At 45.5% G+C, this 71,789-nt stretch overlaps 3 protein-coding genes, 1 long non-coding RNA gene and 1 other non-coding gene across 9 annotated transcripts; 3 read left to right on the top strand and 2 right to left on the bottom strand.

Annotated features, from left to right (window-relative positions):
• The first annotated feature begins 35,388 nt into the window (after positions 1 to 35,388).
• On the top strand, positions 35,389 to 37,930 carry LOC120673348. 4 transcript variants are annotated; one of them, XM_039954149.1, is made up of 7 exons: positions 35,389 to 35,550; positions 35,860 to 35,929; positions 36,281 to 36,495; positions 36,895 to 37,010; positions 37,111 to 37,210; positions 37,403 to 37,477; positions 37,567 to 37,930. In XM_039954149.1, the coding sequence occupies exons 3-7, from the start codon at positions 36,320 to 36,322 to the stop codon at positions 37,760 to 37,762; spliced, it is 663 nt and encodes a 220-aa protein (XP_039810083.1). In that variant the 5' UTR covers positions 35,389 to 35,550; positions 35,860 to 35,929; positions 36,281 to 36,319; the 3' UTR covers positions 37,763 to 37,930. The 4 variants fall into 4 exon arrangements, with proteins under 4 accessions (XP_039810083.1, XP_039810082.1, XP_039810084.1 ...); XM_039954148.1 differs by having other exon boundaries at positions 36,014 to 36,495; XM_039954150.1 differs by lacking the exon at positions 35,860 to 35,929.
• Positions 37,931 to 43,779: 5,849 nt separating this feature from the next.
• On the top strand, positions 43,780 to 45,735 carry LOC120673347. Of its 2 annotated transcripts, XR_005674620.1 has the most exons (3): positions 43,781 to 44,262; positions 45,155 to 45,250; positions 45,462 to 45,735. It is a non-coding gene; the product is annotated as an uncharacterized LOC120673347 (long non-coding RNA). The 2 variants fall into 2 exon arrangements; XR_005674619.1 differs by having other exon boundaries at positions 43,780 to 44,262; positions 45,155 to 45,735.
• Positions 45,736 to 49,970: 4,235 nt separating this feature from the next.
• LOC120674719 lies at positions 49,971 to 50,396 on the bottom strand. The gene has a single exon (XM_039955858.1). The coding sequence runs from the start codon at positions 50,394 to 50,396 to the stop codon at positions 49,971 to 49,973; it is 426 nt and encodes a 141-aa protein (XP_039811792.1).
• Positions 50,397 to 61,462: 11,066 nt separating this feature from the next.
• LOC120677069 lies at positions 61,463 to 61,569 on the bottom strand. Its single transcript, XR_005676138.1, has one exon. It is a non-coding gene; the product is annotated as a small nucleolar RNA R71 (small nucleolar RNA).
• A 714-nt stretch (positions 61,570 to 62,283) lies between these two features.
• Positions 62,284 to 63,120, top strand: LOC120674718. The gene is made up of 3 exons (XM_039955857.1): positions 62,284 to 62,541; positions 62,590 to 62,796; positions 62,872 to 63,120. The coding sequence occupies exons 1-3, from the start codon at positions 62,284 to 62,286 to the stop codon at positions 63,118 to 63,120; spliced, it is 714 nt and encodes a 237-aa protein (XP_039811791.1).
• Positions 63,121 to 71,789: the final 8,669 nt, after the last annotated feature.

Genomic DNA, 71,789 nt, shown 5'->3' with positions numbered 1-71,789 from the left:
CCAGCGACACGAAATACCGGATTTTGTATATTGTAACCATAATGCACTTCCCATATATCATCTATGACGCCATAATAAGTGGTACTTTGGCTTGTTCTCTCGTCTAAGGCCTCAATGCGAACACCACTGTTCTAGGATACAGTCTTCTTGTCCTTTGCGATAGTATAAAATAAATATCCATTGATATCATACCCTTGCCATGATGTGACATGGCTAGATAGCCCTACTACTTATCTTTTAATCGTTTATTCCTCCACGGTCTCTCCATCTGGTAGATCCAGGTCCTTCAACCATACAGTCAATCGACGCTTGTGCTCTCCCATGACCCAATCATCCGAGCAGCCATTACATTCGGCACAAATCATGCTTAAGTGTTCATTGACTAAAGGTGTCATTATCGTGAGATGCTGCAAGATGCTATAATGTGATTGTTGCACTCTTTTAAAATCCTTGTCAATTAATGTTTTTCTCCCAATTGTCCCAACCCCTTCCAGCCACCCAAAAAAGCGTGGAACGGGAAAACCAATGGATACTTTATCATTTAGGTAACCAAGGCAACACTCGATTATTTCCTCAGTACTGTATCCCTCGATCATGGAACCCTCAGGGTAAACACGATTTAGTACATACCGGTTTAGAATGGACATGAAATGCTCGTACATCCACATTTTGTGGAGGTAAAGTAGACCAAGTGCACGTATCTGGTCGACCATTTGAATCATTAAGTGCTTTGTTATATAAAAAAACCAGGAGGGAAGCATATCTCGAGTTGTGCCATAGTCTCCCCAATAAAGTCTTGGAGATCATTCAATTCATCTTCGTTGATCACCTTTTGAGAAATCTTGTTGAAGAAATAACACAGCCGAGTGATTACCATCTTCACGTATACTGGCTTGATCGCTCTGATTGCAATAGGGAGGAACACCGTTAGCAACAAATGACAATCGTGACAGTTATAGCCGCATAGCGAGAGATCTTTCATCGAGACTAGTTTCTTTATGTTGGATGAAAAACGACTTGGGACTCTGATTCTTCGTAAGCTCTCGCACATTGCCTTCTTCTCATCATGTGTCAAGTTGTAGCAAGCCGGGGAAGTTCATATCTTCCATTTCCTTTATCTATAGGGTGAAGATCCTCCCTTATCTTCATGGCTACCAGGTCTTGACGTGACTTTAAGATATCCTTAGTTTTTGCTGTTGTCTTCAGAAGGAGCCCAATCGTGTTACCAAACACATTCTTCTTTAGGTGCATACCATCGATTGCATGACGAACTTCATGATCACCCCAATATAGCAAGTACTTGTAGAACATGGACTATTACCTTCGATTGGTGCCTTATCTCTATTTTTATTTGTTCCATCTTTTGTCACCTTCCCATAACTAGCTTGGATGGTCCTCACCATTTTGAAAATATAGTGCCCGTCTCTTTTTACTAGAGCAGAATGTAATTCAGCCTTGCCATCAAAAAAGTTGTAGAACTTCTTACTTCGGTATCGATGTCCTTCCACCAAGAAGCATTTGTACCCAAGGTAAAATAACTTTCTAGAACCTTTCAGGAAAGATGATACGGTCTCATCCACGCAGACCGTGCATCCCGTCCTGCCTTTGATATGTCCCGAAAGGACAAATAGAGCCTGGTAATCATGGATAGTGGTGAAGATAATAGCTCTTAGATTAAAGGTTTGTCGTGTAAAGCCGTCAAACATATCGATACCATTGTTCCATAGAGTTTCCATCTCTTGCATCGGAGGCTCAAAGAAAACATCAATATCGATGTCAAGATGCTTGGGTCCTTGTATAAGGCTGGACAACAGAAGATATTTCCTCTTCTAGCACAACCATGTAGGTAGGTTGTACATCATCAAGATCACTTGCCAAATGCTGTGAGTGCTAGTCCTTTCACCAAACTGATTCATTCCGTCCATACTCAATGCAAACCTAACGTTCCTCGATTCCTTTCCAAATTCCTGATAATATTGCTCATCCATTGGCGAGCATCGAAGCTTTCTGTCACCCTTCTTGCGCTTATCTGAATCCCACCAGTGCATTAGTTCAACATCCTTTGGGTTGGAGAAGAAACGTCTTAGGCGGTCGGCAACCGAGAGGTACCACATAACAAACGCAGGAATTCGCCTCTCCTTCTCAGAGATACCTAAAGTAGTGTCTAGTGGCTCAACTGAGGCAACACTATTCGCTGCACCCTTCCTCTTCCTTTTGTTCCTGTCTGCTGGACCTTGATTATCGCCACCAGAATAATCAACATTGTTTTTGTATCTACTTGCAGGACATACAGGGAATTTGTCCAAGTCTTTAGAAGTATCCCCACGATACAAAATACAATGATTTGAGCATGCATGAATTCTTTCCACACCTATTGTGAACGGGATGACAAGTTTCTTTGCTCTATATGCGTTCGTAGGAACTTTATTTGGCTTCGGAAGCAACCAGGTGTAACACCCGGTTTATAAAAGAACATAAACCGAGCAATCATATACGTGCCAGGATCAAGTCACACGTATATACAACAGAATGAACAGTATATCATAGCACATATCACGTAAAAAGATATAATAAATCGAAATACGAATGTTATTTATTACAATAATGACAAAATGTCTGATACAGCGGAAGCGAAGTACAAAATACGGTAAAAGCTCTCCGAAGCTGAAGCAGGGCGCCACAGGGACGTCGACTGGGAGACGAAGCACCTAGAAGTCCTCGTAGTCCTGGTAGCACTGAGCGAACTCCCTCGCGTCGGCAGGAACTGAGCAGCAGTAGCGTAGCCAAGAGGAAAAAGTAGAGAAGAGGCAAGGGTGAGTACACAACTTGTACTCAACAAGTATAACACAAACTATGAGGCTCTAGGCTGGCTGACTAAACTGCATTAGCTTTTAAGTGTTGGCAAAATTTTATTAAAACTATTTACTACGAGTTGATGAATTACCATTAACCCGGTTACATAGTAATTAATCAGAATTAATTAAGAAACTACTGAGAACCAAACCGAAACCAAGCCACCAAGGTAAACCCCGAGAAGCACCTCCCTCGTCGGAAGGAGATAACTCCACTAATCAAAAGGAGGATCTGGGCCGCTCATAACCGTGAGCACGGCTAGTATACCAGTTTTACACTCTGCAGAGGTTGCACATCTTTACCCACAAGTCGTGAGCTACGCCAGTTGTTCATCACACTTCCTTAGGTGAGATGACTAGCGACTCACTACGAGGCCGTTACAAAGGACACATTGGCAAGGTGTAACCGCTAAGGAATCAGGCTCCGCAACGATGGTAACCACCTCGAGGGGGTACAAGACACACAGACCAGCCTCGTAGCCTGGCCACCATTGAAGCTCACCACCCCCCATGCCCCGTCGGTAAGTTACTCCCGAACCAAAATGGCCTAATTAGTAAGCCAAGACCGTCCCATTCCAGTCTTGTGGTAGCGCTGTTGTCCCAGGTTGTCGCTCTATGAACCGGTCCTTATGGAGAGTGGCCAACCAAGCACTAAGCACCGTGCTGGCCCCCTAAACCATGTTTCTAACAAAAGCCAATTTTAACGAGAAGTGAGCCACTCAAGCCACACAGAGTGCCACTCTCAGAATTAAGTTCAAGTAAACCATTAGTCAAATTAATTAAAAAGGACCAGAGTGTGTTATAGCGCAGCAACCTAGCACAACTAACCAAAATGCAACCCAAGGGTGTATTTAAAGGATATAAACTGGCTAGGAAATCCTTAAAGGCATACAGTATTAAAATGCAGTATGAAATTGTAATTAAAAGTGATAGGTTGTTCATGTTATACTTGCCTTCCTCGTACTGCTCCTGCTGCTGCTCAAACTGATCCGAAGACGGCTGCTCCGGGTACTGGTACTGGGGCTCCTCAGATGGATCAACGTCTACTCACGAACACATGGCCAAAACAATGCACAAAATAAGCATACAGGCAAACACTAACAAAAAGCTAAGAAACAGTACAACAATACATAAAAACAGCGCAATAAACTAGTCTAAAGCTATTCTACGCGTTACAACGATCGCGTGGATATAAATAATGCTAAAAACGGAGCTAAAACACAAAAACTAGGAGAGCTTGAGATTTATAGCATATTTGCACCGGGATGCAGCGTTGGCGGCCAAACGTCATCTCGGAAGGAGAGGCAGTGGCTCTGTTCATCCTGGAGGCAGAAGGGGCGCACGCATGCATGAGGCACCTTTTTCCAGGGAGCATGCACGGCTGGCTGCTCACCCATTCTGCATGCATGGCAGGGAGGAGGCACTGGCCTCGTGCCGCAGTTGCCTAGAGCTGCGCGCCACGCTGGCCATCTCTGCAGGGGGGCGCCGGACGGGGAACAGGGGCGCAGGGAGGCCTGGGCGCTTGGCCTTCTGTGCCTCGCGAGCAGGAGATTGGCGCAGAGTCAGGAGCACGTGGAGGTTGGGGGTGCCGGCGATGCAGGGCGACGTGTAGGCGTGAGGGGGAGAGTGCGATGCAGGAGGTCGCCATGATCTATGCCGGCGGCGCTGGTGCTTAGGGGAAAATGGGGTGAGGATAGGGTTTATGGGGGTGCGGGGCGCGTTTAAAAAGGCGGTGGGGGAGAATTGGGCTGCAGCGCTGGGCCGAGCTGGGAGGGGTTCTGGTGGGCCGCCGGGTGGGTTCTTTTTTCTTTTCTTTTCTATTTTCCAACCACACTCAAACTATTTGAATTCAAATTCAAATTTGAATTCAACCCTAGCACTCAAACAAATAAAACAATGCACCAGCATGAATGCACAAACAAGTTAGCCCTAAAATAAATTTTAATTACTTTATGAAGCAAAAAAAAAAAATATAAATGCAAGGCTAAGCAAATTAAATCCTAGAAAATTAAATAAAGCCAATTAAATTTATTATTGACTGTAAAAATTTAAATTAGGGTGTTACAAATCCTACCCCCTTACAGGAATCTCGTCCCGAGATTCTGGGCTGGCTAGCAAAGAGATTAGGGTATGTCTTCATCAACTCCTCTTCCTTCTTCCGACAAGTCCTCCGGAAGGACATCCGGGAATTCAGACACCACGCGAATACCGTCCGTGGGTCTAGCCTCCATATGGTGAAGAAATCCAGAAGGCTCTGAAGCACTAACTGTCACCTCTTGGCCATCAGATGCTGTCAGGTGAACTGCTCGATGAGCACAATCAATTCTGACTCCCCACTTGGCAAGAGTATCCATTCCCAGAATCACATCGATACCCTTGGTGTCCAGCACCCTCAGATCAGCACTGAACATTGCCCCCCTTATGGCTACACTGACTCGGGGGCAAACAATATGAGATCTCAACTCCCCTCCCGGTGAAGAAACTAGCAGACAGTTCTTTAATGCAGTGGTAAAGAAACTATGCTCCTCAACAAATGACTTGGTGATGAAAGAATGAGTAGCACCAGTATCGAAAAGCACTGAAGCTGGATGGGAGTTGACCATGAACGTACCAATAACCACGTTGGGAGCCTCGGCCGCTGACTCGGCCGTCACGTGGTTCACTCTGCCCTGAAGTGGCGCCCTGGGCTGAGCTGGGCGCCCCTGCTGTCCCGCCTGCGCCTTCCGGGGGCAAGTGTTGGCGTAGTGCCCCGGCTGGCCGCAGTGATAGCAGATGCGAGGAGGTGCTGGAGCCTGCTGTCCGGTAGGAGCTGCCGGACGTGGAGCCTGCGGTGCCGGTGGAGCTGGTGGAGCACGAGCCGGAGGTGCTGGTAACCTCGGGCCCTGACCTGCCTGCTGCTGTCGAGGCGGGTACTACTGCGGTGGCCTCTGCTGGTACTGCTGAGGAGGCCGGTACTGCTGCTGGTACGGCTGAGGCGGCTGGAGTCGAGGACGAGTGTTGCTGCCGGAAGCAACGGGGACAACCTTCCTCTTCTTGTCCTCCATCTCCAGGTGCTTACGCTCAGTGTTGAGCGCACTGTCAACCAGATGGTTGAAGTCGTCGAAGCGGAGGTTGAGCAGCGCGTACTGGAGGTAGTCCTCTAGACCCTCCATGAAGTGCTCCTGCTTCTTGCGGTCATCCGCAACCTCGGCAGGGGCGTAGCGTGCCAGCTGAAGAAAACGATCACGATACTCCGTGACCGACATAGTCCCCTGAATTCACAAAGACAGATAGATATCGGAAGATTAACTCAAGATTCATAAGGATAGAACAAGGAGCATTAGCTCAAAAGAAAACGCTGAATGATTATACTTAAGATTACCTGCTTCAGAGCAAGGAACTCCTTCTGTTTCATCTTCATAACGCCCGCGGGGACGTTGTGGCTGCGGAAACGCTCCCTGAACTGGAGCCAGGTGAGAGCCTCGCGGTCGTGAACTGGGTGGGACTCCCACCAGTCCAAAGCTGCCCCTCGCAGCTGTCCTGCTGCGTACAAGACACGCTCACGATCATCGCACTGGGCGATGTCCAGCTGACGCTCCACTGCACGGAGCCAGTCGTCAGCCTGAAGAGGGTCGGACGTGTGAGAGAACGTCGGCGGGTGACCCCTCAGGAACTCAGCACGTCTGTCGCGAGGCTGCGGCGGTGGAGGAGGCGGAGGCTGAGTGTGAGCGTGCTGAAGAGCCTGAACAGTGTTGTTCAGGGTAGCCATCATCTGCATCTGGAGCTGGAAGTACTGCTCCGGAGTCAAAGGTGGAGGCATCGGGATCCCAGTACCCTGGTTGTTCTGACCCTGCTGCTGGCCAGAACCGGAACCGGTGCTCCTGGTGTTCACCATCTGATTTGAACAAAAGATTTCACGAGTAAGGATATTGCAGGAATAAACTCAGATGGATATGATAACTCTTTGCGGAAAAAGACTCAGCCATGATAAAGTAGACATGATAGAGTTGACTGTTTTACCCCCAACGATCTAACTCATTTTATTAATTAGTTAACTTTAACATCTGAGTGATTTTCTTTAAACAAATTTAAACTACTAAGCTATGCAATCATTCAAAAATCCAAATCAAGCATGTAGCATAATAACAAGCAGACAATTTTCACAACTTAGCCGAGTTTTAGCAAAAGACCCGACTAACACAACGCGTCGCGGAACGTGCTATCGTTTTATTATTAAAGGGTCACCTAGCTAACTCCTGGTGGTCAGATGACTGATTCAGGCCAAAATCTACGAAAACTATTCTTCAGAGAGAGAAATCAAGGCAAGAAGGGTAAAAAGTCAAAGAAGTCAAGGGATATAATAGTAAAATAATTTCAGCAGACAAGGATTGGAGAGAAAGAGTCCTAAAACTCGACCAGTTCTATCTAGGCTTCGTCCTACAGTCGATATGGCTCTGATACCACTCTGTAACACCCGGTTTATAAAAGAACATAAACCGAGCAATCATATACGTGCCAGGATCAAGTCACACGTATATACAACAGAATGAACAGTATATCATAGCACATATCACGTAAAAAGATATAATAAATCGAAATACGAATGTTATTTATTACAATAATGACAAAATGTCTGATACAGCGGAAGCGAAGTACAAAATACGGTAAAAGCTCTCCGAAGCTGAAGCAGGGCGCCACAGGGACGTCGACTGGGAGACGAAGCACCTAGAAGTCCTCGTAGTCCTGGTAGCACTGAGCGAACTCCCTCGCGTCGGCAGGAACTGAGCAGCAGTAGCGTAGCCAAGAGGAAAAAGTAGAGAAGAGGCAAGGGTGAGTACACAACTTGTACTCAACAAGTATAACACAAACTATGAGGCTCTAGGCTGGCTGACTAAACTGCATTAGCTTTTAAGTGTTGGCAAAATTTTATTAAAACTATTTACTACGAGTTGATGAATTACCATTAACCCGGTTACATAGTAATTAATCAGAATTAATTAAGAAACTACTGAGAACCAAACCGAAACCAAGCCACCAAGGTAAACCCCGAGAAGCACCTCCCTCGTCGGAAGGAGATAACTCCACTAATCAAAAGGAGGATCTGGGCCGCTCATAACCGTGAGCACGGCTAGTATACCAGTTTTACACTCTGCAGAGGTTGCACATCTTTACCCACAAGTCGTGAGCTACGCCAGTTGTTCATCACACTTCCTTAGGTGAGATGACTAGCGACTCACTACGAGGCCGTTACAAAGGACACATTGGCAAGGTGTAACCGCTAAGGAATCAGGCTCCGCAACGATGGTAACCACCTCGAGGGGGTACAAGACACACAGACCAGCCTCGTAGCCTGGCCACCATTGAAGCTCACCACCCCCCATGCCCCGTCGGTAAGTTACTCCCGAACCAAAATGGCCTAATTAGTAAGCCAAGACCGTCCCATTCCAGTCTTGTGGTAGCGCTGTTGTCCCAGGTTGTCGCTCTATGAACCGGTCCTTATGGAGAGTGGCCAACCAAGCACTAAGCACCGTGCTGGCCCCCTAAACCATGTTTCTAACAAAAGCCAATTTTAACGAGAAGTGAGCCACTCAAGCCACACAGAGTGCCACTCTCAGAATTAAGTTCAAGTAAACCATTAGTCAAATTAATTAAAAAGGACCAGAGTGTGTTATAGCGCAGCAACCTAGCACAACTAACCAAAATGCAACCCAAGGGTGTATTTAAAGGATATAAACTGGCTAGGAAATCCTTAAAGGCATACAGTATTAAAATGCAGTATGAAATTGTAATTAAAAGTGATAGGTTGTTCATGTTATACTTGCCTTCCTCGTACTGCTCCTGCTGCTGCTCAAACTGATCCGAAGACGGCTGCTCCGGGTACTGGTACTGGGGCTCCTCAGATGGATCAACGTCTACTCACGAACACATGGCCAAAACAATGCACAAAATAAGCATACAGGCAAACACTAACAAAAAGCTAAGAAACAGTACAACAATACATAAAAACAGCGCAATAAACTAGTCTAAAGCTATTCTACGCGTTACAACGATCGCGTGGATATAAATAATGCTAAAAACGGAGCTAAAACACAAAAACTAGGAGAGCTTGAGATTTATAGCATATTTGCACCGGGATGCAGCGTTGGCGGCCAAACGTCATCTCGGAAGGAGAGGCAGTGGCTCTGTTCATCCTGGAGGCAGAAGGGGCGCACGCATGCATGAGGCACCTTTTTCCAGGGAGCATGCACGGCTGGCTGCTCACCCATTCTGCATGCATGGCAGGGAGGAGGCACTGGCCTCGTGCCGCAGTTGCCTAGAGCTGCGCGCCACGCTGGCCATCTCTGCAGGGGGGCGCCGGACGGGGAACAGGGGCGCAGGGAGGCCTGGGCGCTTGGCCTTCTGTGCCTCGCGAGCAGGAGATTGGCGCAGAGTCAGGAGCACGTGGAGGTTGGGGGTGCCGGCGATGCAGGGCGACGTGTAGGCGTGAGGGGGAGAGTGCGATGCAGGAGGTCGCCATGATCTATGCCGGCGGCGCTGGTGCTTAGGGGAAAATGGGGTGAGGATAGGGTTTATGGGGGTGCGGGGCGCGTTTAAAAAGGCGGTGGGGGAGAATTGGGCTGCAGCGCTGGGCCGAGCTGGGAGGGGTTCTGGTGGGCCGCCGGGTGGGTTCTTTTTTCTTTTCTTTTCTATTTTCCAACCACACTCAAACTATTTGAATTCAAATTCAAATTTGAATTCAACCCTAGCACTCAAACAAATAAAACAATGCACCAGCATGAATGCACAAACAAGTTAGCCCTAAAATAAATTTTAATTACTTTATGAAGCAAAAAAAAAAAAATATAAATGCAAGGCTAAGCAAATTAAATCCTAGAAAATTAAATAAAGCCAATTAAATTTATTATTGACTGTAAAAATTTAAATTAGGGTGTTACAAATCCTACCCCCTTACAGGAATCTCGTCCCGAGATTCTGGGCTGGCTAGCAAAGAGATTAGGGTATGTCTTCATCAACTCCTCTTCCTTCTTCCGACAAGTCCTCCGGAAGGACATCCGGGAATTCAGACACCACGCGAATACCGTCCGTGGGTCTAGCCTCCATATGGTGAAGAAATCCAGAAGGCTCTGAAGCACTAACTGTCACCTCTTGGCCATCAGATGCTGTCAGGTGAACTGCTCGATGAGCACAATCAATTCTGACTCCCCACTTGGCAAGAGTATCCATTCCCAGAATCACATCGATACCCTTGGTGTCCAGCACCCTCAGATCAGCACTGAACATTGCCCCCCTTATGGCTACACTGACTCGGGGGCAAACAATATGGGATCTCAACTCCCCTCCCGGTGAAGAAACTAGCAGACAGTTCTTTAATGCAGTGGTAAAGAAACTATGCTCCTCAACAAATGACTTGGTGATGAAAGAATGAGTAGCACCAGTATCGAAAAGCACTGAAGCTGGATGGGAGTTGACCATGAACGTACCAATAACCACGTTGGGAGCCTCGGCCGCTGACTCGGCCGTCACGTGGTTCACTCTGCCCTGAAGTGGCGCCCTGGGCTGAGCTGGGCGCCCCTGCTGTCCCGCCTGCGCCTTCCGGGGGCAAGTGTTGGCGTAGTGCCCCGGCTGGCCGCAGTGATAGCAGACGCGAGGAGGTGCTGGAGCCTGCTGTCCGGTAGGAGCTGCCGGACGTGGAGCCTGCGGTGCCGGTGGAGCTGGTGGAGCACGAGCCGGAGGTGCTGGTAACCTCGGGCCCTGACCTGCCTGCTGCTGTCGAGGCGGGTACTGCTGCGGTGGCCTCTGCTGGTACTGCTGAGGAGGCCGGTACTGCTGCTGGTACGGCTGAGGCGGCTGGAGTCGAGGACGAGTGTTGCTGCCGGAAGCAACGGGGACAACCTTCCTCTTCTTGTCCTCCATCTCCAGGTGCTTACGCTCAGTGTTGAGCGCACTGTCAACCAGATGGTTGAAGTCGTCGAAGCGGAGGTTGAGCAGCGCGTACTGGAGGTAGTCCTCTAGACCCTCCATGAAGTGCTCCTGCTTCTTGCGGTCATCCGCAACCTCGGCAGGGGCGTAGCGTGCCAGCTGAAGAAAACGATCACGATACTCCGTGACCGACATAGTCCCCTGAATTCACAAAGACAGATAGATATCGGAAGATTAACTCAAGATTCATAAGGATAGAACAAGGAGCATTAGCTCAAAAGAAAACGCTGAATGATTATACTTAAGATTACCTGCTTCAGAGCAAGGAACTCCTTCTGTTTCATCTTCATAACGCCCGCGGGGACGTTGTGGCTGCGGAAACGCTCCCTGAACTGGAGCCAGGTGAGAGCCTCGCGGTCGTGAACTGGGTGGGACTCCCACCAGTCCAAAGCTGCCCCTCGCAGCTGTCCTGCTGCGTACAAGACACGCTCACGATCATCGCACTGGGCGATGTCCAGCTGACGCTCCACTGCACGGAGCCAGTCGTCAGCCTGAAGAGGGTCGGACGTGTGAGAGAACGTCGGCGGGTGACCCCTCAGGAACTCAGCACGTCTGTCGCGAGGCTGCGGCGGTGGAGGAGGCGGAGGCTGAGTGTGAGCGTGCTGAAGAGCCTGAACAGTGTTGTTCAGGGTAGCCATCATCTGCATCTGGAGCTGGAAGTACTGCTCCGGAGTCAAAGGTGGAGGCATCGGGATCCTAGTACCCTGGTTGTTCTGACCCTGCTGCTGGCCAGAACCGGAACCGGTGCTCCTGGTGTTCACCATCTGATTTGAACAAAAGATTTCACGAGTAAGGATATTGCAGGAATAAACTCAGATGGATATGATAACTCTTTGCGGAAAAAGACTCAGCCATGATAAAGTAGACAGGATAGAGTTGACTGTTTTACCCCCAACGATCTAACTCATTTTATTAATTAGTTAACTTTAACATCTGAGTGATTTTCTTTAAACAAATTTAAACTACTAAGCTATGCAATCATTCAAAAATCCAAATCAAGCATGTAGCATAATAACAAGCAGACAATTTTCACAACTTAGCCGAGTTTTAGCAAAAGACCCGACTAACACAACGCGTCGCGGAACGTGCTATCGTTTTATTATTAAAGGGTCACCTAGCTAACTCCTGGTTGTCAGATGACTGATTCAGGCCAAAATCTACGAAAACTATTCTTCAGAGAGAGAAATCAAGGCAAGAAGGGTAAAAAGTCAAAGAAGTCAAGGGATATAATAGTAAAATAATTTCAGCAGACAAGGATTGGAGAGAAAGAGTCCTAAAACTCGACCAGTTCTATCTAGGCTTCGTCCTACAGTCGATATGGCTCTGATACCACTCTGTAACACCCGGTTTATAAAAGAACATAAACCGAGCAATCATATACGTGCCAGGATCAAGTCACACGTATATACAACAGAATGAACAGTATATCATAGCACATATCACGTAAAAAGATATAATAAATCGAAATACGAATGTTATTTATTACAATAATGACAAAATGTCTGATACAGCGGAAGCGAAGTACAAAATACGGTAAAAGCTCTCCGAAGTTGAAGCAGGGCGCCACAGGGACGTCGACTGGGAGACGAAGCACCTAGAAGTCCTCGTAGTCCTGGTAGCACTGAGCGAACTCCCTCGCGTCGGCAGGAACTGAGCAGCAGTAGCGTAGCCAAGAGGAAAAAGTAGAGAAGAGGCAAGGGTGAGTACACAACTTGTACTCAACAAGTATAACACAAACTATGAGGCTCTAGGCTGGCTGACTAAACTGCATTAGCTTTTAAGTGTTGGCAAAATTTTATTAAAACTATTTACTACGAGTTGATGAATTACCATTAACCCGGTTACATAGTAATTAATCAGAATTAATTAAGAAACTACTGAGAACCAAACCGAAACCAAGCCACCAAGGTAAACCCCGAGAAGCACCTCCCTCGTCGGAAGGAGATAACTCCACTAATCAAAAGGAGGATCTGGGCCGCTCATAACCGTGAGCACGGCTAGTATACCAGTTTTACACTCTGCAGAGGTTGCACATCTTTACCCACAAGTCGTGAGCTACGCCAGTTGTTCATCACACTTCCTTAGGTGAGATGACTAGCGACTCACTACGAGGCCGTTACAAAGGACACATTGGCAAGGTGTAACCGCTAAGGAATCAGGCTCCGCAACGATGGTAACCACCTCGAGGGGGTACAAGACACACAGACCAGCCTCGTAGCCTGGCCACCATTGAAGCTCACCACCCCCCATGCCCCGTCGGTAAGTTACTCCCGAACCAAAATGGCCTAATTAGTAAGCCAAGACCGTCCCATTCCAGTCTTGTGGTAGCGCTGTTGTCCCAGGTTGTCGCTCTATGAACCGGTCCTTATGGAGAGTGGCCAACCAAGCACTAAGCACCGTGCTGGCCCCCTAAACCATGTTTCTAACAAAAGCCAATTTTAACGAGAAGTGAGCCACTCAAGCCACACAGAGTGCCACTCTCAGAATTAAGTTCAAGTAAACCATTAGTCAAATTAATTAAAAAGGACCAGAGTGTGTTATAGCGCAGCAACCTAGCACAACTAACCAAAATGCAACCCAAGGGTGTATTTAAAGGATATAAACTGGCTAGGAAATCCTTAAAGGCATACAGTATTAAAATGCAGTATGAAATTGTAATTAAAAGTGATAGGTTGTTCATGTTATACTTGCCTTCCTCGTACTGCTCCTGCTGCTGCTCAAACTGATCCGAAGACGGCTGCTCCGGGTACTGGTACTGGGGCTCCTCAGATGGATCAACGTCTACTCACGAACACATGGCCAAAACAATGCACAAAATAAGCATACAGGCAAACACTAACAAAAAGCTAAGAAACAGTACAACAATACATAAAAACAGCGCAATAAACTAGTCTAAAGCTATTCTACGCGTTACAACGATCGCGTGGATATAAATAATGCTAAAAACGGAGCTAAAACACAAAAACTAGGAGAGCTTGAGATTTATAGCATATTTGCACCGGGATGCAGCGTTGGCGGCCAAACGTCATCTCGGAAGGAGAGGCAGTGGCTCTGTTCATCCTGGAGGCAGAAGGGGCGCACGCATGCATGAGGCACCTTTTTCCAGGGAGCATGCACGGCTGGCTGCTCACCCATTCTGCATGCATGGCAGGGAGGAGGCACTGGCCTCGTGCCGCAGTTGCCTAGAGCTGCGCGCCACGCTGGCCATCTCTGCAGGGGGGCGCCGGACGGGGAACAGGGGCGCAGGGAGGCCTGGGCGCTTGGCCTTCTGTGCCTCGCGAGCAGGAGATTGGCGCAGAGTCAGGAGCACGTGGAGGTTGGGGGTGCCGGCGATGCAGGGCGACGTGTAGGCGTGAGGGGGAGAGTGCGATGCAGGAGGTCGCCATGATCTATGCCGGCGGCGCTGGTGCTTAGGGGAAAATGGGGTGAGGATAGGGTTTATGGGGGTGCGGGGCGCGTTTAAAAAGGCGGTGGGGGAGAATTGGGCTGCAGCGCTGGGCCGAGCTGGGAGGGGTTCTGGTGGGCCGCCGGGTGGGTTCTTTTTTCTTTTCTTTTCTATTTTCCAACCACACTCAAACTATTTGAATTCAAATTCAAATTTGAATTCAACCCTAGCACTCAAACAAATAAAACAATGCACCAGCATGAATGCACAAACAAGTTAGCCCTAAAATAAATTTTAATTACTTTATGAAGCAAAAAAAAAAATATAAATGCAAGGCTAAGCAAATTAAATCCTAGAAAATTAAATAAAGCCAATTAAATTTATTATTGACTGTAAAAATTTAAATTAGGGTGTTACACCAGGCCAACATACCCAAGAGATCATTGAAACTACTATATGACCAGCTGTGCTTAGGCTTTAGGGTCAACAGCTCAAGTACAAAATGGAAAATAGTCCGGTGTTTCAGACATCCTTTAGATCGCTCGTATATATTTTCCTCTACTGATTTCTTCACCGTCTCGAAGTTTTCTAATCCCTTTGCACTACTAACCAACAGCTCTGCTTTGGTGTGACGCAACAACTGAGTCAGGAAATTACCATCATCAAGTTCATCACTATCATCATCACTGCCAAGATCGATGGCCCCCCCATCGACACCATCACTATAACCACCCCCAACATCTTCATCAACACCACCAGCATCATCAAAATCATCAAACAATATATTAAACTCGAGGTCTTGCATTATTTCATCGAGTGGGTACTCTCTCGGAGGGTGTGCTTCTTCACCATGTTTATTCCAGATCATGTAGTTGTCTACAAAATCACTAGTCAACATATGCGATCTAATTATAGTTGTGTCGCTAAATACTCTCATATTTTTGTAGGTTTTGTATGGGCAATGTATCATATGTGCATTCTCAATTCTTGCATGGTTTTTTGCAGCTTGAATGAATTTATCAACTTGTCCACGGAAATATGCATCCGTCCTTCGTGCTTTGTGCATCGCCTTTCGGGATCAACACACGAACGCACTCGAACGTGCGGCGCGAGGAGGAGCTTGCTGCGGTGCCTCCTGCGCAGACCGGTCAGACCGGTTATATCGAGCGGTCAGACCGGTCACAGCCGGCGAGAATGGTGACGAACCTACGAACGTTAGCCCGGGAAGACCCGTCGGGGCAAGCGCATGTAGGGTTGTTCTAGGGTCGGCAGGCCACCTAGAACACCCTCAATCAATATAGAGACAAAGGAGGAACAGCAAGTAGTAGATTGGAAATGCTAGGGCAAGAGAAAATAAAAAGATAAAAGTTATATTGATTGATCGATTGGATACCCTCAATCGGCCGTGACCCTTTATATTTATATGGTGGGGTGGACTTGTCCCGCAAGGAATTCTATTACAGATCTAAATCTACAAAGAGTCCTAGTTGTATTCAGATTCCAGGTAGACCGGTCTGACCGGTCAGACCCACCGGTAAGACCGGTCGGTGTTGCCAGACCGGCTACACGGTCCAGACCGGTTAGACCGCTCGCAGGCACTGGTCAGACCGGTCTGTTCGACTTGTGCCAATTTTAATTGTCAACATATGCCCCTTTGTTTTTTGGTAATACTAGCATGCCAAAAAACAAGCCTCTGGACCAAAATTGTCTAAGGGCGATGATAAACATGCATCGGCCATTTTTTGTTCTAAGGACGATAAATTTTATCGGCCGTATCTTGCTTCTTCTTCAAGCTGATGACGAAACAACTTGCTTAGGCCTCCATACCTGCTTCATGGTCGCCGACCTTGCGGGTACAACCTCCGCTTGTTATTCCATGGACTCCTTCTTTTACATCCGTTGCAACTTCCTCTTTTGGGTGTGAGATAAGCCTGAGGGACACCACCTCGTCTGTAAATACTGGTTGTCTTGCTTCATGTCTTTCTCACCGTCTTGGCTGCAAATAGGTTTGCTTTTGACCAGATTATCGCTAGCAACAATCGATCCTTGAGAGACACCATAACTTGGATATGTAGAAGAATATGGAATAAAGCATGGACGCATATACATTCTACTATAATCCAAAGGTGTGTTGTAATAAGGATACGACCGGTACCATGGAGCAACTGGCCTGCCAAATGAATATTGCGCAAAAGTATTATTACCTTGTTGCACATGAGAAGCCGATTGCTCACGATCACGATGCTCTGATGATGGATTTGTACCTTTATCTTGATCTGGTTGCTTCTTTTATTTTTGAGTAGCTCCTTTCTCTTCATACTTGGACAAGAGTTGTTTGAAACCCGGCCTTTTCTTTTTGGCATTTTCGGAATTTTTTCCAGAGCTCTCAGAATGACCGGTTAGACCTGTCTCCAGACCGGTCAGACCGGCCTGTGCAGACCCAGCGCTTTTTTGTTGCTCATGCCCCCCGAGCGCTGAACCTCCAGAGGGACTGGTCACCAGACCGGTCAGACCGGTCTGTACAGACCTAGCGCCCTTCGTCTGATCTTGCCCCCCCCGAGTGTTGAACTTTTTGATGAAGCTTCGAAGGATTTCTTCTTCTGTTCAGATCTTGGTTCGCCAATGACCACATTCTTTCCCTTTGTTGATTCGGCTTGATTTGGCCAAATTAGAACTTTCGGATTCTGGAAGTCAACAGTATGCATAGGGAAAGGATTGTTATCAATTTGCATTTGTGGAACAACCAATCGTCCTTCATTAACGGCCGATTGAATTTTCCTTCTAAACACATTGCAATCATTGGTTGCATGAGAAAATAAATTGTGCCACTTGCAATAAGCATGCCGTTTTAATTCCTCAAGTGGCGGAATAACATGAGACAATTTGATGTGTCCTAATTTATTTAACTCATCAAATATGTGATCATATTTGGATACATCAAAAGTAAACTTAATATTATCTTGCCGATTTTTCTAAATCGGATTGAGAGAACCGCAAGTGCAAGACTTATTATTAGAAGGCCAAGCAAATTCAGTAGCATAAACATTATTGTCTTCATCGTCCGAACAATTTGATTCGCAACCAAGAACATAAACAGGACGATTAGACTTTCCATTGGATTTTTGCAAAGCTTCTTTAGCTCGGCTTTCATTAGCCAGAGCCTTTTGCAGAACTTGACTAACATCTAGAAATTCTTGTCCATCTAGATTTTCTTTGTGAAAATCAAGTAAATCAGCAAAAGCTAGATCAGCCAAGTCTCTATCAGAAATTGTCAAACTATAGCATCGGTTTCTAATGTCTCTAAATCTTCTAATATATTCAGCAATACCTTGATGTATATTTTGCTTAACCGATGTAAGATGTGACAATTTTAATTCAGATTCACCATTAAAGAAATAATTATGGAATTTCTACTCTAAATCGGCCCATGTGTGAACTGAGTTGGGTGGCAATGAAATAAAACAAGTAAATGCAGCACCTGATAGAGATAAAGGAAATAACCTCAATTTATAAATATCACTAGTGCTAGCTTCACCACATTGTATAATAAATTGGCCGATATACTCTAATATAGTTCTACTATCATCACCAGTGAATTTAACAAATTTAGGAATTTTAAAACCCTGTGGATATGCAACATGCTCATATTCTTCAGGGTATAGTCTTTTATAGGATCGGCATCTCCTTTTTGGATCTATACCAAAAGTTTGTCAAAAGATTTTAATTACTTCATCTTTAATGCTGCCAGATCGAAAATCATCAGCCATAGGCCGATTTGGTATACCATGATGTTGAGCAAAGTTTGGCGGCGTAGAATGCTGCAACGAACTTGCTATCCCATGTGGTACATTTACATGAGGTGCTGAATTATAATTAATTCGGTTACGCTAGTTAGCCGAATTAATTACTAAAGCATTAATTGGAGTTTTGCAATTAGCCGAATCATTCATTGCCTTATCGGTATTAGATGTAGATGCATTATTATCACTACCGATAGGCTTCATACCAAGATGTGATTCTATTCGGCTAAAGCGATCATCAAATATATTATGAATATTTTGACTAATAAATTCCAACTTATTATTAACTTGAGAAGAAACAGCATCATCTGTAGCATTAGCTATTTCTGAAGTAAGAGCAAGCTATTCGTTCTCATCGAATTGTACCTCAAACTGGGAAGCATCGAAGGCGGCATCCGGTGTGACCTTCCCTTGACGGTTCATGGAGAAGTGCGAGATGTACTGCTTCATGGCTTCTTCCTCCAGCTTCTGGATCTCCTTCTCCTTCTCCTCTCTGATCTTCTTTTGGATGTCATCAAGAGCCTTCTGATGTTCGGCCGAAAGTTGCTGAACAGTTGGCCTTCTGATATTGGCGGCATCAACATCACTAGGTTTAGGAATTTTACCGGTCATGGCAGTGGATTGATTCTATCCCCAGCGGAGTCACCAAAAAGTATGTTGACACCTTTCGGGATCAACACACGAACCCACTCGAACGTGCGGCACGAGGAGCTTGCTGCGGTGCCTCCTACGTAGACCAGTCAGACCGGTTGTACCGAGCGGTCAGACCGGTCACCGCCGGCGGGAATGGTGACGAACCTACGAACGTTAGCCCGGGAAGACCCGTCGGGGCAGGTGCACGTATGGTTGTTCTAGGGTCGGCAGGCCACCTAGAACGCCCTCAATCGACGTAGAGACGAAGGAGGAACAACAAGTAGTAGATTGGAAAAGCTAAGGAAAGAGAAAATAAAAAGATAAAAGTTATATTGATTGATCAATTGGATACCCTCAATCGGACGTGACCCTTTATATTTATAGGGTGGGGTGGACTTATCTCGCAAGGAATCCTTTTACAGATCTAAATCTACAAAGAGTCCTAGTTGTATTCGGATTCCAGGTAGACCGGTCTTACCGGTCAGACCCACCGGTCAGACCGGTCAGTGTTGCCAGACCGGCTACACGGTTCAGACTGGTTAGACCGCTCGCAGGCACCGGTTAGACCGGTCTGTTCGACCTGTGCCAATTTTGGTCGTCAACACTATCCATCTCTAAACACCAACAACAGAAAATAATTACATAATTTAAATGAATTAAAACAATCTCTTAAATAATTTGGGAAATAAATGCTAAATAAATCTACACCTAAGCATAGATATTGGAAAAAGTCAATTTACTATGTACTGACTAAAAAAACAAACCCCAACCTATTGTTGCACCATTACATTTTGTGGAAAAAATTATCATGCATGTGTGTAAATATAGGGGGGACTTCAAATCATTTTCTCTCTCCTCTATATATCTAGAAATTTGTTTACCTAGAAATGAGGCTAAAACATGAAAATTGGACCCAAATAATTACATAATCATGTTCTCCATCTAAAATAGCATAACTTTATCCAAAAAATTAAGGCAATTCATGGCTTAAATGGTAAATCCACCTAATGGAGATCTACATATAGCTAGAGGGATGAGAGCATAATTTGAGCCTTAAAATTAACCCAATAGCTTAGAAAAGACATAGAATTAGCTTCTACTTACCTCCTAGAGCCCCCAACTCCAAGGAAAAGTTTAAAACCTTCCCTGCTCTATTTTTGATTTATGGTTTTTTCGGACAGAACCTCCCCGAGAGAGCACTGTTCTGTCGGGAGGAGAAAGAAGGTGTGCCCAGATATTTATGGGCATTTTCAGGGGCGGGTGGCCTTATTAACTGCCCCTAGAGATGGTTTTCCACGGGCGGGTGGAGGCATCAGCCGTCCCTAAAAATGAGTCCCATTTTCAGGGGCGGCTGATGCCTCCACCCGCCCCTGGAAATCCGATTTTAGGAGCGGTGGCTGCATCACCCGCCCCTGAAAATGAGCCCTATTTTCAGGGGCGGCTGATGCCGCCATCCGCCCCTAAAGATGTATTTCCAGGGGTGGGTCAAATGCTTACACAGCTCCTGTTGTAGGAGTGGGTTACATTTGGACCCGCCCCTGGAAAAAAAATTAGGGGTTCCTACAAATCATTCCTGTAGTTGTGTCGGGTCCTGCCATCAACCAAGACTAGCCAATTCATGAGCAGCAGATTTACAAGAACGAGCAGCAGAATTACAAGAATGAGAAACATGTAACACACTAACAGAAACAAACATGGTTGCCATAATAAACTTTGCTTCTCTGAAGAGCACACCACCCATTGCCTGATATTGCTCCCTCGTCCGTAGTGCTTTCACCAGAATCTGTGAATCCGACTCCAACACAATATTCTGCATTCCCACCTCTGCTGCTGCATTTCAGGGCAGCGATACACGCATGAGCTTCAGCACAAAGGGCGTCTGTTGTGACTTCAATGCATCCAGCTCCCGCCATGTTCGCAGCTCCATCAAATCACCGAACGATGAAGCCCCAAGCACCTCTCTTGGTCCACCCAGAAGGCCCCCCTCTACGTGGATTTTCCAGACTCCTTCCGGCGGAGGATCCCATCATCTCCTTCGGCTTCTTGGTACCGTCATAGCATGCACCACATTGTCAGATTCAGTGAAATTTTTTTGCCATGCGTGCTCTATAGATCACCTCATCTATAGTTCTCCTGGCCTCCCCTACATTAGCTTGGTTTCAGGCGTCCCACCATGACCAGAGAAGACCAATGGTTAGTAACTTCCCTTCTTCCTTCAGAGACATGATGCATTCATCTACTTGCTTTGCAGACGGCAAATCACACAGCCTGGTCCTGATATAGTGATATCTTCCATGTTCAGGGCCCTCCAGCACTCTTTGACATACTAGCATTTCAGAAAACAATGTGCACCATCCTCATCCAGCCTCCAACAGACCGGACATCTCGTGTCAAGTAGCATCCCCCTCCTGCCAATGTTCCCCATCAATGGCAAGCTATTGTGTGTTAACCTCCAGAAGAAGTGTCTTATTTTTGGCGGACTCTTCAGTTGCCACATACATTTCCATATGAACTCAAGTGTTCCTGTATGCCTTGAGCTTGAGCTGCTTGTCCCTTGCTGACGACAACATTTTCGTGTCCTGCCATCATCTAGCACATGATAGGCCGACTTCACTGATTAGAACAGGCCCTTCTGATCAAAGTGCCAGGCCTATAAGTCCTCCATTCATTGTTTGATCGGAATGCCTAGAATACGAACCACATCTTCCTCTGACAAAACCATCTTAATTAACTTGCTGTCCCATTCTCCACTCACTGGATCAATCAATTCAGAAACGCGTTGCAGAAGGGTATGACCACATGGCGTGATCGGTCTTCTGGTGATGCCATCCAGTATCCATGGATCAAACCAAATATTGATTTGTGTTCCATCCCCCACTCTCCAAATCTAAACCTCCTTCAAACATGCACACCCTGAACAATGCTGCGCCAGGAATACGAAATGCCTTGTTTCTCAGTCACCTCGAAATGATTCCCATCAGGAAAATACTTTACTCGGAGCACATAATGACTCTGGGTTGTTTATCAATCTTCATCCTTGCCATGCAAGCATTGCTATATTAAATAGGTGCAGATCCCTGGACCCGAGCCCACCATTCTTCTTTCTTGTACAAAGTCTCTTTGGATAGCCAATGCATTTTGTTTTCCTGATCTTGTTGTGCCCACCAAAATCGGCAGATCATTGTCATAATATCATTACACAGTGTCTTTGTAAGATCAAAACATGACATTGCATAGCTCGAGATTGCTTGCGCCACAGCCTTTATCAAAATTTCTTTCCCAGCTTTGGATAACAGTTTCTCTTTCCAATCCAGTATTTGTTTTTCCAAACCCTATCATTCCAGTATGTGAAAGTTTTGAACGGCCCATGTACACAGGTAGCCCCAAATACTTCTCATTTCAGGCCTCCACATTTAGTCCTAGAGCTGCCATCAATTGCTTATCCACACTCCTAGCATTCTTGCTGAACATCAATGAAGACTTGTCTTTATTAATAATCTGCCCCGAGCAATCCTCATACAATTTAAGTATATGCTGCAGGCAACCTGCACTCCGATCATCTGTTCTCAGGAGTAGCAAGGAGTTGTCTGCAAACATGACATTATTAATGCTCTGTGCATCTTGGCATACTTTAACTCCCATCAGTTCACCATCCTCCTCAGCTGTGTGGACTAAACAAGAAAATGCCTTGGCGCATTGCAGGAACAGATAAGGGGAGAGGGGATCCCCTTGCGGAAGGCCATGTTCCGTAATTATTTCCTCTATAAGACCACCATTTACCTTGATACGGTATTTCACTATGGTGACACATTTCATGATTGTGCGCACCCACTCCTCACAAAATCCCAACGTGCACATCATTTTTTCCAGGAAACACCATTCCACACGGTCATGAGCTTTACTCATATCAAGCTTGACCATAGCAAAGCTCTCCCCCCACCTCGCTTTGTCTGCATGAATTGTGTTAGCTCATATGCTAACGACACATTGTCAGTGATCATGTGACCAGGCACAAAAGCACTATGATTCAAAGAGATGATATCAGGGAGGATAATCTTCAAGCAGTTGGATAATACTATGTAGGAAATTTGGTACAACATAGGCTTATTGGTTTGAGATCCTTCAGCCGGTCTGTGTTGGGAACCTTTGGAATTCAGCAAGTTTCTAATCTCTAGTGACATCAGCATAGACCGACAACATCCCAAAATTCCTTGTAGAACAAGGCCAGCATCCCATCCACACCCGGCGCTTTAAATCAGCCATACTATAAGTGCTGACTTGATCTCTTCATTACAAAAATCCCTCAACAGAAATTCATTCATTTCAGGAGATACTTTTGGATGAACCTGTGTAAGCATCTCATCACAACAGCCACTTGCACGACTACGAAAAAGATCTTTATAAAAGCTAGTGATAAGAGCCTGAATCTTCCTCTCCTCCTCCACCAGCACCCCATCATCCTTCACCAATCTTCTAATTCTATTCCTCCTCCTCCTCCTTCTCCTCCTCCTCTCCGAGGCATAGCTATGAATGAATTTCATGTTACTATCCCCCTTGTGCAGCCAATGTGCTTGCGCTCTTTTGCACCAATACAAATCTTTCTAATTCTCCATTTTTTCGGGCTTATATTTAAGGATTTCCTCACGGACAACATCATATGCATCAATTCCCCTCCGCCGACATGCCTCCTGATCCATCTTGGCCCTTTTTATTCTCTTCTCTAAATCACCAAGAACATTCCGACTCCAGTCCCACAACTCAGCTCCAGCTTCCGGAACCGCATCCCCAGCACTCCCAGCTCTAGCCTCCACTGTTAAATTCCAAGCATTCTGCATAATCGTACAGCAATTATCTTCTTGAATCCACCCCGCCTCAAATCTGAACGACTGGTCCCCCTGGCCTAGGACGATCACCATTGATGACCCAGAAGCTTGGGAACCCAGCACGCCAAGCTGCATCCGCCACAGCTATGTCAAACCGTTCCCGAATGTAGTTCACTTCCGTGATTGTTATTCCGCCACATAAAAGGATCACCCACAAATACCTGGTCTATCAGCGAGCAATCTTCCAGTGCCTTCCTGAAGTGGTCCATGCAAACCTGTGGTTTCGGCTAGCCACCCTCCTTCTCGCACCCTAGCAAAATCTCAATAAAGTCACCTACGCATAGCCATGGACGCCTCCTCGCTTCATTCGACATCCGCACCGCTTCCACGACAATTCTTTCCAATCGGATTTGGGTTTTCGATAGAACCCAGTAAAATGCCAAACAAAGTCGTCTTCTTCCACTACATCCACATCAATGTAAAATCGGGACACCCTCCGAAGATGCAGATTGATCTCCTTCGAAAAATTGCGAGTCCACCCCCTGGCCCTTGCAATCCTTCACAACCAAGTTTGTTTGTCCTAACTTCCAACACAAGCCCTCAAATCGCCTTCTATCCATTTTTGCTTCAGATAGAAAGAGAATATTCGGCTCCTCCTCTTTTTGGAGATACAGAAGGCCACAAATTGCCAAGGCGTTCCCCAAGCCTTGACAATTCCAAGCTATTAGCTTCATTGATTCCTGCAGGACTGCTCCGGCAATCCGGATTCCCAATTCTTGTTCGCATCACCCTGCTCCTCTTCACACCTTCCATCGCCACTGGTTCCTTCCCAACCAGACTTCTCTTCCTGCCATCCTTCATCGAAGAAGGGGAGATGTTAGTCCCCACATTCACCAACCTGGGCTACTTCTTGTATGTTTTGTGGCTACTTTTGTTATCCAGATCCTTCTCATCTCCCTTAGCCTCCTTCTCTGTTACTATCACCGTCCCCTTTACTCCTAGTGCCTGATACGTGCATGCACTGCATACAACTATTCACGTGTTCCTCCCCTATATCCTTCCCTTTAGAAGTAGGTGCTAATCCATCCACCTCCCTTGTTTTCTCAGCATCCAGGAGCTCTGAATCTAGTTCATAAATCACTTTAGCAGCTGGATCGCTACCAAAAGTCAGCACCTTTTTGGCTAACTTGTCAGGAAACTCACCTAGAGCAGAAAATGTGCCTGTAGCTTTCAGCAGGCTCGTCACCTCATCATCCTCCATTACCTTCCTCCCCTTCAACACCCTGTCAGCAACATTGTCCCGTTCCATGATGGGCTATCATTCCCCAAGCCATCATAGCCCCATTTTCCACCCGATCCACTCAAGCCACGCCCCCAAATCGTGCCAGATCTTCATCCCCCACCTCCTACCCACTTTGATCACATCTGCCCATCACTATCAAGCCACCCCTTCAACGGAAAGAACCTCAATGACTTGTCAAACTATAGGGCTCTCCCTTCTTTAGTTGAAGAGAGCAAACCTTCTTAGTGTGGCCGATTATACCACACACATAGCAAAAATCTGGTAGATACTCATACAACAAAGGGCACCAACAGTCTGGCTAGCCCTCTTCATCTTGCACTAAGATGCCCCACATGAGAGGTTTGCGGATGTCCATCCTAACACACACCTCAGAAAGCGCCGGATTGGCACCTCACCCTCCTCTAGATCCCGCATCATAAACTTTCCCACAGCTTCACCAATAGTCTTCCTCGCCTCCTTATTCATCATTTCGATGGGCTAGTTTAAGATTCTCACCCATATAGGCACCGCAAAAAAATCAATGTCATCCAGTGTTTTTCTCCAATCCACATCCGCCACCACCAGCAATTCCCTTGATATCATCCATGGGCTTTCATCCAAAGCCTTTCTTTTTCCCGACTCTTGCAAGAAGGTGATCAGGAACTTATTGTCCCCCAAGGGTTTGCACTCAATCCCTTTGATGGGGCACCAAACCCTACCCAGCATCTGCTCCACCATTTCAGCGTGGATCATCATCTCCGACAGCACCTTAGCTTCCCCAACGCCTGCACTACACCACCTCCAATTGCCATTGTCTTCCCCATGGTTCTGATCTTCAAACCTTTCTTCTCTGCTGCTGAGAGCTTCAGATTCCTCAACATGCCTTCCATGTTCTCCATCATTGTCCGCCAGGCAGACAATACCAGTCACCACAATGCTTGACACCAGGGCCGTCGACAAGGGTGTACGAGGAGGGCGGCTGCACAGGGCCCCCAAATTAAATGTTGGCATGCTGCTGTGCGTGCTGGTTTTATCAGAAAGAGAAAAATCCAATGCCTGCCTCTTGGTCTGCCTACTCCAGTATTGAGTCGTCGATCCCCAGTCCGCCCGCGTCGATCGTAACTCCTGAGTTTCGATCCTATCTAGCCTAATTTATGTTTATCCGCTCCTCTCTCTTTTTTTTATTCACTCCTCGCCTTCTATTGATTCCTAGGGCTCAAAGCATCACGCAATACACACTCCATTAGTACTAATTCATGGTAAGTTTACTTTTAAAAAACTTATAGTTAAGTGAGTTGATACTTGATCGATTAATCAATAACACAATTCAGCAATTGTTTTATCACTTGATTAGTTTCTATAGTTGCCTTTGTAATTCATCTAACTATTGTCAGTATTTAGCAATATCCTATAGACCAATTGCGGGATTTTCAGTGATATAAATTGCTCCAAACTTTACTATATAAATAATGCCTTTTAGTAGAACATGAGGTCGATACAATGTTTATTTTTCTTAACTTTAATATTTTTAAATATTGCATGCAACAATATAAATTGAAACCAATTTTAGGACCCCATTTTAATTTCGCTCCGGGGCCCCAAATTTCTGGAGACGGCCCTGCTTGACACACACACCGTCAGCATGAAATCCCTAGGCCAGCAGGGACTTTACGGCTGCGAAACATAGAACTTGTGGACACGATGGCGAGGGGAACTAGGGGATCTGTCATCAGGTGTGCAGATCTAAAAATTGAGGGAGAGAGAAAGGGAGTCAAGGGAACTACAGTGGCCGGCAATGGTCGCCTTGAGTAGCCTACGGGAACCATAGATGCTGTGGAAAAACCTCTGCTCAAGATGACAAGGACGTGGAACCCAACTTTGCAACTATTGTTGGCCTTCCTTGGCATAGTGTCCTAGCGAGGCCTAGGTTTATTTGATCAAGGACCCTAGGTGCTGGCCCATTTTCTCCACAGTGTAGCCACTGTACCAAAAAACAGTCCATTCCTAGCCAGCTAGCAGACCATGGAGTGGCCCTAAGTGTTGAAGTAGCCAACTCAACCCTTGGGATAACACCACAAGGTTTTCCCCTAATGCCACGAGTCTAAATTGCAACACCATTAATTTGAGTGCAATAGGGTGTTGTATTGTCCCCAAAGTGGTAATATGTGGCCATATTAATGCACGATAATTGTGTTGCACTTAGTACGCCTTTAGTTGCAATAAAAAGGTGTTGTAGTAGCCATTTTTTGGATTTGCGTGGCAAATGGTTGTGGGTATTGCCATGACACATTGGCTTGGCATGAGTATTATTTTCGTTGCAATAATTTGGTGCTATTATAACCAATTTGGTACTACGACAGGTTATTTGCGTTGCAAAAAACTTTGGTGGTGTTGCAATAGGTAGGCGAATATTGCATCGAGGCATGTCACTGGATGCAACAACATGTTCATATTGTCGCAATTTTTTGTGGATGTAATAAGCTTCAAAGTCATTGCAAGTGCTAGACACTTACTCCACATCTGCGGTTGTCAGTAATTTGGTAAAGTTTCAATATTTTAATGATTATTTTTGTTAGTAATATAAGGTAGGTGTAGATATTATTATGTAAATGCCCTTAAAAAGTAGTCTGACATGTTATAGTACAATTTTTACAATCATTACAATACATAAGCAACATTACGAAACTTGTAGTCATGAGGGCCACACATGGCAGTGAAACAATGTGGCACAACTAGCATTACAGAACTTATGGTCCGGAGTGCCACACGTGACACTAAACAATCATGACCCACATGTGGCCCTATATAATCTATACAGAAGTGGGTCCCACATGAAATGATGATCCTCTACAACATTAGTATTTTATCATATAATTTAAACCCTACAACTTCAGTCTTTTATGTAATCGATGATAATTTTTCATGACATTTTCAGATAATGTCGCTGATGGCACTCAATCTATGACGATAAGCTAGTTTTCATCATGTATTAGTAGTTGTGGATATGAAGCCCAGAACAGAATGACATTTTTATTAATTTTGTCACAATCGGACCCACAACACTGTGATATTTTAGAAAATTAATCACAAACTATAAATTAGAAAATAATCATGTTCATATGGAAGAAATATAAATATTAGGGAAAATATGGAAAAATTAAAAAAATCAGGAAAAGGAAAAGAGTTGCAAAGAAAGAAATGCAACCTGGTACCTCCTGAGTAGGGTGCATCCAATTCACCATTGAGCTACATACTATTTTTGTGTGTGTGTGCTTATATATATACTCCCTCCATACCCATAAAACTTGACGTTTATATATATACTCCTTCCATACCCATAAAACTTGACGTTTAGGACATGATTGTGGTAACCAATGAGTCATTAATTAGGGGTAATTTTTCCCTGTCTACCCCTATTAAATGCAGTTGCGGTATGCTTCGTCAGAGAAACAAACCAAGGGCAGATTGGCTAGCCCAAGCGTGGTGTGCGCTCTAACCTGCGCTGTGCAGGTTCGATCCCCCGCGGCCTCACAATTTTTTTACTGCCTTGGGATCACAATTTTTTACTGCTTTGGGATTGCATGGCACTGTTCGCGCTGCCTGGCGTTGGTGCTGTGCGTTTTTTCGCTCGTTCGCGCGTGCGGGACTGCGCTCGCGTTGCTTTGCGTTCGCTCATTTTTTTTGCCGCGCTCACTAGGCTTCGGTGTTTTTTTGCGCAACGGACGGGTGAACGCGCAATGGACGGGCTCGTTTGTTTCGCGTGCGCTGGCGCTCACTAGTTACGAGGGGCACCCGCGCGTTGAATGCGGCGGCAGCGCAACGGACGGGCGCGCAGGCAGACGGACGGACACAAAGTTGGTGCTGCGGAGAGCCAGGAAGTTTTTTGGAAACGCGCCAACGGCCCAGGACGTCAAGAATAATGAGTATGGAGGGAGTATATGGTAATGACTTCTTTTCAGCCGGCCGTAATTTTGTTCAGAGAAACGGCTGGCTCCATTCATCGTCCATCATTAATTAGAGGGCCCACCCGCCGCTCCTTTCCACCCTCCTACCATTGTTCATTTTGGCTCTGTTCGCTGTGCTAGTGCTGGGGGCTGCTGCTAGAGCGGTGTGAGAGAAAAACACTGCTGGCTGGCTGGTGGCTGGAGGCTGCTGGAGTGGTGTGAGAAGAAAATACTGTTGGCTGGTGCTGGAGCAGAACACGAGTCTCTCCCTCTCTCTACATTTTCCATTTGCCCCTCCCTCCTCCCGCCCGCCGCCCCCATTTCTCATCCAGCTCCGGCGGCCACCGCCGCCGCCACCGCTGCAGCAGCAGGCCGCCAGCGGCGGCCAGCCACCCCTCCCCCCACTCTCTCTTCCCATCTCTTCCCCTGCCTCTCTACCTCCCTCCTACCCTGCAAACCCTAGGTCTCCATGGATGCTAGCTTGTCGCCGGTCGTGCTGACGGTCTTCGTTAGATCGCCAGACGACTCTTCCCCATCTAAATTTGCGCGTTCCTGAGTCATGGTCGTCCTTCCCACCACACCCCCACCCCTGTCCGCTTGTGCTTTGAGTTGGGGTGTGTGGGTTTGCCGGGCAGCGGCCATCCCACCACCGACCGCGGTCGTGGGGGGCCAGATCCGCCGCCCCAGGGTGCGGATCTGCACATCCCAGCACTAGGGGGCTTCCTCGTCGTCGGCCGGTGATCGTCGTCGGTTGGTGGCTACCAGGACAAGGTGTGTTCTCTCCCCTCTCCCATGTTTATGATCCGCGCACATCCAAATCCACTCCAATGACAGGGGTGCTGCGGGAGCCATTTTATAGGGATGCAGTAGTCGGAGGTTGTGCTGCTTGTCACCAACACATTCATACTTCACCTTAACACTTCACCCTGCTCAGTCCATCAGACATAGATTTAGTATGAAGTTTGATGACCTGTGTATTTCTGAATCCCTGCCTAGCAGTGTTATGTTTGTGCAGTAATTCCCTCCGATTGTCCTTTTAGTTAAATTCCCGCAACATGATTAGATCATTTTTAGTCTGAGAGAATCACATTGCTCTATTTACACTCCTGTGAACTATTTGATTTGAATTGAAAAATAAAGCCTACAAGTAATTTTATTAAGGTAGTTAAGTAGGTGCTAATTTTACAAGAATAGTGCTTTTATTTTTGATACGTTCCGATTTTGCTTGCTCTGGTTGTTGGTCAAGTCATATTTATGACGACACTACAGACTGATTTATGGTGGTTGTAGCCATCATCTTGGTGTTGTGAAAAAGTTAGTTTGGAACAAAGTTGGTTGGCGTGGCTACTACTGGTAGATTGTAATTTTCGTAGGTTTTAGAATTCATATATGATATTACTTGTGCCGTGCATAGCTTTCTTGCTCTGAAGTAGTATAGCTCTGAGTATTTCTCTGAGTTGGCAGCAGGTGCGCTACATGCTGGACACGCTGTGGTAGAAGGACGAGGCGCTCATGGATCCAGCCATGGCGCTGCTCCTTGTGAGCACCTCAGCGTAATTCTTTTTCTGTCAGTAATTGCAGTGAAGTATTGGCAAACACATAGAATTTGGTCCAGATCACAGACCATTAGCAGCTTCACTTCGCATTCGCCCTCTTATTGGATGCTATCTAGGTACACATAGAATTTTCCTCCTGCCATTCAAAATAGCATTAAAATATGATTAGAAAGTATGAGGGATGCATCAAAGTAGGTAACTCAGTGCGTTTATCCATGTAACAATGTGTTAAGAATATGGCGAACTCAGTGTATTTATCTGGAAAATTCTTCTGATTTTTTCAGATATGCAACTCAATATATCTATTTAGGCAATAATCTGTTTATTATAGGTAGAATAATGCAAGTCTTTAGGCAATTTTAGGATTGAGATTTTTATTTGGGGGGGGGGGCACACTGATGCATGCACTGATCATTATTTTATGGGGGTTAGCTACATTTTTTTTGTTTTTTCAGACAGTTCTGCATTGATGACTAGGGGGTAGTTTTTAGGCAGGTTTTTTCCTGCACAATCGTGCAGTAATAATTAGCGGAGGATATCAAGCTTTTTTATTTTCTTTGATGAATATGGTTCATCAAATTTATTTTGGGGTTTATTATTTGTCTGCGATTTCAGCCCCTCAGCCTCTCATCGTCACTAACCTTTTTTTTATCTTGATAATATGTAGTTTATACGATGCCTAGAGATCAGAGTCAGCAACAAGGCCGAGCGATATCATCTGACACCGGAGCCACACATCTTTTGTCCCATTTTTGTATTTTTTTACCAATATCTTCATGCATTTCCATTTTAGACAATAATACTTTTTCAAGCTAGACAAATTCCTGTATCAGACTAGGCATCTTTGCTACATCAAATTTATGTGTTACTATAAGTACGCATTTGACAAGACAATAATGTGTTAAGAGCAAGGAAACAATATGTTATTAACAAGGTAGAATAATTCAAATCCTTAGGCAATTTTTTATATGTCATGTCACACTGTTTTCCGCTATACTACAGGTATCCAGCAGGAAATGTAGAAGGAATTTTAGTCCTGGAGAGAAGTGGTGGGTCTGCTGGACCAGCGAGCTCTTTTTTTTTGCGTGCATGTAGAAATGAGGGACGTCTGTAAACATGCTGCCTTTTTTACTATTCCAAAAACAGTGTGGCCGTACGACTGGTCTAAATTCATACTAAATTACGGCCTAGCCGGATCCTATTAATTAAGCATAGTTTTTTTAGCTTTTGTTTTCTGCTCAATGAACTTGAATTGTTGCCTTTATTTCAATTAGGCACATCTACTATTTCCAACTAGTGATTTGTAGTGCACCATATACCCTGTCTACTAGCTACTTTATGTTTTGCATATGTTGAAAGGAACAAATTTTTGTTTGCTCTGTTAAATTTCTCTTTTATAATCACTAGGTAAAATTCTGACATGTGTTAAGCCTTCAGTACGAAATTACCAGGCAACATATGGACCACTGGTTTCTAGGACTTTTCCTCCAAAATATTTGTGATTTATATCATTCCTTGCTTTTAACACTGGCTTGGCAATCTAACACTTAAGTAATTTCATAGCATCACTGTGAGATCTTTTTTTTTTGTGTGTGCTCTGTTGGTTTTGTCCAAGTGTTTCTCTCACCAATAGATCGTTCATGTTCATATCATAAGTGTATATTAGGCAAAACAAGGTAACTCATTAAGCAATAATATGCTCCTAGTTCAGGCAAAATATTTGCTTGGTTCACATCATAAGTGTATAAGTCTAGGAAGGTACCTCTCCTTCCTAGTGTGATGCATGTGCTTGTCTGCATTGTAATTTCCAAAGTTGCTCACTTGTTTTGTTTCCTTTCTGCGTAGCCCATAAGCGGTTGGTGCAGCACAGGATTTCTGGCTTTCCTGTGGTTGACGACAATGAAACTGGTTAGTGTATCCTAAATCTTTTGCCCCAGCTATCTTCTAGAGTTAAGAGTGTTCTTTTGGTGCTATTTTGTATTTCTGTTGTTATTGAACCGCATAAACTTAGCTTAGTTTCATCTAGTAACTTGAATTACACCGATAAGCTTGGTTCTTATTACATTGTTATCTCTGATGTCAATTATATTTGAAATGCAAGTCCAATGCAATATTACCCACACGAAGGTATATTGCTGTTTGCTAAAACTAGTTATGCAAAATCAACAGTAGAGTCTCTCATATTCATTTACTTAGGTTGACAGTAGCCCGATGTTCATATACCGGGTTGAACGAATAGGCTGGTGTTTTTTTACTTAGGTTGTGTCTTCGACTGTGTATTAGCTTTTTCTGATTTAACATAACACCTCATTGTTAGTTAGCGGACGCATTTTCGTATGTACATTTCTAGTTATTCTAGTTATTTTTTTATGAACATGTTTAGTTGTTATGAACATGTCTAGTTATTAGCCTTTTCTATTCAAATAATTTATTCTGTATATGTCTAAATATTTCTGAATATGTCCATATAAACATGCACAACAACACTGAATAAAATATGCTTACTTTTATGAACATAATTGCTTAAGCGCACATACTTATTCTGCTATAAAAAACTATTAATAGAACTCAAGTTGACAGAGAGGGCTGAGTTTGTGTGTTTCATCATCTAACTCCCTGTAAATCCTACAACCCCTTCGTCGTGGTGGCCCCCTCGATGCATTTGACTTAGCCATTGACTCCCCCACCATCACTATTTTCTTCATCTGGTAATGTGCAATTGTTTTCCAAACACAAACCAATTATGATGCCAAGAGCACAGAAGCACAACAAGCTCATGCGACATCATCCAATGCAGTGTGTTTTTTCTCTGTCTTTTTTCCTGCAATACTATTATTTGTAGGAAACTTATACTAAATTAACTAGCAAATTATTCAGTTCAGTTTAGTATTTTTTGTGTTTTAACTTTAGCAATATTCCTGTATTATGATGACATGTCATTTTCTATTCTGCTAATGTAGGAATTTTTAGCAAACTCTTTAGGTTCTACTGACACAGGCAATTTATGTCTATAGAATTATAAGGCAAACTCTTTAGGTTGCATTCATATATTCTTTTCATTGATTTTCATATCACAAAAAATAATGTGCGCTGTGTTTCTGTATTTTAACTGTTTCGCGTCTATGTTTTGGGTGTCAATGTGGAGGTATTTTCATATCGAAGGGAGGCAAAAGAGTAGTTTATTTAGTTTGTGTTGGAGGAATCAGGCAAGGGAAGAGGAAGTACAGGAGATTACTCGTAGTTGATAGCACAGGAAACTAGTAAGAGGATCCATCCTTGCAGTTCCTGTTCCTTTTACTTTAGATCAATACTCTTAACAAAATAATTTGAGCATTCTTTTTGTGTGTAACATATGAAATTTCCATCCCGAAATTATACCTTTAGGTTTGAGTTATCAATTTTTTTCTGATCATCCACCATCTTCTACTACTGATTTTAGTTCCTGTTTGGTGCTTGGTGTTAGAGGGTAGACTCATACAACCTTTGTGCTTTGGTCTTTTGAAAATGCTTCTGCCTATGTTCTAATTGGCTCATAATTTTTTAAAATTTTGCTTAAGAGATTTCAAAAGTTTGCTAACTTGTTGCCAACTGCAGCTACATTGTTTTGGATCATGCTCATTGGCATTTACTCCCCTCTCTCTCTCCAAGGACTGGGTGAGTGCAATAGGGAGGATTGGTATCTGAATAATCTTGAAAATCATAATCAAACTCGGTTTAAATCCATTTTAATTTCCCTGCACATACCATTCCAGAAAGTCACAAAACTAATTAGAGAAATTTTCCAGGCATCAAAAGGCAACTAAATATGCATCATCAGGCAATAATGTATTGTTAAAACATGTAGTTCAAATATTTTTCCCAGGCAAATCTTGGTATGTCTCTTTTCAACTTACTATTTTTGTTCCTAATTTTCAATCTTACAGGTATGCATCTACATCTACAATTGTGGAAATTTGGGAAGGGGGAGCAATGAGGCGGATCTAGCACATATATCCAGATACACACGAAGTTTAGGTTTTGCACTTCTATCAACTTGGTAACATAAGATCTGCATTTTTGCATAGGGGGTGTCCTTTTTTCTCAAATGGATCTCCTTTTGTTGCTGGAACCCTAAAAACATGTATCTGTAGATGGTGGCACATATAAATGTCTCTTTTGGATCGACTAATAAGTCTGTTTTGCTTTTGTGTGCGGCAAGTGGCAGCGGTAGTGCTGGATTTCCAGTTTTTTTGCTGGTCAATTTAGTAGGAGGGGTAAGGGAGAAGGTGTTCGCGGAGCCCAAAGGTTTTTGTTTTTTTTGGCGCATGACAGGCGCTAGTTGGCGTTAAAAAATATGGGAAACGTACGGGTGGTGTGGGTTGCCAAAACTAAAAAGTGGATAATATAATATTATTTCTAAAAATAGACTGGTCGGATGGAGAGGTAATATTACAGCCGGCCGTAAGTTAGCAGAATTCAACTCTCTATATATATAGTAGGGCTATATGTTACCCTAGGTAGTGAATAACTGTACCCGACCAGCCGCACACCCGACGCACCCGCATCCTGATCGCGCGGTTCCCGGTTCCCCCGGTCCGTCACCCTCCCCCCACCTCCCGCACCTCCCCCCTTCCGGTTTTCTCTCCTCGCCGGTTCCCTCTTCCGAACGAATTTTTTTTTTCATTCCCCAATCCCCAGCTCGTATCAGATCGTGGGTTGCGCCGCCCGCTCTCCTACCTCCCTACGCCGCCGGCTGCCGAACTCCCTGCGCCGCCGGCACCCATCACGCCCCTCCTCCCGCGCCGCACGACGCCGCACCATACTGGCGACGCCGCTCTCGTCCTTCCGGTGCGCCCGGCGCCGTACCCTCCTCCTGACGGGGTTCTTCATGACCGGTGGCGCCCCCTCCTTCCTCTGCTGTGGTGGTTCGGAGGGCAGCTTCGGCGAGCTCGCGCGGCATCCGCGGCGCCCTCCTCCCGATGGGGCTCCCTACTCCCGGCGCCGCACCCTCCTGCCGACGGGGCACACTTCTCCCGTCGCCGTTTCCGCGAGCTTGAAGAACCATTGCCGGCGACCCTCTGTTACCCGTGCCGCACCTGCCAGCTGCAGACGAGGGCTCCGTCCCGGCGATGCCCTGCGCTGCCGGCTCCCGTGCCGCCTCGGCGTGGTGCAGCCTGAAGACGTCCGCACCGGCCGCTGTTTCAGAGGTACCCCCGCCTACTCCCCCGGCGAGATCCTGCGCCGCCGTTGACCATCATCGCAAGTGCCGAGAGCCTGCCACCCACCTGTTTTTCTGATGCATTGGGGATCAACCTGACGCCAGGAGCTAGCAGTAAAGTAAGTATTCCGGTTGCCGATCTAGATTTAATTTTCGTTCCGAACTCACATTCGTTTCCAATCGGCTTGACTCCCCCGGCGGCGGTTCTTGCTCCGGGCGGCGGCGGGCCACCCTGTCTCCTTTGCGGCAGCTTGTTGTTCCTTCTCTGGAGAGGGGACGACAGATTTGTGATAGCATACTAGTTTGTTGTTTCGGCTGTTGCTCAATTGTTTAGTTAGTCCTTCAATTTTCTGGCTGTTAGTTTAGCTAATAGATATGGAATTGTGTTTGTTATTTCAACGATAACGAAAAATATCTCACTCCTGCAGCAATACAAAGGGCATGCTCATTGGTCTGGCCGTCACTGCTCAGTACATTGCAAATTGATAACCTCCATAGGTAGGGACTATGTACTAGGCTGCAAGGCACAAAATGGAATGTATTGGTGGGACATTTGGACTCACTTCTTTTATACAATAACAGCAAGAACATGTTTCTCCTCCACTGTTTTTAAGGCGTCGCCTAGGCGACAAGGTGGTTCCCGATCGCCTTGCTTAAGGCTCGCCTTAGCCCGCCTTAGCCCGCCTAGGCGTCGCCTAGGCGACTGAGCGGCTCCCCATCGCCTCGCCTCGCCTTACCGCTTTAAAAACCTTGTTCTCCTCTATGATTAGATGTACGATGCTCAGTGTAAAATATTCTACAAGGTGAGAACTTAATCATTTGCTGTTGTTTATTGTTCTGTACGGGTAGATTTATGTAATAGAGGTAGCAGCGAGGATTGTAAAGCTAATGATGGGGGAGCTTGTGGAGATGCACCGTGAATTTGTAAGGTACTATGGGCCAGATACGGATGTGTTGCTCAAGTGGATGGAAGGGGAGAAACTCAATGAACTCCGGTCAGTGTTGCAAAAGGCAGTGACTGAAGATGAGGGGAAGGATTTAACTTCGCTGATGCCTCTATACAGGTGCATTATGGAGTGCCTTCTAAGCTGTGCATCTATGGTTTTTCTTCCTGCAGAATAATTTATATGTTAGAAAGCTTGATACATTGCACTTTTTGTCCCTTAAACTTTGATATAGGAATGTAGCTCTAATGGATTAATTAAATTTTGTTAGTCTTAGGAGTATAATAGGAGCGAATAATATCCAATTATCAAATCAGCTGAATCTAATAGGACAAGAGTTGGTAAGGAATTTTGTCTTTCAAGCAATAATTTTCTCCTGCCAACTTGATTTTAGATGCTTTCGTCCTGCAAGAATATTCAATTAGATTCACTATGATGATGTCATCATTAGTTCATATCACTGTTTTGTTATCATTGTTTTGGTTGATTTAATTGGATTTCATCTACTTGGCAGTCTAGGAAACAGAAGAATGCATGCAGACAATACAGCCTGTTAAATATGGGGAAGAGGTTTGCTTCAATTGCATATGCTGAAAGCCCTAGTTCAGGCTTGGAACTTGGCTGGACAATAAAAGGTCCAAGAGCTTGTATTACCTACCTGTCAAGGTCATTCTTTGTGTCGGCTCATGCATTAGATTTTCTCTCTAAAGGAAAATGATGTGATTTTGTTTTCAGATCTCTCATTCTTGAACGACATGGATGGGGATAATGAGATCTGGATGAACATGCAATGGATGAAACAGACTCTTTTGTTATGTCGCTACTCAGTGTTGAGGTATATATGCTAGTTTTTTGCACTTCCGATTTGCCTGAAATACATGTGTAGTTATAACCTTCAATGCTTTTTTGGGTTGAAATGTTAAACTTTTAAAATATAATCCATTCAATCTCGCTTGATATGTCTGAAGTCACTTATTAGGCCTTTTTCATCATTAAAATTTATTGATTTTAGAGCTATATTTTCTAGATTTCAGTTTGGTGCTGTGAGAGCTACTCCAATCCAATCTTGTGGACATTTCAACCAATCCAGGACTTGCCACAAGTATGCACTAACTCATATTGCTAGCCGTGGGCTAGTAGCCGAGCAATCAGTAGCCGTCAGCTCATCAGTCATGCTTGTATATTGTGCAGAAGGCCGGCCGTGAGGACTGCTTTGCTGTTGCTGGACTTGCTTTACCGGAGTCGCACGTTCTGGGGCCTGGAAATGTTTGCTTGCCGGAAATCGCATGCGCAGGAGTGCTGTAGCCTGGAGGAGTTCCTTGCTGGCAGAGATGGCGGGTGGAACATGCCCATGTATAGCTGGATGATTAAATTTAGAGTAGAGTGATAGAGCGGGTTTCGTACACCAAGTATCAATTGGTATTGGTCAATCATGTACGAATGAAAAACGTAGGCTTTGGATCATAAATGCTGTAATTTTTTATGTGAAGGCCAATGGGTGAAATCACGAATCCTAAGGTTTTTAATCATAACTCACGTTATTATCTCAGTTAAATGTTGAATGTGTGATGAGGGCATGAATGAACTGAGAATGTGAAATTTGCAATATTTGTGTTTCGGTGACTTTTTTAGAAAAAAAAATGAACGAACTTTTGTAGCTGGTTAGCTGTGTGCCTCATTGGCCACGGACGTATTGATGGCCGCTTGGTAGAACAACCAAGTCCATCGAGTGAAGGGCTGTTTAGTTCCCAAAAATTTTCATATCCCCTTTAAACACATGTATAAAGCACTAAATGTAATTAAATAACAAAACTAATTATACAGTTTAGATGTACATGACGAGACGAATCTTTTTAAGTCTAATTAGTACATGATTAGCCATAAGTGCTACAGTAACCCACATGTGCTAATGACGCGGTCAAAGGCCTCAAAAGATTCGTCTCGTGGTTTCCAAGTGAGTTCTGGAATTAGTTTTTTAATTAGTGCCCGAAAAACCCTCACGACATCTGATCAAACTATTAACGTGACTTCCAAAAATTTTCGCGTTTGCAACTAAACCGCCCCTAACACAGAAACGTGCGCGCGGGACGAAAAGAACAGGCGCTGCTCGCTCGGTCCACCGGCCCACCCGCGTGGAAGTTGGCGACAAAAACCGGGCGCGCTCGCGGTGGGCGCTGGTAGGGGTCTCGTGGGACGGTGGGTCTGTGGTAGAACAACCAACTAGCGGAGTATATATATATTATGGTGGAAATTATTCTACAATCATTAATCACGTTATTGAATATGTGCAGAGAATAGAGATGTTGCAGATGTTCGAATATGTTTGTCAATTGACACAACATTTACCCATCTGAAGAATCTGCGATTAGTTCCTGTGCTATTTGTGCGCATGTTTTTGTGGTGGTAGCTCGTATGTACCTCGTATGTATCAAACATTGGCCAAAGCGCTGTGCGCATGTTTTTGTGGTGCTAGCTCGTATGTACCTCGTATGTATCAAACATTGGCCAAAGCGCCTGTGGAAGTCTTATGGTATGATGTTTCACAACAAGATCAATAGCTGCATCTGAGATCGATTACTTTCCTTATTTTCTATAAAGTTCTACATACAAGAGTAATTCTTGATTTATAGTTCGTGGTTGTAATACATCTGTTACAGTTAATGCACTTAGAATATATGGAATATAATTTGTTGTAAGCTTGATTTACGGTTCTTTAGTACTAAAATTACTACAATCAAGTTAATGTGCTTGGAGTATATGGTACACGTGCCGAGAAGTTTGAGCTTGGTGCGAGGAGCCCTTTATTTTGAGTATTGATATTAGCAGTAATATTATTAATATCATAGAGTATTATCATAACATTAGAGAAGTAATAACAACAGAAATAGCTTCTCTATCATTGGGTTGATGTCATAATTAATTTTACTTCTCAAAATTTGGAAAATTACTCCTAGGAATTACATGTCTAAATTTTCTAAGAACAAGTACTTTATTAAGGAATAATTTCTAAAATTGTTTTTATATATATGAATGGATTAAATGCCAATTAAGGAATAAAATCTTTTAGAGACTAAAGGAATAATATTGTAGAACAATGAATAATTGGCCATATACACAAGAAAAAATTGAGACCAAAGGAGTCTGTGTGTTGTATGAGTCCATCATGTGTTTTTGCACATCCTGTAATCATGTTCCAAATGTTGCATCCAAGCAAGGATATCTCTTTTTGATAACACAAATGCATGCTAATATTACTCTCCTAAATCTCGCTCAAGTCAGTTTCAGCGCATGAATGCTTTTAACAGCCTCTTGAAATCCCTCATCCTTTGATTTTATGATTACTGCAGATTCAATGCATTCTTTCTATACATACAAAGGCCTGCATATATTCCTCTCACAAATCTCGCTCAAACTAATAGGCTGGCATGCAGGTTTTAAATTCCTCCTAAATTTGCTCTCCTCTAATGCAAGTTTAAGATAACATCAAGGAGATTCCTTGCACGCCACATGAACGGCATGCTAAAAAAAATTGTATGATGACACATGTACTTCATGGACGAAACATTTTTTTTACTATAGACCACGCACCTCCTCGTACGGATTATTACCCCTTGTGTGTGGCATCGGCAAGGGCATGACGCTGGTGCACAAGATGGCCGATTGAAAAACTCATTACATGAGAGAAAAAAATGGCAATTGCAACATCTCTGCTACGGTGCACTACTGCACAACATTCCAACATACCGCCATCCACGCACAGCAGGAGATGGCCATGCTTCGAGGGACCAGCAGTGCTAAAAATCGGATGCAAAGCTCATGTGCGGTCAATTTTTACGGTTGCGACAAAAAAAAATTGATGGATTTTATGGTTTTAAATACCAAAAAATATTCACTGCATACTTCCCAAAGTTAAGGAAAATACTACTCAAGCAATAGAAAAGTACTACTATTGTTTCTCAAATAATACCCCTTTAGTTGATGGTCATTCAGAAATCAAGGGTCATTCGGAATTGATGGTCATTTGGAATTTTTTTTGAATTACTAATCATTGAAAACTGCTTTAATAGAATAATGAAGACCAGGTCCGCGTCAATCAAGGGTATCAGGTCCATTTAATCCATTCAATATACTCGTACTAAGATTTTAGTCCCCCGGAACTAAGGCACCGTAATTTTTTTCCATTCTGTTGCACTCGCCGGAGTCAGCCATTGCTCCGCTGTGGGTGTTAAATAGCTATTCAACAACCCGCATGCTAAATAGACCAGCCCTATATATATATATATATATATATATATATATATATATATATATATATATATATATATATATATATATATATATATATATATTCTTGATATGTAGGATTTTAATAGCATTTCTCTTGCTTTGTTGACAAGGACGCCAGGTCATAGGCAGCCCCAATGCCACATCATCGGACAATCCAGCTGGCCCACGTCCGTTGACGGCTCGTAAGTAAGGCCATCAAATCCTGCATAAATGCATAAAAGATGAATATCAACATAGTGGTAGGGGTTTATTACTAACCATTTCCACAAGTATTAGTAAATATTTGTATGCAGGTATAATAAGAGAGAAAACACACCTCAAGAGCAAGGAAACACATTTCTCGATCCAAGGCAAAAGACGTCAACCAATCAGGTCTAGGCACACGGATTGGAGGGCCCAAAAATACATGCAACTGACTTAGGACATAATGGAGGCATGCATAACTGACCTAGGAACCCACAAAGCAACTTCCTAGCTGAAATTGGGCCGGTTCGGGCCAGAACCCGATCGGCCGACCACCCCGGTTGTCTAACCAGTGGGTGTCCCAACCGACCTTCAGTCTTCAACATGCCAGCTCCTCATTTGCTCACAATATCGATTCTAGTTGACTCCACCGCATTCCTTGGCCGAAAGCACCATGAACCCCCTCTATAAATATGAGGGGAGGGGCTTCAAATGAGACACATCCATAAAGTGCTTAACAAGCCTTCTGTTGGGTTTAGAGTTGCCTTGCAAAGGTTAGGGGTGGAGGTACTCAGAAGGGGCGCCGGTCTGTCGGTGCTCTTCTCGAAATTGTACCTCTACGAGAGTGAGATAGCAGTTCGGGAGACGTGCTAAGGTGTCAGCGTTCTTCTCCCAGCTTGTACCTCTACGGATGCTGCTACATGCTTCTAGTTTTAGTAAGTATTTGTGGTTCCTATCTCTAGTATTTTACTTGGTATAGTATATGCTAGTAGTGCTTGTAGTTGAGTGAGATCATTTCACTTACTCGCGGGTTCATCGCTCTGGATTTTTACAGAGTGTTGTAGTTTGCTATGGGGATCCATACGTAGTTAGACTATAGCAGTAATCAAAAGCATAGACGTGGTCTCTAGGCTAAGGATTATCCTTCATTTGCCTTATATCCCACAGTTTGTTAGAGGTAGGCCGTAGGTGGTGACAGTCATATTGCTTCACTGTATTTCTCCACGTTCGGATATAGCGTATAGCTGTTGCCCAGAGTCGCCTGGCAGACCAGGTGTAAGCCGGTACCTGAAGCGAGTATTGTGCCCGAGAGATCGACCTTTAACTTAGCTATTGTGCTATCTTAGAAATCATCTCTACCCTTGCCACTTATCTTGGTGTGTCCTTAGACCGACTAGATTAGGAGTTAGTGCACACACATTCTCTATGGATTCGATAACCCTTGGAATACTATATGGTGAAAGCTACAAAGTTATCCGTGCGCTTGCGGATTTATTCGTGACGCAAAAATACCTAACAACGTCTCAAACTCATCAACTGCACACACAACAAATTTAGCGAAAAGTTGAGTCGCAATGGTGTCAAGCAGGACCTTGGACTCGGCTCCACATTCCTTACCGGTGTGCCACTTAATCTTTTTCATCATGTTATGTATTCTCAGTATTAGCGATCTACGTGTCAAGCCAAAAAGTAGAAAAAAGTGCAAATCCAAGGATTCGAACCAAGATTTCAATTCTTAGATTTGCATGCCTTACCATTGCACTGCAACTTAGCTAATAGCTGGCCGACTGCTCGGACCAATCCCGTTCCACCACGTGACACGATCGAGGAGAAGATGAAGAACACATGGATGATCCATTTTTTCTTTTTGATTCGAAATCAAAACTTGTAATTAGTATTTCTTTCTTATAAAAATCCAAATTTGATGATTCTTTTTTTATTTTTGTAAAATCACATTCTTTCAATTCATGGACTTTGTGTTATATTGTTATTTCTTGGATCTTTTTTATAGCTTACTTTTTTGCACTTAGGTAGATAATAGAAAATCATTTGTTAGCATAGCAATTGCTAATGTAACTTTATATTTTGCATTACTAGGGTAAACATAGGGTTTTGTCCAAATTTGAGATTCGTACAAGTTCAAAAATATTATAAGGAAGGTAAACTTAATATATGACTTGAGTTATATGAAACTAATTGAGTGATGTATCAATTTGTGAACAACATATGACCATCCTTTATTAAAACTAGTTGAAACTTTTATCATAAATTTGTGGACCTAAAATATGTTATCGTGTCAAGTTATAGATTTTTCCGATCAAATTTAGATATTATTATATTTATTGTAAGGTACTTTGGAGATAGAAGGTTGAATTACCCCCTACTAAAACAATTAAATTATTCATGTTCTCTAGATATGAGCCATAACAAAACATATGATTCAAAATATGAATTTTATTTAATTTTTTGAATCTTATTTGAGGTACACATAGTTCAATTTTCAATTAATCTCTATAAACAAGCAGAAATTCATTAAAACTATTGAAAACAGAAAAACAGTTCCAATTTGTTTAAGTTCATATAAATAAAATATTTTTAGTCTATTACATATATAAAAACATATATACACTTAGCTTACAAGTTATCTGTTTTTATAATTTTCTTCACAAGGTTGCTTTAAAATAAAAAATGAAAAGAAAAATGCTAGTAGGGAAGGTATAATATAGAACTATGGGCCATGACCACTTCAATGCAGCCTAAATCTCGAAATCGTAGGTCCAATTGATCTAGCTTCGTCCTAGACCATTGGATCGAGATCGACGGCTAAACTCTATCCTGTAGTGAATAAAAGTTCAAGCATCTGTCGGTACTCCTCGAAACTCTTAACAGATCCTCCGGCTTCCATCTCTCTCCGTTCCTTCCTCATATAGGCGTCTATCCCTCCCTCCCCCTCCTCCATGGTCCATCTCTATGTATCGCCGATACGCGATATGGGTACGACGATACGGGTACAGCGATACGTGAGTTTAAAAAATGACATAGTGATAGTATAGAGAGAGTATCGGAATATCGAAGTATCGAAGTATCGGATACGCAAGCATCGGATACGGGTACGGTTGGGTTAGTGAAATATCTGTGATTCATAGGTCCATCCCCTCGGTCCGTCCCCACTGACACCTCTTTCCCCGGTGGCCGATCACCTGCTGGTGGTGGCCGCATCCCTAGCCGCAGGCGTCTGCCGCCACCCTATCCTCCCGTCAAGGCGCCTCCACGCCGACGAGCCCCCAAGCCACGACGATATCGCTCCTCCTCAGATTGAGCAACAAGCCACGACGATATCGCTCCTCCTTCTCAGATTGAGCAACACTGCTGGCCCTGCATGTCATCCCCTACGACCACAAATGCCTGCGGCAGCAGAGCAAAGTGGTCTTACTGCAGATCCGTGGTCAAGCCCGCACCAGCCACATCACCCACCCGGGCGCGATTTGTCGGTTGTGCCTTGTGCGGCTTGATTAGGTGGGGGCTCGGTACCGCTGTGGCCATGCTAGAAGCACGTGGGGCCCCTACCCATTCCAATAGTGATAAGCGGCTACCCTCCCTTGCAGGCCTTTGGTCAGACTGCATCCGCTCCTCTAGGTTCGTCTCCTCTTCTTCCTCCTTGGTGCGCTGTTTAATTAGTCATGCGTGTAGTAGACTGCTAGTGCCCTTTATGTTCTGATCCCTTGTCTTCCCTTGGCTGGCCAGAATGAGGATAAGTTAGCTCTTTTGTGCTATTAGTTGGCAGTTAATTATGCATTTATTAAGCAAAGTTGGATTATTTGGCTCTTGTGATTGAACAATTGTTTGCTCTTGTTATTGTGACTGCTTCATGTTCAAAATTTGTAAGCAAATTCAGTATGATCCTTACTGAAATGATATGTTTGCTCTTGTTATTGTGACTGCTTCATGTTCAAAATTTGTTTGCTGTACTGCATTGCAATTCAGACTTCACTGTATCTATTTATTTCATACGATTTACTAGTCTGCCTTATGCTAACTTTGAACTTGGCTTCCTTTATTACTTGTTCAAAATCCACAGTGGCAAAAAGAGAAATGATTGATGAATATCAGTAGCCTACATTTTTTTAAGTTAAAGCAGGAGCACTGCAATTCATTTAAAGCAGGAGCATGGCAATTCTGTTCATGCAGTGTTCTTCTGTACCCTGTTAGTAGTATAGCTTGCCTTGTGTTAACATGTGATCTCTTGTGGTTCAGTTAATTAGGCCCTGTTCATTGTTGATATATTAGTAGCATTACATCTAGTTGAATATATGACCTGAACTGCTTACTATCTGCTTGAATCTAAGTAATCTGCATTTGACCCTTCCTGTTTACATGTTTATAATAAATTACTAGAACTCCTTTTCTATGGAGAGTACTGCAAAACTATATTGCTAATAACATAATTCATACTACATATGTGCAATATAAGTTTCAGAGTCATACCCCTATGCTTATTGTCATTAGTTTTGGTGATTAATTCATGCAGGCAAGAAGACATCATGCGCATAATCTATACAATGCTGCTACAAGATAACTGAACCAACAGAGCATACAAAAGAAGAAGCAAGATGGCAAATCACAAGTGATTTTTTTTTGAAACATACCCCTACTTGTTGTGATGTTTCTGTTTAACTTGTCAAAGTGTTTATGGTTTTGATATATGCGTTTAACTTGTCAAAATGTTTATGGTTTTGATATATGCTGTCAGTCTGGACATAACCCTGCGTCTGAAGCCAAAACTTTACAATCCTAATTTCATTGATGCAAATACCACTGTCATACATTCTTTTCAGGACATGACTACCTGCGTGGATAGACAAGTTATGGGAATGTCGACGTGAGGAGGCAGCATGAAGGCTTTGCTGACCTGCCACAATTTTAGCCATTTAGATTTGGATGTCCCCAAACAATTGTGTGTTATAATTTTACAAACATTATGCCTTTGAGTTCTGAGTGTGTTCTGGAATTTGACAATGGATGGTTTAATCAAAGAATATTGTTTCATGGGTGTAAATACTTTATTATTGATAATATATTGTTTTGAATTATCTGGTTGGACAACAAAAAGTGTGTGCGTGGCAATTTCATTTCAAACATGTAGCAATCCAATGTCTATTGTGGTAATAGAGGGTCCAGATGTAGCAACCAAAACTTTTTTCGCAATGGAGGTGTCCACTTTTAGCAACCACGCGTTCATCGTGGCTATATAGGGGTTCAGCTATACCAACCAACTATGCAGAGTTGCAATATAGGGGTTCACCCATAGCACCCAAAATAATTGGTTGGCAATAAAGGTGCCCGCCTATGGCATCCAAACTTTTAGATTGGCAATAGAGGTGCCTACTTATAGCAACCAATCATTTATAGTGGCAGTAAAGGAGCCCACTATAGCATCCAAACACTTAAGAGTGTAAATAGAGGGTCCAACTATAGCAACCAAGCAATAGTGGGATCCATCTATAGCAACCAAACTGCGAGCATGGCAATAGAGGGTACCACCTCTTGTCACATTTTGTGATGATGACAATATTGTTTTTTGCAAGACCTATTTTGTTGCTACTATACCTATCTAGGGAAACACCAGATGCGTTGCAATAGGTTTTATTACCAGCAACCCAAACTTTACCTTATCTGTTACTTGCCATGCTTCATTACGTTGCAATAGGTAAAACGTTGCAACACCAAAAATTGTTTGGTGGTCAAAACGTTCTACGGAGCTTTATCCAACCACTTTTTACCAAAATTTTTGGGCGCAATTGTGCCTATTGCAACCATTTAGGGCATATTGCAACAATTTTTTGGCGTTGCATCAGCGGGAAGACCTTGTAGTGGTGCAAAGGCCTATCTTGAGACTAGCTATGGAATAAAATCTATGCTGAATTTGCAAAATACCTTTCAAAGCACTGTGACCAGGGGCAATGTGATTTGTAAGTATTCATTTTTATTATTAGAAACAAACATATTCCACAATGGAAGAAACTATAGCAAATCCAACTAATACATCATTACGGATAAAAACAAGAAAATAAGCTCGAAAGTATTGGTTGCATACATACAATTATTCCTCATGCTAACTGCAAGACATCTTCCTCTTCTCAAAAGAAACTTGTCAAACATAGTAATCCCAATAGAAGCAGTGTCACCACAAGGGCCAAGTATCTTCCAGTGAAGATGGTGCATTTTAATTGCTACTCAGTCCTTTGTTGTGCAAGCTCATGTGACCATGATATGTTTGTGGTGTGGTAAATGTAGCGTTACAAAGTTTGCATGTGTAATGCTGGACTTCGCTAAACTCAAATGCAGAGTTCATAGTCGCTCCAATGGCATAGTTAATATTGCCACTTGGGATGTTAGTACTGAGTACTTGCTGCTCTCTTTGCACATGATAGGTCATGGGGGATTGACCAAGATAAGTTGGTTTAACATATGACATTTTCTCATAAGGATCACAATGGGATGATGAAGACGCAAGTGGTTTGCGCATCTCCTCTCCTGCATGTAAATTGATGTGTGAGGGATTGTATAGTTTCATCTCTCAATTGCAACAAAAAAGATGATCGAGGATAGGGAAATAACCTTGAGGATGTCTGAGCTAGGGTCTTGGAAGATCGGACCAGGATCCAAAGCTCCAACGATATCAAGGTGGGCATGAAGAGTGGCTGTTTTATCTCCTTGGAGCAAAGATGTTATTGATTTGTCACTCGTTCATCCACACTTAGGAATTTACCCACAGGGATTGTCAGAAAGGTGTGCATAAGCTCTTGTTCATTCTCCGCCGGGCTTTGGAACCGTGCTGATGTTATGGTGCTAGTTGGTGGTGGCTGAGTAAAGACTGGGTGGGGCTGGGGTGGTGGTGCATCGATATTACTATAGTATGTCTGGAAGGAATAGTCATTATTTAGTAGCATATTTGGTTCTTTTGGAGCATGGGCATTAGGCACACTGCTGGAAAGTGTTGGCATTGTTGTTTGACCCCATAGATCTTGGTGCAAAGGGGTAAAGGTGTCGTCACTTTGGATGAAGCTCGTATCTCTTCTAGGGTAACTACTAGGATCCATGGTGGATGGTAGAGGCTTTGGACGATTCTCCAAGAGGACTGTTGAGGCCTATTTATAGGGATTGTTGGACACTGAACCTTATCTATCTATGTATTTTTTAATGTATCGTCATCGAGAGATATGGCTATGTGCTACTATCATTAATTCATTATAGAATTGGATTCGATTAATAAATTTGTGAACTTTTTGAGATGCCATTTTTTGTTAATCAATCACAAGAAAGATCTGGCTATGTGCTTATCTCATTAATTTTTTGCAAAGTTGGATACAAATAATAAATTAGTATATTGTTGTATGGATCACCTATATTTTTTAATTAATTCATCACAGAAAGATATGACTATTTCTTCCTATCAGAATTGAATGTAGTTCAATATTTTGCGTATCTTATTGTATATGTGTTTATTAGAAGATTATAAGCAAGATATGAATACATAGTACTATAATAAATTAAATGTTGATTTGGACACCCTTTAATATTTTCTCTATTGTTTAGCATACCGCAAATATTTTTCTTGGAAATATTTTAAAATCCTGTAACACCCAAATTTTGCTATGTTGGAATAATAATAAAATCTGTTAGATTTTAGTTGATTTTTATAAAGGCTTTGTTTGGATGTCGATATTGGAGGTCTTGGCATTGAATTGAATCCAATACCAAATCAGCCTAGCATCGAAATGGATTCCATAGCAAAATGATTATTGTTGGTATTTTTAACATTTATAATATAATCCACAAGTGTACGGAGATACCGCTGTGTAGCACTTCACCCATGAGTATTGAAGGGTATCGTATTTCCACGGGGAACGGAGGTACTAGCCTTTTAACTGGTTCATCCAAGGACAAACAAGAGTGAAGTAGGCAGGGATAGAGAGGATTCTTATGGGCTTAGAGTTCTGGAAAAGATAAGTTCTACCACTATACTTACTTGGGGCACCAGCTTACACCTTGTCTATCAAGTGTATTCGGCTATTAGCTCTACACCCAACCTGAATGTGGGGGACTATGAAGGGCGGATAGGGCTGTCACTACTTGCTGCCACCCCAACAAACCGTGGGTTAGGGATGCAAACCTCAAGCCTAAACACCACGTTTAGCTATCAACTACTGCTCTAGCTCGAGCAGACTCTGTCTGAAGACTGAAGTCCTTAAGCTAGAACACCAGTCAGAACATCGGCCGATGATCCCACAAGCAAATAAAGAGTAAAGCTTACTTAACAAAGGTGCTCGCCACCATATGAGATCACAAATACTTACTTAACAAAGGAAGCATCCGATGAGGTACAATGTCGGGGAAGAGTGACGACAGGACGACACTCCCCCCCAAACTACCCCTCACTCCCTCCATATTTCTAAGCACTATGGAGGTAGGGTTTCGCCTTGGAGTGGAGCTCTTCTTCTTCTCACTTGCGGTGTGTTGTGAGAGGTGCTCCTCTCCTCCTTATATAGTGCTTCAAGGGCGGTTTTGATGGTGAAGTATATGGAAACACCCGAGCCCTGACATCAAGAGGACAAGCATGATCTTCCTACAAGAATGCATCTGGATGGGGGCCTATCCAGGTTTAGGCAACCCTAGGGGTCTGCCGACCCCCAGATGGCCCCCAGGCTACCGCCTTTGCCCAGTAGGCTGGTGTAACATCCCAGATTTTTGCAGAATATTAATTTGTCAAAAAAATGTGGATTTTAAAATTTTTTTGGTAGTGTCGGGGTAATTTCACTTAAGTAGCAATTCTTCCTCCAAAAATTCCTAGTAGTTACAATTTGTGAGTTGAATTAGTGATTATTTAATGCTAGTGTGGGATTATTTGGAATTTAATTTGGTTTTTAATCTCCCTATTTAATTGAATTGAATTTGGATTTGTTTTAACGTTGCTCGAGATTGTGTAGAAAGAAATTTGAAGTGTACCCTTTAAATCTATTTTCAAATGCTAACGAGCCCGTTGACGAACGGATCCGTGAAACCCTACACCGCGATCCAGACTGGACTCTAGCCCAAACCCGCTAACTCGCAACCCTACTCGGTCCTTCCTGGACCCCTGTGTAGCCCGGCCAATACCACCATCGCAGCCCCATCGCCCCTTCCCCTTAACCTGGCCTGCTAACCCCAGTGCACACCTGGCTCATTTCCCGCGACCCAAACCGGCCAAAGTCGCAGCCCGGCCCATTGGGCCCAACTCCCATGACCAACCCCTCACGCGCAACCCCCATAACCCTAGCCCCTGCCTCCCCCCTCCAGTCACAGCCTTACTCCCCACTGTGCACCGCCGCCGCCTCAACCCAGGAGCAGGGAGGCGCACCACCGCCGCCTACACCTTGGTCCACCGCCACACCTACTTGCTCGCGCGCAGCATCGTCGCTACGCAGTCGCTGCACGCCACCCGTGCGGTCACCACCCTCGCGCGTGTGCTGCCTCGCACCTCCGCCTCGCGTGCCGCCGCGCGTCGCCGCCTCACGCTCGTGCCGCCCGTGCGTAGCCCATGGCTGCCAGAGGTGCGCCGCCGGCCTCTGCTGTCGTGGCCCTAAATCAAAGCCGCCACTGCCAGATTCCTCCGCCGCAGCAGAGGAGGGGGATCTCGGTCCTGCACCACCCATGCCGAAGCCACCGTCGCCGGGCAAGCCTAGGGAGGGGCCAACCCCATGCCCGTCGGAGAAGGACCAGAGCGCCACCATCGGCCGCCATCCATGCGTGCATGGTCACTCGTGTCGCGCACGCCACCGCCCGTACGGGGCCGCTGCCCTCGCCTATGTCGTGCCTAGGAAGGAGAAGCAAGGGAGGAGAGAAGAAGAAGGAAGAGAAAGAGCCCCAGCCACCTACGTGCGTCGCCGTGGCCGCCGTCGCCCACGCTGTTACATCGCCAGGAGGACACAAAGCCGAGGAAGAAAAAGGAAGGGAGCAGTGCCACCACCATCGCCGCCATGGGTGGTTCACCAAGCTGGCGCCTTACACAACGACATTAACACCGCGGCTTGGCATGACACAGCATTAACCCGCCATGGCCACACCTCATCACAGCGCCGCCCTTTCGTCAGCGAGCCACTAGTAGGCCACCACCGACCCGACCTCTGATCTCTGCTACTGCCGGCCGCCGTGCCGAGGAACCCTCCGGTAGTAATCCATAGGACCACCCGTCCTCTATTTATGCAGAGGCCTCGTCACACCACCCAAATGCTCTTTCGTCGCTGCTCTCTTCGGCCTCACTGCCTTGATTACCATTCCGAAGGCCGTGCCGCGTTCTTGGCATCCCAAGCACCCCTGCTCACGCACCCAAACCCCGTCCAGCCGAGCGCAAAGGCCAAGCCTTTGGCAAGACCATGCCTTGCACACATCTCACCCATGCTCTCACAACCACGCTGCATGCGGTCACCAAGTGCCAGAGCCGCGACACCGTGCACGCATGAACCCGCTGCCAATGCTGAGCCCTTGTGGGCATTTTGTCGAGCACGCCGTGCGCTCCTGAACAGTGGACCAAAGACTTCGTCTTTGCCTTGCTCGAACCCAATTGTAGCCTCGCCTTAGCCATGTTCTTTTGCACGCTCGTGCTTAGTTGCCATCACGCGTGGGTACAAACTCACCCGCGATGTCGCGCTCGTGACATGGAAATCCCCTTAGGGCATTTCCTCGAACACTTGACCGACGCTCACGCACAACACAGTGCACGAATGCACTGGCTTAACCTCGCCACTTATCATGCACGCTCCCATCGTCGTTTTGTGCTGCTTCGCCACTTTAGTCCCACTGTCACACTGACTTGCCACGAACTTGCTGGACGGACACACAGCCGCACACATCGCGTTTGTGTTGTGCCCGAGCCATTATGACCTTCCGTCGAGCATACATGGAGCACCGACGCGCATGTTCCCACCTTGGCCTTAACCCTGTGCTCGCCGCCATGTCGCTCTGGTCGGAGCCAAACCACGCTACCTCGGCCTCACCACCGACCCGCCGCGCCGCGCCTTCAGCTGTGCCGAGCACCGCATGTGCACGAACCCTGCGCCGCTCAAGGCAATATCTTGACCTTGCCGTCATGTTCCGCCTCCACCATGCTGTCCTTGCCCCATTTTGGTCCCCGACTCACCACGGCAAGCATGTGTTGACGGCCATTATTTCACATTCTAGCTTTTAACTTCTCGGGAATAACACGAGCTTTACACCATGTTCGATTCATATTTTATTTATTTCTAATGAGTTCCACAAGTTTTGGATGAGTTTTGATTTCAGGTGAACATCTATCAAAAATGGGCGAAAATGGGCACGAACTCAGGCCGATCAGCCTCTCCTAGGCCGGCCGGCCTGGCACCCCCAAAGACAGTGTCCCATCTTCAATCCATTGGCATCGTGACACACTCACAATGCCTCTGAGTAGTGGATTGGACGTCGGTTTGATCAAGTGGATCGAATGGGTTGCACAAGGATTAAAGGACCCACAATTCAGTGCAAACTTGTGTCCACGTCAGCGATCCAGCACCCAGGGAGGATCACAAGCGTACAAGTGCAATGTCGGCGCAACGGAGGGCCGAGACGTGCTAGAGGGAGGCTGGCCGGCCTAGCACGTGCACACATTGATGTCAAGCAACTGTCGACAGCCTCCAGAAACAAATCAGAGCCACTGTCCAAAGGTCGGTGGCCACTTGGCAGGATCCACAGGCCGGCCGGCCTAGGGGAGGCCGGCCGGCCCCACTTGGAAGCCGAAACGAACATGGCACCATTTATGCCATTTCGAGTGATTTTGGAGATCGAATGACAACACAACACTTGGACTAATATGATTGTTAAGATGATCATTCTCAGGCTTTTAGGTTCAAGTGATGACAAAAAGAAAGAGAAGATAGGCGTAGCAAGGCCTGAAGGGCAGCCCCTACGGGGGTTCCGCTACCCGGTTGAAGTGCATCGGGTTCCTAGGACTTAGGCACCAAACAAGTGCATTCGGGGGATTTGGAGGCTTAGCTTACAAGTTGAAGTGAAGGTTCAAGCCAAGAGAAGCTAAGCCAAATACTTGGTCATTTGTTGCCCAAGTCCCCCATAAGATAATGGTAGCTAGAATTCAATTCAAGCATCTTGTAGCTCCATTGCCTTTTGCTAGGATAGTTGCATTGCATCTCCTAGTGTTATATATGGTTGGTTGCCTGTGTCATGATTCTAACCCATGAGCAATGTACATGGTTTGATAAGTGTGTAGAAAGCTACACAAGGTTACCCTTCATGGTACATGGACTTCATGAGGTATGTACTTCATATGTGTACCATGAACACAAGCTATAGGGTAAACTTCCCAATTGTGTCAAAAACAATGTGCATACATTTGCTTGGTGATTCAAACACTAAATGCACACATTTAGGGGGGGAGCTCTTCGGTCAGTAGCACCAGAAGAACCGATGCCAGGAGCATCGGTGAATCCGACGCTTGTCGGAAGAACCGACACTATGATGTTTGGTGCAGATGGGAATCGAAGCCAAGTCAGCCTATAGACACCGGTTGAACCGACGATCCAAGAAAGGGCATCGGTGTATTGGGCGTACTGTGTACCAGAGACGATGTCAAGTGCCTAGGAGAAGTTTCTTCAGCACCGGTTCAACCGACGGTGCATCGGAGTATTGCGTCGGTGCAATGACGTCAGTGCCCTGGAGAAGATTCTTAAGCACCGGATGAACCGTTGATGCATTGGTACACAGCATCGGTTCAACCGGTGATCACTGCGTTAGCTGTCAGGAGTTCAACGGCTACTTCGGGTTATAAGTGACTGGAAGAACCGACACTACCTCAGCCAGAGGCATCGGTTCATCCGATGATACGCAGATTTTCTGCTGACCGTTGGAGCAACGGCTACAAGACTTGATGGCCTATATATACGCCTCACCCCAGCCATTTGAAGGGTGCTGGAGACCATACAAGCATACAAGAGTAAAAGATCATCTCCAACCATCCTAGAGCTTCATTAGTACATCATATAGGCTCAAGCACACTTGTGAGAGTGCTTAGTGCTTGTAATAGGGATTAGTTCTTGCGAGAGCTCCCTTGAGAGAAGCCTTGCTGAGGCAAGCAACTTGTGATCCGTCGTGTGACCCTCCATCTTGGTGTGGAGTGGCAACGACACTTTGTGCGGGGGAAGAGGAGGCCCCCTCCTTGGTGGAAAAGCTCCATAGTGGATTACGGCCGGGTGATCGAGAGAGACGGTGTCGGTGCACGAGACTCGGTGTCTTAGGGGCACTTGCCTTTGCTTGCCGGCATCGCCTTGGTGGCGTAGTGCAAGACGGTGATCGGAAGAGCCTCGGTGTCCCGTGGACGTAGGCGTTTATACCGAACCACGTTACATGACTGTGTCTACTCGGGAGTTTGCATCCCTCTTGCACTTACCTCTTTACTTACCGCATTATGTTTCCGCATTTACTCTACATTGCATACCTTTACTTTCCTAGTTAGTCTGATTAGGATTGGCTAGGTTGCAAGTCTTTTAGGGGTAAGTAGAGAGTAGCATAGATAAACCTTAGTCATAACTAGCATGTGTAGGACGTGTTAGGTTTATCTTATGCAAGTAGTTTGAAGCCCTAGGATAAAAAGCGATTAGCAACCCTATTCACCCCCTCCCCCTCTAGGGTCGGACACCCCGGTGATCCTTACAATTGGTATCAGAGCTTGGTCTCACACCTCTTACGAGGATTAGCCAATTCTATTGGTAAATTTGTGAGAAAGCTCGTAAGAGACCCGTCGACTTCACCGTCGAGTGAGTATTATGTCCGGGGAAGGGATGAGTACCGATAGGGCTCCGTTTTTTCGATGGCACGGGTTTTCCACGATGGAAAGTGCTTATGCAAGCACATCTCCAAGCCCGTGGGCTTGATGTTTGGCGTGTCACCGAAGTAGGCATGAAAAATGAGAATAAGGCCGAGAGACAATATGATGCCATTGCAAAATCAATTCTATTGTCTTCTCTATGTGATAGTGTGTTTAATCGTGTTTTTGCTAATGAAAATGCTCATAAGCTATGGAAGCGAATTGTCGAGAATCGTGAGGGCACAAAGGATGTTGCCAATCAAAAATATCATATTCTCGGCAATGAGCTTAGTAACTTTAAGCAACTTCCAAATGAAAATGCTCATGACATGTACTCACGATTAAATACTCTTGTCAATGAAATTAATGCCTTAGGTCTCAATCAAGTTAAAGATGAGGAAATTAACCGCAAGATCCTCCGAAGCCTTTGAAAGCCCGATTATGACATCATCAACACACTCTTGCAAAAGGAAGACTTGGTCAAGCTTACACCCAACCAAGTCATCAATCAAATCATTGCCCATGAATATAGTATGGGGATGAGAAAGAAGAAAGAGCAAGAGTCCACCTCTTCTTCAAGCAAAAAGAGTCTCGCTGCCAAGCACTCATGCAAGCACCAACCAAGGCGACAAATCTCATCAAGCTCAAGTGAAGAAGAAGAAGAGGATGAGAGTGATGATGAATTAAGCTCAAGTGATGAAGAATATCCAAGGGCCATGCTATACCATCACCGCATGATTGCCGAGCATGTACATGAGCTCTATGAGCTTGGGTACAAAACACTCATTAGAGGGAGTGCGGTTGGGATAGAGAAGATGGCGAAGAACAAGAACAAGTCAAAACCTCAAGCTCTCTCCGCCATCTACAAGTCCAAGAAAAGTGGTGAAAGCTCAAGTCACAAGAAAAATTCCAAGAGCTCCATCACCCATCGCCCTCGGAGATTATCACCACCACCCATGTGTCTTATGGCACTAAGCAATAACGATGTAAGTGATGACTCCTCCAATGATGAATCCGATGTTGAAACCAATGAAATCTGTGAGATGATGTCACTTCTCCATAATCAACAAGAATATCTCACTAAACAAAATGAAGAAATCAAAACTCTCAAGGCTAAAGAAAAACTTCATGCTTCATTTGTCTCAAGATATGAGAACTTGCTAAACAAATTCAATTTGTTAGACAATGAGCATAAAGAACTTAAAATGAAATATGAGAGTCTTGAATCTAAAAGTGAATCATCATCGGATAAATCATTTCCTTGCAATATTCCTTGTGCTATCTCTATTGACAAGGTAGATGCGTCTACCTCTTGTGATCTAACCCCTTGCAATGAGAATGTGATTATAGAAACATGTGATGATCTCATTGCTAAGGAAAATAATGAGCTTAAACGAGAGGTAGAAAGGCTAATGACGGACTTGAGGTGGCTCAAAGGAAAGTACACTCAAGAGCAAGTCCAACCTTCTCAAGATAACACCTCCGCGGGCGTGAAGAAGCTTGAGAAGGGAGAAACCGTGACTTGCTTCAAGTGTCACAAAGAAGGCCACAAGTCCTACCAATGCAAGGAGAAAGAGGGCAAAGCAAAGGGCAAAGAGAATAGCAAGCCCAAGAACTTGAACAAAAACAAGAAGGCTAAGGAGATCAAGAAAAACTCATCTCCATACTTGAAGGCGTCATACATGTACACCAAGCCCACCCACAAGAACAAGCAAAAGAGTAACCACTACATACTTGAAAAGAAGAAGAATGACAAGGTGGTGGCTCATGTCATGGGGTGGAGAACATATGGATGGAACCGACCTATTTGGGTGCCCAAGGATATTATTCATACCATGGATGGCTCTCAAAAGGTTTGGGTTCCTAAGACTTAGGCACCAAACAAGTGCATCAGGGGGATTTGGAGGCTTAGCTTACAAGTTGAAGTGAAGGTTCAAGCCAAAAGAAGCTAAGCCAAATACTTGGTCATTTGTTGCCCAAGTCCCCCATAAGGTAATGGTAGCTAGAATTAATTCAAGCATCTTGTAGCTCCATTGCCTTTTGCTAGGATAGTTGCATTGCATCTCCTAGTGTTATATATGGTGGGTTGCTTGTGTCATGATTCTAACCCATGAGCAACCTACATGGTTTGATAAGTGTGTAGAAAGCTACACAAGGTTACCCTTCATGGTACATGGACTTCATGAGGTATGTACTTCATATGTGTACCATGAACACAAGCTATAGGGTAAACTTCCCAATTGTGTCAAAATCAATGTGCATACATTTGCTTGGTGATTCAAACACTAAATGCACACATTTAGGGGGGGGGGGGTTCACTCTATGGCTTGTGATTTTGAGACTAATGTGTTTGCTAGTTTATCTTTTGTAGTCTCACGTGGAGTTAACACTCTAAGAGAATGTTTCTCACGATCAATGTGAACAAACAACTCTATAAGTGTGATTAGATAAATTGTGCTTTAATGCATATTGAGCCATGCTCTATTGAACTTAAATGCTCATATCTAAGTTCATAGGCTATGTGCTCATACATTTGCTTAACCTTGGTGTACCAAGAGCTCTTCCTTGAAAGACTTTCAATTGGTTGCAAGTCACTTTCAATTGGTACATGCAAGGTAAACAAACACCCCCGGAGGTATGCAAGATTCTAAATTGATTCAATTGGAATCTTTGTCATATCCTATTTACTTTAGAGCTACCTCCGTGCATAATATGATCTAAGCTCTCTAGTTATAATATCTAGTTGTGCACTTGATTTTCACATCATCATGTTGTGTACACACTTATGGAGAGTTTAGCTCATGTCATGCTAGTTTCGTGATTTTGTGATCCACCGTAGTAAAATTTTCAATTGATATCTTCACTGATATCATACAATTGGATCATGAGTCATGGAACTAACTCCCTAGGCTACTAATCTTCTCTTGAGCTATATTGTTTTTGCAAGACCTTTTAGGTGATTTGATTCCAAAGGGGGAGAAATGTGGATCAAAGCAAGGTATTTTCTCAAGCAAGGTATATCCAAAAGGGGGAGAAATACCAAAGTGAATCAAGTCATGAGGGAGAAGTAGCAAGATAGGGGGAGGAACAAAGGGGGAAATCATGGTTTTAGGGGGAGGCCAAGTCATCATTGGATGGTGGTAAACATCCAAGCAAGCGTAAGCGGTTTTAAATTGATTTCTATTGGTATCAAGTGGTTAATTTGTCAATTCTTGCAAATTTATGCTTGCTTTGATTGTGTTGTCATCAATCACCAAAAAGGGGGAGATTGAAACGAACATGGCACCATTTATGCCATTTCGAGTGATTTTGGTGATCGAATGACAACACAACACTTGGACTAATATGATTATTAAGATGATCATTCTCAGGCTTTTAGGTTCAAGTGATGACAAAAAGAAAGAGAAGATAGGCATAGCAAGGCCTGAAGGGCAGCCCCTACGGGGGTTCCGCTACCCGGTTGAAGTGCATCGGGTTCCTAGGACTTAGACACCAAACAAGTGCATCGGGGGATTTGGAGGCTTAGCTTACAAGTTGAAGTGAAGGTTCAAGCCAAAAGAAGCTAAGCCAAATACTTGGTCATTTGTTGCCCAAGTCCCCCATAAGGTAATGGTAGCTAGAATTCAATTCAAGCATCTTGTAGCTCCATTGATTTTTGCTAGGATAGTTGCATTGCATCTCCTAGTGTTATATATGGTGGGTTGCTTGTGTCATGATTCTAACCCATGAGCAACCTACATGGTTTGATAAGTGTGTAGAAAGCTACACAAGGTTACCCTTCATGGTACATGGACTTCATGAGGTATGTACTTCATATGTGTACCATGAACACAAGCTATAGGGTAAACTTCCCAATTGTGTCAAAATCAATGTGCATACATTTGCTTGGTGATTCAAACACTAAATGCACACATTTAGGGGGGCAGCCGCCCCTCGCGGGTCTCAGGACAGCGCCCTGAAAGCTCTTTGGTCAGTAGCACTGGAAGAACCGACGCCAGGAGCATCGGTGCATCCGACGCTTGTCGGAAGAACCGACACTATGATGTTTGGTGCAGAAGGGAATCGAAGCCAAGTCAGCCTATAGACACCGGTTGAACCGACGATCCAAGAAAGGGCATCGGTGCATTGGGCGTACTGTGTGCCAGAGACGATGTCAAGTGCCCAGGAGAAGTTTCTTCAGCACCGGTTCAACCGACGGTGCATCGGAGTATTGCGTCGGTGCAATGACGTCAGCGCCCTGGAGAAGATTCTTAAGCACCGGATTTACCGGTGATGCATCGGTACAAAGCATCAGTTCAACCGGTGATCACTGCGTTAGCTGTCAGGAGTTCAATGGCTACTTCGAGTTATGAGTGACCGGAAGAACCGACGCTACCTCAGCCAGAGGCATCAGTTCATCCGATGATACGCATATTTTCTGCTGACCATTGGAGCAATGGCTACAAGACTTGGTGGCCTATATATACGCCTCACCCCGGCCATTTGAAGGGTGCTGGAGACCATACAAGCATACAAGAGTAAAAGATCATCTCCAACCATCCTAGAGCTTCATTGTACATCATATAGGCTCAAGCACACTTGTGAGAGTGCTTAGTGCTTGTAATAGGGATTAGTTCTTGCGAGAGCTCCCTTGAGAGAAGCCTTGCTGAGGCAAGCAACTTGTGATCCGTCGTGTGACCCTCCGTCTTGGTGTGGAGTAGGCAACGACACTTTGTGCGGGGGAAGAGGAGGCCCCCTCCTTGGTGGAAAAAGCTCCGTAGTGGATTACGGCCGGGTGATCGAGAGAGACGGTGGCGGTGCACGAGACTCGGTGTCTTAGGGGCACTTGCCTTTGCTTGCCGGCATCGCCTTGGTGGCGTAGTGCAAGACGGTGATCGGAAGAGCCTCGGTCTCCCGTGGACGTAGGCGTTTATGCCGAACCACGTTACATGACCGTGTCTACTCGGGAGTTTGCATCCCTCTTGCACTTACCTCTTTACTTACCGCATTACGTTTCCGCATTTACTCTACATTGCATACCTTTACTTTCCTAGTTAGTCTGATTAGGATTGGCTAGGTTGTAGTCTTTTAGGGGTAAGTAGAGAGTAGCATAGATAAACCTTAGTCATAACTAGCATGTGTAGGACGTGTTAGGTTTATCTTATGCAAGTAGTTTGAGCCCTAGGATAAAAAGCGATTAGCGACCCTATTCACCCCCTCCCCCTCTAGGGTCGGACACCCCGGTGATCCTTACAGAAGCCTCTCAGGTTGGACTTCGCGTGGTAGTTAAGCTCAACCGCCTTACCTGCTTACAACTGACGCCAACTGCAGTACCGGCCAGGAACCGACCTTGCAAGCCTATAAATAGAGAACCCATCCATCACTTACAACACACACCATTGGAGCTCTTCTCTCTTCACTTGTACTTTCTAGAGTAGGTTAGTATCTTGGGAGTTAGAGTCGAGTCAAGCTTGCTCGGGATTCCGGAGTCGTCGGAAGTCTGGTATAGCTCTTTTATCTTTCTTTTGACATTATCAATATAAGTTATCTTCTCTACTTTTCTGAGTTAGCTTTACTTTCCACTGTCTTTTATTTACTCGAGTCTGAGTGTCCAGCTCGAGCGCGGAAGTTTTCCTTTAGCTTAGGCTAAGTTATCTTTCTAAGTAATCGGGATCCTATCTTACGGGTTTTCTCGCCCGGACTAGAGTATCTCAAGTTAGTGCTCTAGGTTTAGGGGGATTTCTCTCGAAGGCCTCGAGAGAAATCCTAACACCGAGTTCAGACATGGTGTTTGACCTTAGTGTTAGCTAGAAAGTGTGTTCCACCCCACGGAACCATTGTGGTAGTTGGTAGGTGGTGACAGCCCTATCCGTCCTTTGTAGTCCACCACGTTCGGGTGTTTTCATAGCAGTAGTGCAGGTTGTCGTTGGACTCCCCTCTCATCCCTTTCTGAAGTCCTTCCTCTTCCAGCCGCCGAAGTAAGCTCTGCTTTCCCTAGAACTAGTTAGGTGTTTAGTTTGATCTAGAGAGGCTAGCTCGATAGTTCAGAAGTGTATCAGGTGTCTTATCTCGCTCGTTGTCCTCCCAGCTGCTACCTCTCTAAGGAGTTGAACCTCCGTGTGTCACTCGGTCATTGCCTGGCCATTTATCTTACTTATCCATCTGGCTTACCCCCGTCTAGTTAGTCGGTCGATTAAACTAGTACGGCTATCATTCGATTTACGATACTCTTTACCATAGTGCTTCCCTAAGGAAAAATACGATACCCTAGAATACTCCAAGGTGAAGTGCTATAGCGGTGATTCTGTACGCTTGCGGAATAGGCATAAGAAACGCCAACAAGTATTTCTGGCGCCGTTGTCGGGGAAGCAATTGGCTAAAGATGTTGTAGATAGTTTGATAAACTTTACTACTTTGTCGCCGCTAACCCTAGCGGGCTTATCATTGCTCTCTCTATCTTTTGATTGATGCAGAGCAGTGCATGACCGGTTTCAACCTACCAAGTAACTTCAACCCGAATCTAGAAAGAATAGGGAGAGTCATGAGATGCCGCGTTGTCCCACCACAGAAGAGACTCACTTGGCCTTACAGTGCACCATCCACTTCAGCATCCTCACCCATGGCTCAGAAGACTCTTCGTCAGTTCTCTGCCCATCCAGTAGCCACATCCCTACTGGATTGAACATCAACCAAGCCGGCAATGACGGCTTTGAGCTGAAAACTAGACTAGTGAATATGGTCCAAGCAAGTCCATTCTGCGGAAAGGCATCCGAGGATGCCAATGCACATCTCCAGAACTTCCTGGAGGTGAGTAACACCATCAACCCCAAAGGAACTACACTGGATATCGTCCATCTTCGTCTGTTCCCGTTCTCACTGCTCGGGAAAGCCAAGATGTGGTTCTATTCCAACAAGGAAGCTTTCACGACATGGGAAGCTTATTCAAATGCATTCCTAGCAAAATACTTTCCAGTGGGCAAGACCAATGCCCTCCGAAATAGGATCACCGGAATTCAACAATTGCCGGAAGAGAGTATCCCGGAAATCTGGAAACGTCTCTAGGAGTACATTCAAGCATGTCCACACCATGGCATAGAAGAGTGGCTGATTATTTAGAACTTTTTCCATGGCCTGAATCAGCAAGCCCAAGACCACATTGACGCAACAGCGGGTGGTTCCTTCCTTTCTCTCAATGTTGCAGGAGCGAAGGCGCTGATTGACAAGATAGTTTCCAACCAGAGATGGAAAGGAGAGAGGAAGCCAGCCTGTCCCAGGGGCGTGCATCAGATCGACACAGTCGATATGTTGGCTACCAAATTGGAACTTCTGATGAAGAAGCTGGAATCTCCGCACCAGGAGGTTACATGTGAAACATGTGGCGAGACTGGGCACTCGGGCAACTCATGCCCATTAACTCAAGAGGACGCAAACTTCGTTGGGAGCAATAACAATCCCAACTCAGGATTCCGTCCTCAGCAGGGTTGGAACTCCAAGCCCAACCTCCCCTTCGGTCAACAACAAGGTATGAACTTCAATAACAGTTTTCAGCCCACATTAAAGGATCTAGTGTACGGCCAAAAGCAAATTAACGACAGCATCAGTAAGAAATTCCTTGCTAATGATAAGATCTTGGAATCTATGGCTGCACAACTAGAGGGATTTAATTCTGTTATTAAGAATGAACTGAGCTTTAATAAGATGATAGAAACTCAAGTAGCTCAGATTGCATCTTCTTGTCCTAACATTAACACGGGAAAACTACCCGGGCAACCGGAAGAACCCCGAAAGAAAATGTTAGTGCGGTGACCATGCATGGTGGTAAGACCACGCAAGAGCCACCATCTCCACAGGATGCAGAAAAGCAGCGAAAGACCGTAACCGCTAGCCATACCGAAGTTGAAGACAAAGTGCAGGAGGAGGCTGTCAAATCCAACACTTCTGCTACCCAGGAAGACCCCGTGGAACCCCCTAGAACTTCACAGGACTATCACGACACAACTACCTTACCGTTTTCGGAGCGGATAAGGAAGCCGGTGGCCGATGAACAATTCGGCAAATTCGTCGAGGTAATAAAGAAGCTATATGTGAACATACTGCTTCTTGACGCTATGCAGGTGCCCACGTATGCCAAGTATATCAAGGATATTCTTGGAAACAAGCGGACACTGCTCACCACCGAGGTCGTGCAGTTAACTGAAGAGTGTAGTGCTGCCATACTTTATCCTCTCCTGGTGAAGAAGAAAGACCCAGGCTGCCCCACCATCACTTGCTCGATCGGGGCCCAACACTTTTCGAACGCCCTCTGCGACTTGGGAGCAAGAGTCAGTGTCATGCCAAAGATAGTTTATGACAAACTTAATCATCATGCACTTGTCCCTACTGCCATGTGTTTCCAGCTAGTAGTCCAAACGGTCCGCTACCCTGCGGGAATAGCAGAGAATATTTCGGTGAAAATCTGGAATTTCTTCATTCCCGTCGACTTCATCGTACTCGACATGGAAGTCGACACCAAGACGCCGCTCATCCTGGGCAGGCCATTCTTGAGTACAGCAAACGCCCATATTGATGTCGAAGCTGGAGAAATTCAGCTCAACATCAATGGACAGAAGGAGAAGTTCGCCTTCAAATCGAAGGTCGAACAATGATCACTAGTCAAGGAGGTCCATCGGAAAAAGAAACCAGAGAAAGAGGCGAAGAAACCATCGCTTCCCAACATTAAAGCCCTTATTGAGTTCATAGAGAGTTTACGGATTCAGGAGGAGTTGAGAATTCAAGAGGAAGCGAAGCAAATCAAGCTTCATAATCAGAAGAATGCCAAATGAAGAATCCAGCGTAAGAAATTTCTGGAATCACAAAAGATAAAGGTCGAAACAGCACCCACACCCAAGAAGGTGTGGCGGAAGAAAGTGTCATCGCCCAAGACTCTATCCGGCAACGACAACCAAACCACAGGAATGGAGAGTCCGGCTCCGGACTCTAAATCCGAGTCCTCGCCATGAGGTAAGTGGCACATATCCATCGTTGCATTGCATATAGGATAGTTTAATTTTTTTCCTTGCATAAAATTCTTTTCACCTTGCATAAGCATGTTTGAAATTTAACCAACACATGTTCAAAATTTAGAAATCTTGCATCTCTAGAACTTCATAGAAAAATCTCAAAAAATTTTGGCCGAGTGTCAGGCCGGCCGGCCCCACCTTTTTTCCTCTCGCAGGGAACAGTAGGGAGTGGAATCTTGGAGTAAATAAGAAGCAAGGGACAAAGGTGGAGCACAGGAACGTGCAGAGGTAGGCCACGCGGCCTCATTGAGGCCGGCCGGCCCCTGTCGTCCACCCACGTCCCGTCACCACTGATGACGGCATCGCCACATGCAATCCTAAGGAGTAGAGCCTTGACGTGGCTCGTTCGGCGCCGCTCAAGGGCCAACCGGCCTGCCCCAGGCCGGCCGGCCTGGCCTCTGCGCTCGGCTATAAAAGTCAGCGAGAGTGACGCTCCTCAGTGCACCAGAGTCTCAGTTTTAATTGCCTCAGCCCGAGCTCCTTCATCTCCTCTCCCTTCCTTGAGTTTCTTTGCTTAATTAAGTTCTATTGAGTTGATTAATTAAAGAACTTAAGTACTAGCTCCCCCAAAAATAAAACTTGAGTAGTAATTAGTGAAGTTCATAAACTAGAAAACACAAAAATATTCCCTCTCTAAATAAAATCATGGCGCACTGAACGCTAAACTTTTGCGGTAGTTTAACGCCCCGCAAGAACGACTAATGCTATCGCTAACCCTCTTCTTAAACCCTTGTTTCCTTCAAGTATTGCTCGTACTAACCTTTTGCAGGCACCGTGCTGTATCGAGCTAGGTAGAAGGTCAAGAAGGCACTCTCGAGGAAATCGAGAAGCTCGCGGAGTTCGTCTTCTTCTCGGGATAGCATGTCGGTCGACTCTAGTCACAGTTCACACACATCCCGGGAGGAAGAAGAAATTCCCGTAGTCCCACGAAGCCACTTCCGCATTTGGATCGTGACGATGGTTGAACAAATTGTCATCAAGAACGACTTCGAGCGGCAAGCACTCAAGCTACTAAAGAGACAGACTTATGGCTATGCCAAGAGGTTCGAAACCTGCTTCCTCATCATGACGGGACTCTTGCAAGACATAAATCAAGCTTTCACTACCGTCGGATGGGAGAACTTCGCCGACATCATCGAGCCAGGTTCGCAACTCTTGACCATGGAATTCCTCATGTCTCTTACCGTTGAAGAAACCAGCACTGAAACTAAAGTTTATTTTTTGGTTCTTTAACGAACAATTTGAAATGACCCTTTAGTAATTTAGTGTCACTTTGGGTTTTAATAAAAGATGCATCCTTGACCCTAGCACACTTGCTGAACGCTATGAGTATGACCATAGCTCTTGGTGGAGTTTAATTTCTAATGAACCTGTGAGTAGTAAGAACAACATAGTCTCAATTCATAATCCTACTCTGAGGTTTCTCGACAAGTGGCTCGCCATGGTTGTGCATTCTCGCACAGACCTTCGCCTCTGCTGCTTGCCTGAGCTACAGTGTCTGTACGCTATGGCGAACAAGTTTCATTTTTCGCCCATCTGGAGCATGCTTGCTCATTGGCAGAAGATGCTTTCGGGCAGAAGCCCCATCAACATTACCCCACTGGTCACTCGTGTGGCAAGGTATGTCAAACCGCTGGATGGCGCTGAAGTCACCTTCTTGCCTGAGATGGAGGCATACAGATACGAGGTCAGTCTCGAGCATTTTGTGCAAGGGCACATGATGCGAGAGGGGCTAGGGAACTCTATCTTTATGTATTACCCTGGGTATGATAGGGAGATCGAGCTGCCATGCCCGAGACTGTCTCTCTACTCGGTGAAAAGCCTAACATTGCAGATGGAGAAAAGAAAACCCGCACAACGGAGTGTTGCAGGTCCGCAGACGAGGAGCAGGACCTGGCGCGAGCAGGCTGGAGCAGGTCCATCATGACGGACACCCCCAGTTCATGCCTCGACACAACCGGGGCCGTCCACGCAGAACATGAGCTTCGAGGAGGCATACATGCATTGCACTTATGACCCGTATCAGGCCAGCAGCAGCGGATTCGCTGGTGGGAAGGACCATACTACCCCGCAGGTATGCATCCATCTTATGGTCCACAGGTGGGTCCCTCATCGCCAGCACGCTTCAACTATGAGGACCCGATTCTCTGCAGTATCACAGATCTCTCGAACTGCATCAACACCCTTGGTACACAGCAGCAGCAGATGCAGGACACAATGGCACACAACACCTAGCTCACTCAAGAGAGCTGGGGGCTGACTTCTGCTCTGAGTACGATGTCTCGAATGTCTTCATTCACCTTGGGCTGGACTTTCAGCAGTCCCAGCCATACCAGCCGTACCAGCCGCCCGAACAGGAGAACAACAATGGCGAGGAGGAGAACAACGATGACAATGAGGAGGATAAGGATGATGATGAGGAGGACCCTGACGAGGGAGAGCAGGACTCTGATGAGGAGGACTGAGCTTCATCGAAGCTTGGGGGGGGGGGTCACAGTCCAGGTAAGTCATCACACCCGTCTTTTTATTCAGCAACCATGCCAAAAAAATAATAATAAATATGTATGATAAATAAATAAATAATTTCATAACAAAAATCCTAAAAATATTTCCATGCTTTGATTAAAATCTATATGAGAGGAAATCCGTGTAAGCTCTTATGTTGGAAATGATGAATAGTTGCTTTGTTTAAGCCCTATATGTGCCTCGTTTACAACTTTTTACTCTCCTAGTACCTGAACTAGTTGGCACGTATTAGTTCCACTGAAAATCTGGTAGTGTGGAGGCATGAGTTTAATTTCCAAAGTCTAAGTTATTGCGGGATTCGAGATAGCCCAAACCGGAATTTAAACTGCTTGCTCTAGTAAGGAACCCCTCGGAATTCTTTTCAAAATTAAAATTTCGGTAAAGGTTTCCCATGGTTAAAATGACCCATCCAGAGCCCTATATTGCATAAACCATTTGAGCTATCTGAAGTTACTTTGAGCTTTGTCGAATGGTGGATCCGCTTCGGGAATGGTACTTGCCATCTACAGGTCTTCATCCCCCATAAACTCACTATTTGCTAGACAAAAAATATCTAGCCTGTCAGTCACCCATTCTGGATATTGGCATCCATACTTGCCAGATATACTCCCCTGCAATCACAATCCCAATACCTCATTTCATCCCACAAAGAGCTTCCCAATCAAGACTCCAAAGAATTCAAGTTATATCAACAAGGGGAGAGTGGAGTTATCTTCTAAAAAAAGAGAAGACCACTCTCCATTCCTAAAAGAGTTGCAAATTATGGAGTTCAAATAAATCCAAGTGGGAAGCCATCTACTTCATTCCCTCACACCTTCCAAATATTCCATCTTCCATGAGACCTGAATTTGGCTAAGTACCGACCCCGTCGTGGATCACTCTTCGGCTGGGCAATACAGGTAACCAAGGTATGCAAACATCTTCCTATCCACAAACTCCACATATCAGCTTTAGAGATAGGAAGAAGATGGTTAGATATCTCGACCAAAGGTGAGGATCATACGCTTGAGCGATTCGAGAGTACAATTGGGAAACCTGAACCTTTTTTGAAAAATTCTTATAAAAAATCCGAGCTGGGAACCTAAACAGGTAGCAGGGAACATTCCGGTGAAGGTTGTTCAGTCCAACAACCGCCCAAGACCGAGGGATGAAAAACGAATATGCCCCATCTTCCAGAAGCTTAGGTATGTGCCAACTTTTCATAAGTACAGACGGGAAGAGTAATATGCTGTGCACAAGGTACCTGCAGGGGGTAAACATTGACGCAACTCCTGATCCACCGAGCCTCATTTTAAGCTTTGCTCGAGGACGAGCAAAAGTTTAAGCTTAGGGGGGGGGTGTTGACGGCCATTATTTCACATTCTAGCCGTCAACTTCTCGGGAATAACACGAGCTTTACACTATGTTCCATTCATATTTTATTTATTTCTAACGAGTTCCACAAGTTTTGGATGAGTTTTGATTTCAGGTGAACATCTACCAAAAATGGGCGAAAATGTGCACGAACCCAGGCAGATCGACCTCCCCTAGGCCGGCCGGCCTGGCACCCCCAAAGACAATGTCCCGTCTTCAATCTAGTGGCAATGTGACACACTCACAATGCCTCTGAGTCATGGATTGGACGTCGGTTTGATCAAGTGGATCGAAAGGCTTGCACAAGGATTAAAGGACCCACAATTCAGTTCAGACTTGTCCAAGTCAGCGATCCAGCACCCAGGGAGGATCACAAGCGTACAAGTGCAATGTTGGCGAAACGGAGGGCCGAGATGTGCCAAAGGGAGGCCGGTTGGCCTCCCCTAGGCCGGCTGCCTTCCCCTAGGCCGGCCAGCCTAGCACGTGCACGCGTTGATGTCAAGCAACTATCAACCGCCTCCAGAAACAAATCAGAGCCACTGTCCAAAGATTGGTGGCCACTTGGCAGGATCCCCAGGCCGGCCGGCCTAGGTGAGGCCGGCCGGCCCCACTTGAAAGCCTCTCAGGCTGGGTCTTGGCGTAGAAGTTAAGCTCAACCGCCTTACCTACTTACAACTGACGCCAACTGCAGTACCGGCCAGGAACCGACCTTGCAAGCCTATAAATAGAGAACCCATCCATCACTTACAACACACACCATTGGAGCTCTTCTCACTTCACTTGTACTTTCTAGAGAAGGTTAGTAGCTTGGGAGTTAGAGTCGAGTCGAGCTTGCTCGGGATTCTGGAGTCGTCGGAAGTCTGGTATAGCTCTTGTATCTTTCTTTTGACATTATCAATATAAGTTATCTTCTCTACTTTTCTGAGTCAACTTTACTTTTCGCTGTCTTTTATTTACTCGAGTCTGAGTGTCCAGCTCGAGCGCGGAAGTTTTCCTTTAGCTTAGGCTAAGTTATCTTTCTAAGTAATCGGGATCCTATCTTACGGGTTTTCTCGCCCGGACTAGAGTATCTCAAGTTAGTGCTCTTGGTTGAGGGGGATTTCTCTCGAAGGCCTCGAGAGAAATCCTAACACCGAGTGCAGACATGGTGTCTGACGTTAGTGTTAGCTAGAAAATGTGTGCCACCCCACGGAACCGTTGTGGTAGTCGGTAGGTGGTGACAGCCCTATCCGTCCTTTGTAGTCCACCACGTTCGGCTGTTTTCATAGCAATAGTGCAGGTTGCTGTTGGACTCCCCTCTCATCCCTTTCTGAAGTCCTTCCTCTTCGAGCCACCGAAGTAAGCTTTGCTTTCCCAAGAACTAGTTAGGTATTTAATCTGATCTAGAAAGGCTAGCTCGATAGTTCAGAAGTGTATCAGCTGTCTTATCTCGCTCGTTGTCCTCCCAGCTGCTATCTCTCTATGGAGTTGAACCTCCATGTGTCACTCGGTCATCGCCTGGCCATTTATCTTACTTATCCATCTGGCTTACCGCCGTCTAGTTAGTCGGTCGATTAAACTAGTACGGCTATCATTCGATTTACGATACTCTTTATCATAGTGCTTCCCTGAGGAAAAATACAATACCCTGGAATACTCCAAGGTGATGTGCTACAATGGTGATTCTGTGCGCTTGCGGAATATCTATTCTGTCGGGCATAAGAAACACCAACAGCTTGTCGCTGCCGAACCGCAGCCCTAGTTTCCCAGGTGTCCGCAGGTACGTGCCCACGTGAACTTTGGGCAAAGGCCTCACCTTTGCCGTGCATTGCCGTCTCCTGAGCCTAGCCTTACCCGCACCAAGCTTGCCCATGGGGCCGAGCTTTGGTTTTGCATCCGCCGCCTTGACCTTGCTGTCACCCAAGCCCGCCGCCCGAGACCCTCGCCGCACAGATGAACTGTCGATGCCTCGCCCTTGCCGCGGTCGAGCCCTCGGCCATTTGATCGAACACTTCGCTGGCGCCAGTGCCCAAGCACACACACTCGGCCACACGAACCCGTGCCACACGAGATCTGGATGGCCGCACCGGAATGCCAGGAGCCACCAACATACAAGCTCCACCCTTCAGAGGACGGTTGGCACAACTACCTTGGGCCAACACCCGGACCAACCCTATCAGAGAGGAAAGGATGAAGGGGAGGAGAGAGAGAGAGAGATGTCTCGTGGGACCCGCTTACAAGAGAGAAGGAGAAGCTGACTCGCGGGCCAGCATAGTAGAGTATGAGAAGAGAACGAGAGAAAGGATGAGAGGAGATGGCTAGGCCAAGCCGCTATGAGAAGATGGCCAGTTTGAGCCGAAATTGCCGACTGGCTGGTTTGCAAGTCTAACCGGAGCACTACACCGGCCTGCTAACTCACGGAGGCAAGTTGATCCGAACCACTACTTTCAGTCCAACTAACCCTATGGCACAACCATCCTTTTTCCTTGTCCTTAAATGTATTGACATGTGGGTTCCACCTGTCGGTGGCACGGAGTGACTGACATGTGGGATCCACAGAACTGTAGACCCAACCTCTAACCTGTGTGTAATACCCTAATTTAAATTTCAGCTTTTATTAATAAATTTAATTGGCTTTGTTTAATTTTCTAAGGTTTATTGTATTTAGACTCACATTTAATCTAATTTTTGTTCCTCAAGTAATTAAAATTTTGTCTAAGGTTAAATTTTGTTGTTGCATCATGCTGGAGCATTGTTTTAATTGTTTGAGTGCTAGAGTGAATTCAAGTTCAAATTTGAATTCTTTTGGTTTGAGTTTGAGTTAGAAATAGAAATAGGAAAAATGGTTAGAAAAGAAAACCCAAAACCGAGCCCAGCCCGCTCACCCCTCTCCTTTTTCCCACAGCCCAGTTCGCCCCTCGGGCTGCTTTCCCCGCGCTCGGCCCATTCCACTTGCGCGTGCGTGGCTCAGCCCACTCCATCGCGCCCGCTCAGCCCGCTGGCTCGCGGCCCGCGTCTCACCCCGCTAGCACGACCGCGTCGCCCCTCTCTCACTGCGCCCCGGGCCCGCCTGTCATCCCCCACCTCCCGCGTATCTCGCCGCGCAGCAGAGTCCAGCCGCGATCCCCGCGGCCCTCCCATCCCTCCTCCCCCCCCGAGATCCCCGGACTTGCTCCTTTCAACCACCTGCGATCCCCTGCGCCCCCTCCCATCCACGCAGCAGCCACCCCCAAACCCTAGCACCTCCGCTTTGCCCCTGCTCGAAGCAGGGCACCCCGCCATCGGGCACTCCCCACTCCACCTCCTCCCAGCCCACCAGAGCCGCCGCAGAAGCTTCGCCGTGCATCCCGGAGTCCACCTGTACGCTTCTTGCTTGGCTCCGAGCTCTGCAGCACAAGGATTTCCCCCGTGCAGCGCCGCCGGTGAGTCCTTGCGCCGCCGCAATTCTCCCTCCTCAGTGAGCCCTGGACCTCCCTAACCTTTGGATCATGTTCGCAGCACATCCCTGATTCAGCCCGTGGGACCAGGATGCCGGAACAACACGTATTCGACCGCACCACAACCTCCGACCGGCCATCTCTGCTCGACCTCGCCGGCGACTCCCTTCTGCGTCACGCCCTGCCCGTTCCAAGTCTCGGTGAGCACCCGTAACCCGGCCTTTTCCTTTTTGCGCTAGCTATAGAGGCGCCTAGACCTAATCCAAGGCCGGAACGCCACTCGCCGGCGTGTTCCGCCATGCCAACCCGCCGCCGCTGAGCCCAGTGCCGCCCAGACACCTACCGAGCCCAGGTTTTGGCCCAGTTGTATCACGCATGCCGCGCTCGTTCATTTGCACTAAACCGTGACCCAAACCGGGCTCTATAGCCCCAGATTCCCTACTCCGGCGACCCCTTCGCCGCGGGAGCTCTGTCTCCGGTGAGCTCCGCCGCCGCCGTCGCCGTCGCCCGCGAAGCGCTTGAGCCGTCCGATCCAGAACTCGCGACCAAGATTAGATCACCCCCCATTTAGATCCAAACCACCCGATCGCGATCCAACGGCCGATATCAAAACATACCGGTTCACTGTGATCTTTTTGCTTAAGAGCCCCCCCAGTTTCCTAGGATTCAACCCGCGGTTCTAGCCTGTTCAAAAGTAATCACAGTTTGGCCCAGTTTTTAGCAGTTAACCCCCTGGCTTTTCTCAGTTTAGCGCCCGCAGTCCAGAGCCTTTGGTTTTGCATGTTAGCCCCTGGATATAACCTTTAATTATGTTTTAGTCCTCGGTTTTTGCTCAGAACCCCCTGGAACTCCAGTTTTCTTACAAATAGGTCCCTGGAACTTGTTTTAGGCCTAGAATTTGTGTTTTAACTCCGTTTTAGGCGTTCTTTATGTCCACGTGATCGTTGTAACGCGTAGAAT

The sequence above is a fragment of the Panicum virgatum genome, chromosome 5N (assembly GCF_016808335.1).
Source record: "Panicum virgatum strain AP13 chromosome 5N, P.virgatum_v5, whole genome shotgun sequence".
Classification (NCBI taxonomy): Eukaryota; Viridiplantae; Streptophyta; class Magnoliopsida; order Poales; family Poaceae; genus Panicum; species Panicum virgatum.
Note: the sequence above shows the minus strand (reverse complement) of the source record. Positions and strands in the feature narration are given on the sequence as shown.

Bases quoted from the DNA above. Each gene is read 5' to 3' on its own strand.
- LOC120673348 (XM_039954150.1), top strand. From the start codon at position 36,320: ATGATGGGGGAGCTTGTGGAGATGCACCGTGAATTTGTAAGGTACTAT. The intron at 36,496-36,894 runs GTGCATTATGGA...TTGGCAGTCTAG, and splicing joins TCGCTGATGCCTCTATACAG to GAAACAGAAGAATGCATGCA. The intron at 37,011-37,110 runs GTCCAAGAGCTT...TTTTGTTTTCAG, and splicing joins ACTTGGCTGGACAATAAAAG to ATCTCTCATTCTTGAACGAC.
- LOC120674719 (XM_039955858.1), bottom strand. From the start codon at position 50,396: ATGGTGGCGCTCTGGTCCTTCTCCGACGGGCATGGGGTTGGCCCCTCC.
- LOC120674718 (XM_039955857.1), top strand. From the start codon at position 62,284: ATGCATGGTGGTAAGACCACGCAAGAGCCACCATCTCCACAGGATGCA. The intron at 62,542-62,589 runs GTAATAAAGAAG...GACGCTATGCAG, and splicing joins AATTCGGCAAATTCGTCGAG to GTGCCCACGTATGCCAAGTA. The intron at 62,797-62,871 runs GTCAGTGTCATG...ATGTGTTTCCAG, and splicing joins TCTGCGACTTGGGAGCAAGA to CTAGTAGTCCAAACGGTCCG.